Source organism: Dipteris shenzhenensis, chromosome 31 (genome assembly GCF_047967505.1).
Source record: "Dipteris shenzhenensis isolate YYH24624 ecotype China chromosome 31, Dip_SZ_1.0, whole genome shotgun sequence".
In the NCBI taxonomy this organism is placed as follows: domain Eukaryota; kingdom Viridiplantae; phylum Streptophyta; class Polypodiopsida; order Gleicheniales; family Dipteridaceae; genus Dipteris; species Dipteris shenzhenensis.
The window spans coordinates 13,955,070-14,027,158 of NC_141626.1; the positions used below are offsets into that span (position 1 = coordinate 13,955,070).

The 72,089-nt window shown below is 42.9% G+C and overlaps 1 protein-coding gene, 1 long non-coding RNA gene and 1 pseudogene across 2 annotated transcripts; all 3 read right to left on the minus strand.

Moving 5' to 3' along the window:
* Positions 1 to 12,857: 12,857 nt before the first annotated feature.
* LOC147881066 (uncharacterized) lies at positions 12,858 to 14,268 on the minus strand. The gene is made up of 2 exons (XR_015543999.1): positions 13,894 to 14,268; positions 12,858 to 12,961 (listed from the first exon to the last, which is right to left on the minus strand). It is a non-coding gene; the product is annotated as an uncharacterized LOC147881066 (long non-coding RNA).
* A 13,250-nt stretch (positions 14,269 to 27,518) lies between these two features.
* On the minus strand, positions 27,519 to 55,098 carry LOC147881067 (AMSH-like ubiquitin thioesterase 3). Its single transcript, XM_087402301.1, has 14 exons — positions 54,837 to 55,098; positions 54,614 to 54,678; positions 54,377 to 54,452; positions 54,119 to 54,295; positions 53,937 to 54,019; positions 31,040 to 31,145; positions 30,908 to 30,954; positions 30,389 to 30,704; positions 29,835 to 29,924; positions 29,633 to 29,695; positions 28,611 to 28,685; positions 28,349 to 28,411; positions 28,076 to 28,128; positions 27,519 to 27,997 (listed from the first exon to the last, which is right to left on the minus strand). Exons 1-14 carry the CDS (start codon positions 54,948 to 54,950, stop codon positions 27,823 to 27,825), a joined length of 1,503 nt encoding a protein of 500 aa, XP_087258427.1. The 5' UTR covers positions 54,951 to 55,098; the 3' UTR covers positions 27,519 to 27,822.
* Positions 41,016 to 48,827, minus strand: LOC147881068 (uncharacterized; annotated as a pseudogene).
* Positions 55,099 to 72,089: the final 16,991 nt, after the last annotated feature.

The following is a 72,089-nucleotide window of genomic DNA, read 5'->3' on the forward strand; positions in this document are numbered from 1 at the left end:
TCCTTGGGCCATGTCTCACTAAATGTAGGCATGGGACCACCTAGGTGGAGAGGTGGCACATGGAGGAACCATGCCACCTCAACATTTTATAATATTACTACCATGGATTATGTACAACACACCTATCGGTCCTCTTACATGGAAGGGTGGCACATGGTCATGCCTTGCCACCTCAACCCTGGGCCCTATGCACAACATATTTTATTATACTACTGCCACACATACAAGCACACACACATAGTATCAGAGCCCATGGTGCTCCCACTCCCTTCATGAGTGTCAAGCCCTCATTACGAGGCATCCTTTGTGAAAGAGACATTTTCATCAAAGAGAGTAAAAGCCCTTGCTTCATCAAGGCACAAGCCCTTGCTCTGTCAAGGCACTAGCCCTCCCTGTTGTGAGGCACCTTCTTCATCTTCAGCTCTCATCATAGAGCTCTTCTCCACCTTTGATTTGCTTTAGAAAGCTCAAGAATCCACTTCCTAGAGCTTGAGCTACACTCTTTTGAGTAATGATGGTTCTTGAGAGGTCCATTTCATGAGTGTTGAGAGATGTGTGAGCAAGGCAGGCTCAATTCTTGAGAAAGAAAGATACCCTAAGGTTCTCTGAGAGCTTGTCTTGAGATTCATTTGGTTGAGGTTCCCTCTACAGAGCCTCTAAGACTCACAAGCTTAGCTACTATTCAACTCAAAGTTTCTTCTCATCCTCAACGTTCTACACAGTTCGCCTGACCTGTTGTTATAGCTGGGCCTTATCTATTTAGCTTCTTTTCATGCTCCATTTTGTTTCACTACAACAAACCTAGGCTCCCTGTACATCTTCAACACCCACGAAGGCCACACAGCAGCTCAAAGGTGACTCTAGAAGCCTCCCACGACCTCAACATAGAGGCAAAGCTTTACAACAGCAACAAGAGCAGCCTCTATCAGCCTTCTCCAACACTCCAGCCACTGAGTGCAAGCCTCCTCACATGAAAAGAGTATGGTTGCCCTTCAACTAGAGACACTTAAAACGGTCAAGGAGCTCAAGGATTGAGAGAATGGAGGAGGTGAGTAAAAAGAGGTGCAGCAATTCTTTTCCAAGGCTAGGAGTAGAGGATCCAAGTATTGGGTAGCGAGAATGGAGGAGGCGAGTAAAAAGAGGTGCAGTGATTCTTTTCCAAGGCTAAAAGCAGAGGATCCAAGTATTGGGTAGCCAACCATCCGGGTTCCAGAGGGGCATAAGTTAACAAAAGTAGTTCATGCACATGTCACATCGTTACTACACATGGCTCTCAGACTTTTCTATTAGCGTGTTGCCATCCTCAATTCCAGCAAGGGGGTTCATTCCCAAACACTAAAACATGATGGAGTGGAATGTGGTAAGAGTAACGGTATCAAGCATGGAACAAGCAGTAAATTGTCATCTAAAAGGTGGGAGAGGGGTCACTCGGGACAAGGAGGGAACCACATTGGAATACCAAATCTCTACAATGTATAATAGGCTAAGGCGTGCACAAGATTGACTCGCAGGTTTTCTAGGTAGCAATCGCTATGCATGGAACATTCCAAGAAGAAATGTGTGCCTCGTAGTATCTGAACTAGTAATCGAAAATTGCTTAGTGAAAGAGCATGACCATTCATGAAGTAGGAGCTTCGCCTCATCATGGGATAGTTTCGATATTGTGAGCAAACAGACCAAAAACTTTCGTGTAACAACCAAGTAGCAACGAGATCATGATTAGATGTATCATTTCCAAATGATCTCATAGTCCACACTTCCTAACAGTGATATCTCTAGGAAGTCAAGGAGACATGAAGGAATATGTCGTGTGTCTACATAGCCTAAAACCAATTTCCTAGCTAGCTCGCCATCCCACCTAGTCCATGGCTACATCATGCTCCTATGAGCATTTGATTAGCACGTAAGGGTGAACGATTCGAGACAGACAAGCTTGGGGAGGCGGCTGAGCCAAAAGCATGCATGGACAACAAGCATAAGCGAGGATAGGGAAACAGCTCCATCATCTCAGTTGGCTCCATATTCACATGAGGTGGTTGCATAATGGGATCTTATTAATGCAATTTTCACAAAGTGGGAGAACTTAGAAATCAAAGGGCAAAAAAAAGTCATGGTTAAAGGAAGCAAGCAAGACCCCCATGCAATGAAGGCTTGACCTAAGGAGATCCATGCCATAGCATGGAAGAGTATGCAAGAAATAAAAGAGAAAACTCTCATTATGTCCATGCTTGGTAGAGTTGTGTCTGGTGATCTATCTCTTGAAGAAAGGGCCAATGAGTTTGATGAGTAAGTAAACATCTCTCCTTTTCCTCATGAGGCTTCCACTGATTTTACATTATTGTCTATATACATTGTTTATGAAACTTTGTTTTGTGAAACTAAGATAAATTATACTTATGTTTCAATGCATGCATAAAATATATATGAAAATGCAGAAAACAATGTTCCACGAATTGAACATGACAGATTGGAATGGAGTTCGGGAGGAGTATCCTGAGAGTAGCAAATGGAGAGCCTTGCTCCATACTTTAATGTCTTCAAAAGCATGGTATGTCAAATCCAGTATGCGAACCTAAATGAAACTTATTTTATAATGCAATATTTTTTATCTTTAAAAGTTTTTATGTTGTTGTTTTGACTATTATCTTTAGAGACGTAGCAAGAATGGTACTGAGTCTACCATTATGCCCCCAGCTTCAAGCAAATCATTAATCGAGCTCTCAAAGAAAAAGAGCATCAAACATGACAACAATCAATCATTCTTACTGATAAGATGTTAGAGCCTACTGACTGGGGAGAAGACCATCTACCAAGTTTTTATCGTGTGGTCAATGATGATTGTAATGAATTGGTGAAGAAAGTACTAAAGAATGAGTACACACTTCTTATTGTAGATATACCTTATGGGTTGAATGTTCCTGGATCTACATTTGATGAAGTCCCTTACAAAGCAAAGGATCTCACGATTTTACTTGAGAAATTCATGAGGTAATTATGATGGCAACACTTTAGCCGAGGCGGTGATGAGTGTGATCAATGACAAATGTTGTGGACGTGACCATATTTATTGGTAAGTGGTCCCAACGAAATTCAAAGATGTTTTTTGGTCAATTGTTATTGTTATTGTTTCTTCTTTTGGTAAATTAATATTTTATTTTTGCTCTATGTTGCAGAACGAAGCCTAATGTGAGGCAATTGAAAGGACATTGATTCATCTCTACCACAAAGAACATCTAGGTTGGATATTGGTCAGTGGTGGTGGATAGTAGAAAAAGTATAGGTCATATCAAATTTCCTCAATCTGCAACTTTTACTATTGATCGTTTTATGATTCCTACTATGACAAAGGAATGCATTTGACAATGGACAGGAATGGAGAGATAGTGACTCCATATCACAAACTACAACTCCTCATAAATCATCCATAGATCTATTCTCTAATGAGCATGAGTGGTTACTTGATCTGTTTGTTGGTTTAGGCACAATGACAGCATGTGCTTAAAAAAAGGGTCTAAATGTAATTGTGGTAGAGAAAGATGAAGTTCAATGTGATTATATAAAGAAGAGGGTGACTACAATTAATCACTTGCCTAATGAGCACCAAGAGCTTTGATTGGAAAATGGGAAGTTTGATATGGACTCAGTGGAGCCACCTCACGAGAGCCAACCTCCAAAGCTATTGGAACTCGGTTTTATGGAGCCAGGCAAGCTAGCCAACAGTTGGGAGGATGTTGAAAAAGAGAAAGCAAGTGAGACACTTTGAGAAAAATCTCAAATTGAGAAGAATCATGGAGATGACCTAGATGAAACTTCTAGTAGAATTGAGTAGATAGAAGAAGTGGATTTCTATTGACTAGATTGAAATATGACCAAGATGACGCATCTAGTACAATTGAGTAGAAAGAAAGATGGAACCCACATAGGGAGAAAATTGTTGCCTAAAAGAGGCAAAGCCCAAAAAAGAAGAGAGGAAGCAAGAGAGGAGGCATAAGCAAAGGTGGAGGGGGAGGTGGAGAGGAAGAGCACAAATCCTTGAGTGCAAGACCTATATTTACACATTTGGTGGTGATCATGCAATACAAGGATGGCTTGCAAATCCAAGCCATAGTAATCTTTGCTTCATAAGAGGCTTGAAATGGCAAATGCATCCTTGGATAAATCTTCACACTATTCAAACAAAAAGGGTCACCACCATGAGCAAGGATATACAACTAGCAAACCACATTAAGGGGCATCCTCTATTAAGTCCCTATTGAGAATCACTTTCTTTTTGTAATTACAACACTTTTTGGATGTGTAGATGTAATAGTAGAAATCCTTTTGTTTTGAAATTGTGAAGTGTTTGTTCTAGTTGATTAGAATACATGAGAGCTATTGGCAAGTTGCTACAAACAAGGAGCATGGCTCAAAGACTCATCATGCATGGATGCATGACCACCTCAAAGGTCTAGGAGACCAATGTACCAACATCCTAGAAGTCACATGCCAGGTGATAAATAGACTTATCAAAGCCAATGGCTCCCACAATACATCCCCCTCCTAGCTCTAGGGGCTAATTAGGGACATGGAGCCACACACCATAAATATAAAGCAAAGGACCTTTATTGACTCAATGACATAGGACTCATTATTATAATCATTTTTAGGGGACTACCCAGGGCAGAGTACCCAATCACACAACATTATCTCTCACAATGAGAGATGTCATGTGCACAGCTACTGCGTACAGGTGTATGCACATGTTGAATCCAAGTGTTGACGATGAAGATCCCGGCATGAATGCCCTCGAAGAATATGTCGGTGAAGGCCATAGTAGCAATTGAGTGGAGCAATCACAACATGACTCTCAAAATGTCGAGCTAAGAGTTACTAATAACAGGTAGAAGTCCTCGCGTTTAAGAATTTTGCTGAATTTAGCAAAACCCCCAAATAGATATATAAATCACTGATGAATTTACTCAAATTTCACAAAATGCCCAAATTTTACATCAATTATGATCAAGGAAAGGGGAAATCAGAAAAGGCCCAAAAATTTTATGAGAAGATAGTGTAGGAAAAGTGGCATTGATTTGTTCAAGAGTCAACTTTGAGAGCTAATAGCATGATCTTCAAGCCAAATTCTCAGCAATCAAATGCATCAAGAAGATTCATAGTTAGTGACAAGATACATTCAACCAATATTCATCTTTTTTTTTTTTTAATGATTGTTCAATATCCTCTATCAAATCTAGTCTCTTGCCATTGTGTCGTTGAGCCGTTCTTGATGCTTTTTGTAGAATCAATGAAAAGTGAGCTCACTCTTGATTGGCTGGGAGAAGCATCCACTCAAAATGGCCTTGTGGTGATATTGTGACAATCCCAAAAAACCAACCAGAATACGTATGTTTAATCAGATATTAATAGCCATAACACAAGTTGGAAACACCAGACACCCGAGCCAACAAAATGTCTTTCAAACGTATTCCGATAAACACAGATCACGACTGTCTCCACCAACACAAAGTAACCTTGTGCAGAATCTGTATAATCACAGTCCTTTCTGAAAGATAGGAGAGGACTTGTTTTGGGAAGATTGTAGGCAACGGCCAAGTGATACGAATCGCCCCCACATGGCTCTCTGATGAGATATGAGGAGCTCTTGTATCTGTGTTTGATGAGCTGTCTCTCGATGCGATGGAGGGCATGATTTCCTCGATCTCTAGATCCAGTGGGCTACGTCAAGGGCGATCCCTTGTCTAAAGCGGTCACCTCTGAGGAGGGCTGAAATAGACCAAACCTTGATCGTGCGTGCTTTGTCCCCTCTCTGTGTCGCACGTGGAGTGTGTGTCTCTTGTTTGGCAGCATCGTGGTGGACACTCCCACAGCTATTCCGTTGTGCTCTCATCTCATCAAGCTCCTCTCCCTCAGCCTTACTGGCAAGTGGCTCAGATGCATAGAAGTCTACGACAAGTAAAAAACTAATAATTTAAAAGCTAATAAATAAGTTAATAAGCTTTAATAAGTCAATAAGCTAATAAGTTAAAAGAAATTAAGGTAAAACCTAATAAATAGGCTAAAAGCTAAGGTAAAAGCTAATAAGTCAAAAGCTAATAAATTAAGAGCTAATAAATAAAAAGCATGTAATAAATAAGTATGAAAGCTAATAAGTTAATAATTTAAAGGCTAATAAATAAGTTAATAAGCTTTAATTTATAACTTCTATAAACGATAATAAATATGTTAATAATAAAACATATTAAATAAGTTAACTAGTTAAATAAGATACTTGCTAATCAATAATATAAGTTCAATAAGTTTAATAAGTTAAATAGGTTTAAAAGCTATAAAATTTATCATTATGAACTTTATAAAAAATAACTTTATAATTTCAAGATCCGATGTCAAATCAAATAAAAAATTTCTCAAATCCGTCGCGTCGTAAAGATTTCCCTCAAGCATTTATTCTTTGACGGCTATATTGTGAAAAGAATCTCAAAGCTGGCAGCATAGTGAGACTCCCCAAATAGTACATGCATAGGTTGAGGGGTCCTACCCCTAGAAACCCTAATCTCACCAATACTTATTCTCCATCCTTTCTCATTTGCCCTTTTCCACTTTGCAACCTCCTCCACAAGCTTCTTCTCTGTTGCTGCTTCCTCTCTGTTGCTACGCGAAGATGTCTTTTCCATGCCCAAGAGTTATTTCAAAGCGACATGAAGGTAGGCTTCCTTACGAATTTGTTCTTGCTTCATCCATTCTATGGTTTCTTTCCTGAGCTCTCATTTCTTTCCTAAGCTCTCATTTCTCGCTTCATTTCTTTCCCTTAGCTCTAGAGATGGCACGTCGAAGCCTTCGCAGAGCTCAGCCAGGGGCTGAAATGCCTCATGTCTGGGAAAAAACCATGCTCTAGAGAGGACACACCCTCTTGTGGGGCATTTTTTTCGCATATGCCTAAGGCATTTTAGCCCCATGCATCAGCTCAATCTCTCTAGGGGCCTTTTTTGGACCTCAACCAGGGTGATTTCAGCCAGAGGCTGAAATCATACTCGTTGAGGCCAAATTTTTTTGTAAGTTGAAGTTCATGAATCTTTGTTTGCTTCAAGTTCATCTTCAAGTTCAAAGATGCAAAGTTTGAAGTTTGAAGCTTCATGTTTCATTTTGGTTTTAAAGATTAGAAGTTTTTTTCATTACTATTTCAGTACCTACTTTTATGTTTCAAGCTATTGTTTGTATTTTGTTTGTTTTACATTTTGTAGAAATGTTGACCGATCAAATGCGGGTCCTAGCAAGCGTGCGAGGCGAGGAGGTAGAGGGAAGGGGAGAGAAAATGATGAGCCTCTTGAGGTCATTCCCTCATTGGCAATCTTTTTGCCCTACCTTAAGAATATGCTCTCAATGAGTATTATGATGACATTCAACTGGAGAAAAGAAAAAACATGTTCACCTCTCTTAAGATAAGGGAGTCTAGTGACTTGCGTGGTGTTTCAAAGATTGAGAATCTTGCTACAAAAAAAATAGAGCTTGACCAAGCAGCACATAGTGTAGTCTTTAGGTACAAACCGATTTCCCTAAGGTATTCTCCTTTGCAAATTATTGGATATATACTTCTTACTTATATACTTATTTTCCTCATAAATATTATAGATATTTCACCCATCGCCATTGCAGGGGTTGGACAAAGATTTCCAACTGTGCCACCTCTATGTATCCTACGACAATGCATGACCATTCACAATGAGAATTGGTGAATTGTCCATGGTCGCTTGACTTCTCTAGTGGTAATGTCCTCACAAGGGAGCTTGACCTTTATTTTAGGTATTCAACAACCAAGAAGATGAAAGAGTCCCCAATGGTAATCGCTTTACCCATGAATTTGAACAAACCTTTCAGATTCTAGAAGGAAAGTAAACCACTTCTAAGACTACCAAAATTTGTTTGAAGGTTTAAGATCAACAAAAAGGATTATTTTAGAGAGGGGGGTAAATTATGAGGGTAATAAAATGTACATAAATTAATTGAGAAAATACTTTAAAAGGGGGTTAGTCCATATACCCTTAACCAAATAATTAATTAAGAAAAAAGGAAAAAAAGGGGGTTATTCCACACCCTTAGAAAAATCCATATATATTACCAAAATTATATGACAAAAGAAACTAATTAAATGATCATAAAAAATGGAATGAAATCCTAAGATAAGTAAAAAGGGGGGTTTAGATACTTAAAAAGTGTTTTTATTAAAAAAATTTGGTGCTACAAAGAGTTTCCTATGTTTATGTATATACATATATATATATATGAGAAATAAATAACTAGAGAGACATATATTAAAATCAATTTTCTTTAAAAAGAAGGGAGAATAAAATAAGTGAAGAGAATACAAAGCAATTAAAGGATACATACATATATATATATATATATATATAAATGTATATATAAAAATGTTACTTAAAGGGGAAAAAAAGCTAGTTAAGCGAGAAAAAGAGTTATCTTTATAAAATAGAGGAAAATTGCAACAACTAAAATAAGGAACAATAAAAAAGATTAAAGACTAATGTGTGCTAAAGGACTAAGACTAAAATACTTATATTATATATATATATGCGTGTGTGTGAAAGAAAATATAGGAGATGATAGAGTGAGTGCCATGACGTGTGGGTTTCATAATGGTGTTTAAACACTGAGTGGCTAAGGTGACACTATAGCAGGGCACAGGGAAATCGAAAACAGGCCCGACCATTTGGAAGAGGAAGCAAGCAGGAGGATTAACTATCTCAGTGCTTTGAAGAGCTTCTAAGCATAAAAGAAGGGCAACTCGACTATAAAATAGGTTTTGGCATGGTAGGGTGCATTAACACTCCACCGTTTTGCCACCCCATACGCACATGGTCTAAGCTTAACTTTGCCCAACAACCATTGCCACCTATTATCCTAAATGTTTTTTGCTAATTTTAATTAGAAATACATTTTACTCCTCACCCTATATCACAAGTGGTGGGTGTGATCATGGATAACTTAGTATAGATTAATATTTAGAAACATTAATTATCCAAAACGTACAATATCAATGGGAAATCTTTGTATGTAAAAGAGGATAATTAATAGCTATACATAGTCTAAAAGATAAATGGGGTAAAAAACAAGAGGATTAATTAAAAAGTACCCATGACACAAGAGGTCTATTACACCCATACTAGAGATCAATTCAAGTTTACATACATCAGTCAAATATGCTTAAAAGATAAATAGAGTTTGTGTCACCAGATCAAACCATACAAGTAATACTATATGTGTTACTTATCCATAAACGGATGCTAATAGTATCAACATCTAACCAAGGCCAAATACTGGGAGTCTTGGTAAAGCATTCATCCATACAATTACTGTCATAAAAAAGCATTGTCTTAGCTAAACAAAGAAATTTATAAATATATATATATACGGTTGTTAAGTGAAATTAAATTAATTTAAAAGAACAAGTGCCATTTATTTAGGGGGAAAATAACTTAAATGCCAACTATTCAGAGAACAAAGCCAACCATGCAGGGGGGCATCTTTATTTATAAAATGTCAAAGTAAAAAAATGGGGGGGGGGTTTTGATCTCGCTCATGAGTGTTGGTAAGTTGAAGAAAAAATGAAAGTATTAGAGGGGGTTTAGGGTGGGCTTATTAATTTAGGGATTAAATACTACTTAAAATGAAAATATTAAGAAGGGGGATAGCTTTGACTAGGGATTAGTTAGGGAAGAGATTACTTGGGGGGGTTTCCAGAGACAAGAGAAGTAAGGGGGGGGGGGAGTGGGGATAATGTGAATAACTAAATGTTAGTAACTACATGAATGTATGTAAGTGTAGAAAATGTGTGTGTGTGTGTGTGTGTGTGTGTACCCACCCTCACCGAAGGGGACACCACAAGATGGGGGCAAGACACCCATCAGGTGGTGTCTTGCCCTACACCAAAAGGTCCAAAGAGGAAGCCTCTTTGTAAGTGTTTGCAAAAAGGGATTATATCATGATTGTTTGCAAGTGGATATTTGTTTTATGATCTTCAAGTTGTTCAATGGAATAAGACACATCGTGGAATTTCTATAACTATTTGGAGACAATCATGCACTATGCACAATGATTGTGTAGCTATGACAATTCCAACAAAAAGTAAAACATGGAAGGGATAAGTCATTCCTGAAGCAGAGTCGTAGAAGAACCTCACAACTTTATAAGAGTTTAACAAGCAACGTGGCACGTGGCATGTGCCATGTGGCTAACCCAACCAAAGATTAGCAACGTGACACATGGTTAACCCAACCAAAGGTTAATAGGGTTTGGGTGTGTGTGTTTTTAAAAAATAAAACCTTTTAACAACACAGCACATGATGCTCAAATAAGGGTGGATAATAAATTACTCATTTTATGGGTGTACATAAAATATATATACAATTGGTACAAAAGTGTCGAATCCATCAAGTAGTCCAAGCTCCAAGGTTAGGGTCCACTTCCTTGCCACCATCCAAACCAACCATTTGTTAGAACAATATCGTTGAATTTGGGTAGACACTTAATGCCTATATTCCTTGAGTTGTTATCGCTTTACTTATTTGAACAAACCTTTCAGATTTCAGAAGGAAAATGAAACCACTTCTAAGACTGCCAAAATTTGTTTGAAGGTTTAAGATCAACAAAAAGGATTATTTTAGAGAGGGGAGTAAATTATGAGGGTAATAAAATGTACATAAATTAATTGAGAAAATACTTTAAAAGGGGGTTAGTCCATACCCCTAACCAAATAATTAATTAAGAAAAAAGGAAAAAAAGGAGGTTATTCCATGCCCTTCGAAAAATCCATACACATTACCAAAATTATATGATAAAAGAAACTAATTAAATGATCATAAAAAATTGAATGAACTCCTAAGAAGTATTAAGTGAAAAAAGGGGTTTAGATGCTTAAAAAATGTTTTTATTAAAAAATTTGGTGCTACAGAGAGTTTCCTGTGTGTGTGTGTGTGTGTGTGTGTGTGTGTGTGTGTGTGTGTGTGTGTGTGTGTGTGTGTGTGTGTGTGTGTGTGTGTGTGTGTGTGTGTGTGTGTGTGTGTGTGTGTGTGTGTGTGTGTGTGTGTTTGTGTAAAGAATGAGAAATAAAAAGAAATAAATAACTAGAGAGACATATATTAAAATCAAATTTCTTTAAAAAGAAGGGAGAATAAAATTAGCGAAGAGAATACAAAACAATTGAAGGATACATACATACATACATACATATATATATATATATATATATATATATATAAAAGCATATATAAAAATGTTACTTAAAGGGGAAAAAAAGCTAGTTAAGGCGAGAAAGATAAAATTACAACTAAAATAAGGAACAAAAAAAAAGATTAAAGACTAATGTGTGCTAAAGGACTAAGACTAAAATACTTGTGTGTGTGTGTGTGTGTGTGTGTGTGTGTGTGTGTGTGTGTGTGTGTGTAATGAAATATAAGAGATGATAGAGTGAGCGCCATGACGTGTGGGTTTCATAAGGGTGTTTAAACACTGAGTGGCTAAGGTGACACAATAGCGGGGGGATCAAGGGCAAAGGCAAGGTCTCTAAGTGGCAAAACAGGCATGAACAAAAAGGGTTGATCATACCACAAAGGAAACTTACGCTAAACAAATCATAAGAACCCATTATAGGTCCGAGAGAGATAAACTTACATATACAACTCAAGAGAAATGGTGTAGGAGTACTATACGTAGTGTTGGGAAGTCTTAATGGCTTTGAGCAAGGTGGCAGAGTCACCAAAGAACCTGGTGAAGGTAGAGGTAGACCGAGAACTTGCCATCTACTTTGTCGCAGAGGGAGAGGCAACCATGGCGACGTCAAGTAAGAAGAAAAAGGTGGTCAAGAAGCAGACCCAGAGAGAGACGTCAAGTAGAGAAGCAACATCAAGAAGTACAAGGCCCTTGTAAAGAGCAGAGCTCCAAGGAAGGCATGGAGATGGAAAAAAAGGAAGGCGGCCCGAAGAGCAGTTTAGACAAACGTGATCAAAGGAGAAAAGAGTTAAACGTGCAGTTTGGAGACAGTTGTAATGTCAAGACAGTTCGGAGCGCACCAATGTATTGGCGAAACGAAGCACGGCAAGGCAAGCACAAGGAAATCAAAAAGAGGCCCGGCCATTTCAAAGAGGAAGCAAGCAAGATGCAAGCAAGAGGATTAACTATCTTAGCGCTTTGAAGAGCTTCTAAGCATAAGAGAAGGGCAACCCCACTATAAAATAGGTTTTGACACGGTAGGGTGCATTAACATTCCACCGTTTTGCCACCCCATACGCACATGGTCTAAGCTTTTCTTTGCCCAACAACCATTGCCACCTTATTATCCTCAATTTTTTTTGCTAATTTTAATTAGAAATACATTTTACTCCTCACCCTATATCACAAGTGGTGGGTGTGATCACGGACAACTTAGTATAGATTAATATTTAAAAACAGTAATTATCCAAAACGTACAATATCAATGGGAAATCTTTGTATGTAAAAGAGGATAATTATAGCTAAATGTAATAATGTCATAAAAACAAAGTGTGTGTGTGTGTGTGTGCATGCATGCATGCATGCGTGCATGTGTGTGTGTGTGCACGCACACACACGTGTGTGTGTGCACGCACACACACACGCGTGTGTGTGTGTGTGTGTGTGTGTGTGTGTGTGTGTGTGTGTGTGTTTCAAATAAAAAACCTTTTAACAACATGGCACACAAAGCTCAAATAAGGGTGGATAAAAAATTATTCACTCTATGGCCGTTCATAACACAAAAGTTGGTGAATAATTGTCGAATCCATGAGGCAGTCCAAGCTCCAAGGTCAGGGTCCCCATTAGGTTAACCACTAAAAGTTGCTAGGTGGTGGGCAAAAAAATGATTTTGCACAACTTTATAAAATTAAAGCTTGGATAAGTCCTAGCCTAGCATCACTTTTATTGAAGAGGGGAGTCTACATACCTGCCACCATCCAAGAAGCAAAACAAGAAGAACTAGTTTTAACTTTAGTTGGGAAGACAAGTGTCATAAACACCCCTCCCTTGTTATTGGAGTCACAATAAAAATTAATGCTTGGTCATAAACTTATCAAGCATAATGTAAATACAAGAATGTTTGAGTAAAAAGTGGGTTTAGAGGCTATAGAGGAAAATTGAACCTCTGTAGAAGGGGGTTAGATGACATGAGTGTGGAAGGGGAGGGATCTATGGAAGAAGTGTGGGTGAGAAATGCTAGAAGATCTATTTATTGAAAAAACCAAGCAATTTGTGTCTTAAAATAGAGGGAAATTTGATACAAATTACTAGAAAAAAAGGGGGGGATTGGATATTGTTTTAAGGGATATTGAAAGGGGGAGAACTAAGAAAAAAGTTAGGGGAATAAAGTGTGTAGAGAAGGGGGAAGGAAAGAGACGAAGGAGGGGAGCAAAAAAAGTGGAAGGAGGCTAAAACAATAAGGGAGAGAATGTAATATATATATATATAATTATTAAAAAAAGGGGGGGTTTATTAAAGAATATATATAATTAGAGGGGGGGCACACAGGTAAAAATATATATAATTGAAGGGGGGGAAATTATTAATGAATATCTATATTTAGAGAGGGGGCGGGCAAAAAAAATATCTATAATTAGAGAGGAGGGGGGATTTATTAAAGTATATATATACTTAGAGAAGGGGGAAATATATATGTGTGTATATACTTAAAGAGGGGAAGGGGGGGGGGAACACAGTGCATATATACAGAGAAGGGAAATTTCTTTATAATTAGAGAGGGTGGGGGGGGGAAAGTCGAATCTAAATAATGGGAAGGACTTATACAACAAATAAATAGAGAGGAGGGGGGAAGGCATAGACTGTAAATCAAAAAAATAAGGTAGGCCAAGGACGTGTAACCTTTTAGACCGTGTGAATCTGTCGTGGCCATGTGAAGCGCCGGGAGCGATACTCGAGGAAAGCGGAGCGTGCTAGATGCCTTAAAGGCCATAACGTGTAAGCAGTACCCGAGGAGAAGGTATAGGCCGTCAGTTGTGAGACGCTGGGCAGCACGGACGCCAGCGGCAGTCAACGAGACCATGACTGGAGCTAGGTAATAGTTCAATGTATCTCGGGGCAGACTGCAGAGGTTAGGACATTTGAGAGTACGAAGCACAGAGTGTAGAGCTGTGGTGGAGAGTCTAGAGCACGGCGAGCGTGAGAAAATACTGAGCAAGGGACTTAGGGATAGTGGGCAAAGAAGACTATGGGTGGGAGGGTTTAATAAATAGGATAGGGTAGGGGGAGTCGGGAGAGTCGAGACATTGGGGATTTTTTTGGGGCAGTGGGGGTATTTAAGACCAAGCCACATAGTATATGAAGCAGCGTGTGGGTTAGTTTACCTTTGATAGGATGAGAGTTGGGAGTAACACAGGCTATAAAGAGGACTAGCGTCACTAGAGGTAGGAGAAAGGTATTATAAAAGAAAAAAACTAAGTAGCACCAATAAAGAAATAGGGGGGGTGTTTTTGGTGGTTTAGGGATAACTAAATAATACGGAAAAAAAATTTTAGAATTAAACTTTAGGAGAAAGGAAGTAATACACCTAGGAAAAATGTAAGGAAAATGATTATAAATTATATAAAAAGTTGTAAATGCTTTTCAATTTAAAAAAAGAAACTCAAGAAAAATACAAAGCAAAAATAAGGAGAAGATAAGGACCATAAGAAATAGGAAAAGTTATGAAAGGAAAATCAAATAATAAACAAAATTTAAGGAACTAGAGCACAAATGAGGAGAATTAAGATACAAACTGGGGAATAAATGAAGGAAAAAATAGGGACTAGAAAAATTAAAGTGTAAATACTTAAATTTTTAATTTGAGGATAGAGAGAGAGAGAGAGAGAGAGAGAGAGAATGTAGGGGAGAAAATAGACAAAGATTACGAAAAGTTTAGAAGAATATTTAGGAAAACAATACAGTAAAAAATGGAAATAATAGGTAAAATAATGAGCAGAATTAGGAAACAAGAACAAGTAAAAAATAGGGGAGACTTAGGAGAAATTTGTTTTAAAATAACGAAATTAAGGGAAGAGGGACAAATTTGTTTTAATAGAAGAGGATATATAGTGTGTGTGTGTGTGTGTTGTTATGGATAAAATTGTCTAAGGAAAAAGGCATTAATATGTATGTGTGTTTGTATATGTGGCAATAGTATAATCAAATATGGTGTGCATAGGGCCCAAGGTTGAGGTGGCAAGGCATGACCATGTGCCACCCTTCCATGTAGGAGGACCCATAAGGTGTGTTGTACATAATCCATAATGGTAATATTATAAAATGCAAGGTGGCATGGCTCCTCCATGTGCCACCCCTCCACCTAGGATGCAATAATTGAGATATGGCTCAAAGTCCATGGGAGAAGCAATATAAAATGGGTGGAGATGGCTATTATATTGAGTTATTCCCTCCATATGGGATAGGCCCATGTGGGGGAGGTATAGAAGGACAAAGAGAGCTAGTTAAATAATGGGGAAAGTAGGATGAGGTGGCAAGATTCCTTGTGCCAACCCTCCACTTGTCCTCCTAGAGGTTTGAACCTATTAAAAAATTGGAAAGAGACCAAGGGAGTATCATAGACTTGAGATATGGGGCTTGATTTATGTGGAAAATTGAGGCAAAGGGTTGTCGCATACAATTGAGAGTGCGTACCCACCTAGCCCACATGGGAGACTTTTCCACACACACCATGCATGTGGGAGGATACATTAATGTGGAGAGACCCCCTCTTTTGGCTATAAAAGGAAGGGGCAATTCCTTGATGGGACACGCTCATTCTTGTAAAGCCACCTAGCTAGTATTTTGATATTTCCCTCTCATCCCTCCTTTCCAATAAAGTATGGTTCACTTCCCTTGATGTCTACATCTCAACATTCCTCTTCTCTCTCTCTCCTTCTTCCGTTCTTGCTTCCGTTGAGAGCACTCTCAACTGGTATCAGAGCCTGGGAGATCTAGCTGAGCGTGCGTGAATGCTTGAAGCTCAGCAGCTCTGTGGGAGGAAGGAGAAGCTCTGTGGGAAGCTTTGTGGGTGACTTTACTTGCATCCGAGTGTGCAGAGACCTTGGAAGAACCTTTGGAAAAGTCACTTTGGCTTTACGAAGTGGTTTTGAGAGCCTGTTAAGAGCTTTCAAAGAAAAAGTCGTTTTTTGAGCTTTTCCCTGTTCCGTTCGATGACAGAGACTCCATATTGACTTGTAGAGGCAACTATTGCTTGCTTTTGGTGTCCACATTACTTCAGGAGCTTGGAAACACCTTCATTCTTGAATCTGGGATCATTTCAATGGATTTCTGACTCACTGTGTCAGTTCCTGCGTTTTTTGCCCGAGTGTTGGAACTCAAGTTTGGAGCAACCATTTGCAGATCTGTCAGTTCCGGTGGACTCAGGAGGTCCTAAAACTTCTATGTTGCTCATCATTCGCACTCCGGTGGAGTTTACAGATAGCTCTGTTTCAAAAAACGTTTTTCAGTCTGTGTGTTGGACCCAGTGATTGAGACCACGGTTTCCAAAACCGTCTATCCCATTGCGTTCCGGACGCCCAAAAACCCCTACCTATCAGTTCTTGCGTGATTCGGTGGAGGATTTTCAGAGTTATAAATCTCTGTGTATTCGATTTCGTCTCTCTGTTATGCATTTTTCATACTAAGGTTTTGAAACCTTAGATTTATGCCACATGGCAGTGGATAAGTGTTGACTCCCATTTCTCACTCATCGGTTGGGATTTTGGAGTTCTGGCAGAAGAGAGATATTTGTGAATTTTCTTGCTGATTCCGATTATGCAATGGCGCCCATGTTTTGAGGCATCTCAGGTTCTATTTTTAGTAGCGCTCATTACTGTGGGACTATGATTTCTTGAGCATACCTTATGCAGATCACTCTGGTTGCAGTTTGAGTAGTGTGCGCTCATTCGTGGTGTGCATTGGGTTGCAGTGGATGATTTATAGGCCATTTGGATGCATTGTGGTCCTTGTTGGATGCGCTGATAGGCCCAAATTGCCTTGTGGGATGCTATTTTTTATGAACGCTTTGCACATGGATGCTATTTTATGCTGAGGGACAGCTTTGAAACATTGCAGGTGATGCACTGATAGTGCTATGCTCTCTTGGATGAGACATTATTGATGCATATGCCAGTGGACAGTGTTTATGCTTGAGTCATTTGGCACTTATTGGCATTTTCTTTTGGGCCAGATTTGCTCATATGGATGCATAGTATATGCACATGAGTCAGATGCTTTGAGTTTTGAGTTTTTTGGTGATATTTCACTCTATAGTGGCATACACATTTGGGTGCACTTGGTATTTGGTGTGATTCTCTCTTGCAGGCACTAGCATTTGGGATTTTTCTTTATTTTGAACCCTTTAGCAACCAAACGGGCCTTGTACCTAGGCACATCATCACCTGTGACCTTCATTTTGTAGACCCATTTACATGGCAATGCTTTCTTTCCATGTGGCAAAGAAACCAAGTCCCAAGTCTTATTCTTCATAAGTGAACTCATCTCTGATTGCATAGCATACTCCCACTTGCGTTGATCCTCACGCATCATAGCCTCTCTGTAGCAAGAAGGCTCCCCGCAATCAGTAAGCATCACATAGTCTACCCCTGGAACAAACCTATCAGGCGGTCTAGACACTCTAGATGATCTTCTCAATGGCATTTCAGCTTGCTGTCCCACTTGCATATCAGCCACATTTGGCTCATCATTTCCACCAATAGATGATCCATCATCTACCCTTGATTGTATACCTGTGGGAGTACTTGGTGGCACCATTTCTTGCACATTTGGTGCATGGACAGCTTGCTGTCTATCAACATATGTAGGTGGATTCACATCCTGGAAAGTTATTTTTCTCATTTCCACATCCCTCATGGGTGCCTTATGCATCTTTTGCTCATTGTAGACCACATCATGGCTGCGTATGATCTTCTTTGCTTCTGGATCCCAGAGACGATAGCCCATCTCTCCACTTTCACCATAACCCAGAAAGATGCATTTCCTAGACTTAGGATCTAGCTTCTTTCGAAGCTCTTGTGGCACATGTGCATATGCCTCACACCCAAATATACGCAAATGAGAGTAAGAGGGCTTCTTGCCACTCCATGCCTCTTCAGAAATACCACCATCCAAACTCTTACTAGGTGATCTATTGATCACATGCACTGCAATCTTCATTGCCTCAGTCCAAAAACCACCAGAAAGACTTGCATTGGAAAGCATGCATTGCAACCTTGCTTGAATGGTACGGTTCATCTTTTCTGCAACTGGATTTTGCTCTAGAGTACGAGGGGATGTGAGCTCCCTCTGAATCCCACGTGTATCACAGAAATGCTGAAAGTCATGAGAGAGATACTCTCCACCATTATCAGTTCGTAGGCATTTAAGCGTTCTACCGGTCTTTCATGCAAAGACCAAACACATTGAGGTCAGGTACCATTTCATCAGGGAGGTACTTGAGGACAAGCGCATAGAGCTTGTCAAGGTTCATACAGATGATAACCCTGCAGATATGCTGACGAAGAGTCTACCTAGTCAGCGGTTTGAGTATTGTCGTGTATTGATGGGCATTGGATAGTATGCTCACTAGTTGTTTCTCTCTTAAAGGCACATTGTCCTTTAAGTGGGAGGTTGTGGGGGTTAAAGGTCACTGTGCCTTAACCCCGGTTATGTACAATACTCAAACACATATATAAATGAATGAAAAAGAAGATTAGGGTAGTTCTACACCCACCAAACTTGTGTGGCTCTCTGTCTCTCTCTCTCTCCTTCTTCCGTTCTTGCTTCCGTTGAGAGCACTCTCAAATTCCGCCTCAAGCTTAAATGGGAGAATCCAAAAACTATGGTGCTAGCACATGAGATTGCTCAAAAGTTTGACAAAGTTCAGTCTGACCCCGCTTCAAAGAAGACGATTGTCCCTCCGCATCCCCCTCCATTCCTGCAACAACAACCTGGGGGGTCTAACTCAGGGGCATACCCCCACCCCTCAGGGATGTATCCACCGCCTCCACCTCAGATGTATGGTCCTCCCTTAGCTGCTTACCCTCAACAAGGTGGATATCCTCATCCTCCGCCTCGAAGATTTCCCCAGCCTCGACCACGAGCCCCCCTCCTCTCTACTCCCGTGGCCCCTCCAACTAAAGAGGCCCCCCCTGCAACAGAACCTGGAGTCAATGACCTAGCCAAGGCCCTGAATGATCTTCGGCTTGAGATGGTGGGCATCAGAAATCAAGCCAACCGCCCTCCAAGAGATCGTGCTAATGTTGTATGCTACGAGTGCCAGCAGAAGGGTCATTATCGCACAGAATGCCCCAATATTCCAAGGGTGAATCTTCTAAGTGAGTCGGGCACTGAGGATTCTGATGTGGAGATCCTTGATCTCAGGAAAAGAACTCGTGCTACCTTGGACCCCTCTCCAAACCGTGGACCCGGGCCGCCCCAGGAAGAAGGTGTCCTTCTCAGAGCCCTCAGACGCTGAGATGGCAGACCCACCAACAGAGAAGACTAAAAGATCTCGCAGGAGTAAGTGGTCACCCTCGGATTTTCCCATCGGCTCAGGGCAAGAGGACTATTCGGTTGTTCAAGACCTTGCTCATCGTTCTTTGAGCATCACACTCCCTCAACTAATAGCATTAAGCCCTAAGGTGAGACGTGAGCTGCAGCAAGGTCTCTCAACAAGGAAGAGCAAGAAAAAGGGAAAGGTACGAGAGGTATCTTCTATCTCTGAAGAAATTGATCGGCACCCACACACAGTAGATGTCATCATAGATAATTGCCGTGTCAAAAATGTGTGTGTTGATGGGGGAGCTGCATGTAATATCATGGTGCCCCGTATCATGAAGAAATTGAATTTGAAATGTACAAGGCGTTCCTCCACTCGAATCAAGGTACCAGATGGTCGACGACTCGCCACCATGGGAGTCATTGAGGATTTGCCCATCACTGTCAACGGGCTGACCACCACTGTCAATTTCTATGTAGTGGACATTGAAGATACAGGCAGAAGTTACCCTGCCATACTCGGGAGACCATGGTTGAGAAAAAGTGATGCAGTCAGCTATTGGAAGACAGGACACATGTCTTTTGGTGCTTCCAAGGAGAAAATCCCTGTGCAACCTGGTGCCATGGAACCGGAAGAAGAAGAGGAGCATGACAGTGATACTCTCTCATCTTCAGTGTCTGAGTCTGAGTCCATGGAAGAATCAGACGGGGGGGGGAATTCTCAGAGGAGGAAGTTTACATGATGGGGGTGTCTCCGACCCTGCCACCTACAGAAAAGATAACAGCTAGTCCTCAACAGCTCGAATCAATGCTTTCTCCAGACCTCACTCCAGGTGAGAAAGATGAGTTTCTTAAAATGTTCAAAGATTTCCTTGACCTCTTTGCAACTAGCTACCACCACCTTCGCCATGTGACTACCATAGAGCACAAGATAGAGCTGAAGCTGATGCAAAGCCTGTGGCTCAGAAGTATCGGAGATTAGGGCCCCTACAGACCGACGCTTTGCGATCAGAGTTGCAGAAGCTTGTAGAGGCTGGGTTTATTGTTCCGATTCACAATACTGAATGGGTTTCACCAGTGGTAGTCATCCCAAAGAAAAACAACAAGTGGCGGGTCTGCATCGACTATAAGAAGCTCAATGCTGCCACCAAGAGGGATCATCATCCTCTACCCTTTCAAGACCTCATTCTTGAGAAGGTAAGTGGACATGAGATGTATACTTTCTGTGATGGTTACTCTGGGTTTTATCAAATCAGAATTGCCGAGGAAGATGTGCTTAAAACCACATTTGCCACACCCTGGGGGACATTTGCATTCAAAGTAATGCCATTTGGGCTCACCAATGCTCCTGCCACCTTTCAAAGATTCATGCAGATGGTGTTTGCTCCTTATTTGGGGGATTTCTTGGAGGTGTTTTTAGATGATTTCTGTATATTCTCATCACGTAAGGAGCACATCATGAAGGTTAGATTGGCCTTCCAAAGGGTCAATGATGCAAATGGCAGTCTCAACCCTGAGAAATGCACCATTGGAGCCACTCAAGGGAGGTTATTGGGACATGTTGTCTCATCCGAGGGCATCAAGCCTGACCCCGAGAAGGTAGAAGCCATCCTCAAGCTCTCCCCACCTACAACCAAACGTCAGGTACGCTCATTTGTCAATCTAGCAGGATACTATCGCCGCTTCATTGATCAGTATGCTGCTTTGACACGGCCCATGACTATGCTATTAAAAGATGGGGTTGATTTCTCTTGGAATGAGGATTGTGATCATGGGTTTGCACAAATCAAGAATGCTCTGGCTTCAGAACCCATTCTACGCAATCCAGACTGGTCAAAGACCTTCTATATCAATCCTGGGTTTGGAGAGCACACTCTGGCAGGTATTCTTCTCCAGCAAGGGGAGGATCGGTTCATGTATCCCGTTCGATTTGCTTCTCGACAATTGCTCGACACTGAGCGACGCTATTCAGAGGCCGACAAGCATGCCTTGTCTTTGGTGTTTTGCATTGAGAAATTTAAGCATTATGTGGCTGGAAGGTCCTTCTTTATACTCACTGACACTGGTCTTGCAAAGCAGGTTCTTCAATCACCAAATCCCATGGGCCGGTTGGCCAAATGGTTGGCAGTTCTACAAGAATATGATTTTTCTTTCAAAATTGTAAAAGGGGGTTGTTCCAACTTGAAGAATGCTTTGATTGATTTAGAGGAGTGCCTTGATGTAACCCTGGTAGCAGCCATAGAAGTTGGGGATCCTTGGTATGGTGGTATATATAAGTTTTTGACCGCTTTCTCCTTTCCTTCAGAAGGTACAAGCTATGAGAGAAAGAAGATCCGCAGAGATAGTAGGCGCTACACCCTCCTTGATGGGGTGTTGTACCGTCAAGGCATGGATGGGGTACTCAGACGGGCCATTGATGCAGATGAAGTGCCTAAGGTATTGAAGCATTATCATGATGGGTTTTGTGGAGGCCACTATGCCAGTGACTATACAGCTAAGAAGATTTTACATGCTGGATACTATTGGCCGACATTGTTCAAGGATGTCACTTTGTATTGCAAAACCTGTGAACCATGTCAATTCTTCGGTAGGAAGGATTTGCGTCCCGGGCAACATCACCCAGTGATGTCCATCCATCCGTTTCAGAAGTGGGGAATAGATTTTGTCGGGCCCTTGCCCATGACTGCCCGCAAAAAGAAGTATCTTTTGGTAGCCACTCAGTATGTCACTAAGTGGGCTGAAGCTATCGCTCTCTCTGCTGCAAATGGAAGTTTCATATTTGAATGTATCTGCACAAGGTTTGGGACACCCATGGAGATAGTCTCTGACCATGGGAGTCCATTCTTAAATGAAGCAGTGGAGTTACTCATGGATCACATGGGCATTGATCATCACACTTCTAGCATCTATTATCCAGCATCCATGGGTCAAACAGAGCGGACCAATGGCCTCCTCTGTAAAACCATAGGAAAAATGGCCGCAGGGAATAGGAGCCAATGGGATCAGAAGGTCACTGAAGCAGTGTGGGCTTACAACATCACTCATAAAACATCTACAGGTCACACCCCTTTTGAGTTGGTGTATGGTACTGAGGCAGTTTTACCACTTGAGATAGAGATTCCGGCCTTGAGATTGGCACAGGAACAGAGGATGACAGAAGATGAACATGTAGAGGCCAGATTGGTACAAGTTAGATGAGACCCGACGCCTTGTACTACATCAAACAGAGATCCAAAAGAATCGACAAAAGGCCCGATTGGATGCTAAGATTCGCAAGGGATGGGTAAGACACTTTGCTGAGGGGGATGTTGTGCTATGCTTTGATAACAGATTGGACCACCAAATGGATAAGACGTTTCTGCCACTGTGGGCTGGTCCATACAAAGTCATCAAAGAACGTAGCAATGGGTCTGTACAAGTTCAGGAGCTGCATGAACCATATGGCAAGAAGGTGATCAACAAGCGCTACCTCAAGCCTTTCTTTGTGCGTGATGGTCCCAGGCATGGAAATGCGGTGCATTCCCTGCCTGGGGGGGGGAACTGTTATGGATAAAATTGTCTAAGGAAAAAGGCATTAATATGTATGTGTGTTTGTATATGTGGCAATAGTATAATCAAATATGGTGTGCATAGGGCCCAAGGTTGAGGTGGCAAGGCATGACCATGTGCCACCCTTCCATGTAGGAGGACCCATAAGGTGTGTTGTACATAATCCATAATGGTAATATTATAAAATGCAAGGTGGCATGGCTCCTCCATGTGCCACCCCTCCACCTAGGATGCAATAATTGAGATATGGCTCAAAGTCCATGGGAGAAGCAATATAAAATGGGTGGAGATGGCTATTATATTGAGTTATTCCCTCCATATGGGATAGGCCCATGTGGGGGAGGTATAGAAGGACAAAGAGAGCTAGTTAAATAATGGGGAAAGTAGGATGAGGTGGCAAGATTCCTTGTGCCAACCCTCCACTTGTCCTCCTAGAGGTTTGAACCTATTAAAAAATTGGAAAGAGACCAAGGGAGTATCATAGACTTGAGATATGGGGCTTGATTTATGTGGAAAATTGAGGCAAAGGGTTGTCGCATACAATTGAGAGTGCGTACCCACCTAGCCCACATGGGAGACTTTTCCACACACACCATGCATGTGGGAGGATACATTAATGTGGAGAGACCCCCTCTTTTGGCTATAAAAGGAAGGGGCAATTCCTTGATGGGACACGCTCATTCTTGTAAAGCCACCTAGCTAGTATTTTGATATTTCCCTCTCATCCCTCCTTTCCAATAAAGTATGGTTCACTTCCCTTGATGTCTACATCTCAACATTCCTCTTCCTATCATGTACTTGCTTCTCTTCCCACTCTCCCTTTCCCCTTGTGTCATAGTCTCCCTTTTCCTTCCCTCCACTTCTAATTCCTTATTCACCCCTATGACATCCCTTCGCCCTCGTGATCTCCTTTTCTCTATGGCCTTTGAGCGTCGCCATACTTAGTCTCTAGCCTTTGGTCTCGGTTTCTTTTCCGGCTAAAAGTGTGTGGTATGTACATGTATGGAGGGGGCTTATAGAAGAGGGGCCCAAAAAAAGTACATTTTAAAATTTAGGGGTATTTTGGATATGGGTTGCTCACACATGTTTTTTTGGGTTTTTACAAAGGGATCGCCCCCAGGATGTCGAGATGCACAAGGCCAACGGCCATGTCAAGGCTAAGGAAATCAAGCAACTTAAGAAAGAGAGCACTACATTGTTGATAGCCCAACTAACCAATTCTACTCTGGTAGATTTGATAGTAGACAAAGATGCATTGAGAAGGCACACACCACTCTAAAGGAAACATGGGGGGAAACATCTTGGCATGCATGCCTTGTTTTGGTGATGATAGTGATCCCTCAATGAACCCGACTCAAATGGGTAGACAACAAAAATAGCCCATGGCAAAAGATATCAATGCATTCATGAGCTTGTGAAGTGCATACCTTGCCTACGAGAAAGCTCCACAATGATAGAGGTGTTGTCCAATTAGCAAAAGGATCGTGTTTTTCGATGCCTAGCAAAGTACATATACCTTATAGTCGTAGATAGAGTGTCACTAAGCTCTCTGCATGCAACTATTCCAACAATAATCAATATGCCTAATGCAGGAAAGGCCCAGCAGGCCCGTCAATATGCAAAAAGGCCAACATGAGTTGACAAAGAAGAGGGATGCATGCAATCTCAAAAAATAATAAAAGATGAATATGAGATAATACCCCTTAGTGTTAGGGTCCAAGAGGTCATTGATATGTCCAACCCCCCCAAGAGGGTGACATGGACATCGAAATGCCACACGAGGATGATCCAAAGCCAATCGAAGAAGCATCTGAAGGCAAACAAGGATGTCCCACTAGTTGCTATGGTGCGAGCCAAGGAGAGCATTGTAATTCAACATCAAGTTCCTGATCCACCAAATGAATGCAAAATTGGCTTTCAAATCGAGCTATATTTTCCCAAACAATTAGTAATTCCTTTGGTAATACGTACCCACCATCATCAATCTATACGATAACTATGTGGCAACATTAATGCTAAAGAGCAACATATTGCTCAGATAACCACTAAGGGCGCCATTTTGAAATAGGTGCAAATGTTTTAGCATGTGGTAGATCATATTTACTAAGTGGGATGGTCTACGAGCTATCCTATGCATTGTGTGCAATAAGCTTGAGGTGAAATGGACAAAGAATTTTAGGAAACAAAAGGCTCGTCACTTAAGATATGCCCACCTGAAGATTGTACACCCTAATATGTAACATGTTATGGAACAGTATAAAGCCAAACCAAGAACCTACCACCTAGATACCACATGGGAGCGTATCAATATAATCAACATGATTCCCGGTGGTCAAGAAACCACTTCCCCAAATGAAGTTGGGAGTTCTACTCAAAAAGTTGATAGTCAGCACTAAGTTGAAAACTGCAATAGTGATAACAAGAAGAAACTTCCAAAAGGAAGAACAACAAAACTTGGCAAATATAGAAGACTAAGGCTAAGATAGGGTTGAGCTACTATGAGGATGCAATCGCAAGAGCTCCCCTTGGACTCCTTATACCAAGACTAGCAAGACAATCCTAAAGTGGAGAAAGTGTCACCCAACAACCCCCTAGCGCAAACAAAATTAGTGAGTGCTGAAAGTGTCACCCATCAACCCCCTAGCTCAAACAAAATTAGTTGATGGAGCAAAGGATTTGCCAATCCAAAGTTCCACCTCGGAAGGCATCCCAATTTCAGACCTTGAGATATATCCCAAGTATCCCTTGGATTTACCCAATGGGTAAATAGAAGAAGGTAAGTCAGAGAGAGATGATCCCCTCCATCCCAAGAGAGAATGTGTGCAAGGGGCAAATACTATGCATGATAACTAGTTGAGTATTGAGGTCAAGTCGGCGTCAACAAGGATGTGGGTTTGATAATGATCATCAATACTAGCAAGATTTGGATAGCCTAAGGGTTAGGAGGCATTGTGCCGAGAAGAACCAAGTCCAAAGATGAGGATGCCCCATGTATAAAAGGCGAGTCACTCCTTTTGAAGGGTGAGGTTTTTCAATGTCTATTCGCTTTCGATAAAAAACTTTGTGACAAGAGGCATGACAGGAACTCCTATGTACTAAATCCCAATGGCATATGTAGAAGAATCAAGAGTTCTTATGATTACTAGTTACTCATCGATGGAATGAAACGGCTACAAATAGAGTCTAAGCTAGGCAAAAACTAGTTCTTCTTGGTAGAATTTTAATTATAACGCTATTTCGCATGACTTAACAAGAAAATGCAATAGGACAATGAAATTTTCTACTAGCAACAATGGTAACCCACTATTTTCATGACTTAGAGAACTCAAACTCCCATGGCTAGATTGGTGGCAATGAAAATGTAATTGCTAGCAACCAACTCATCACATGGTAGCAATGGACTTTTTGTCAATTGTCCCAATTTACAGCTCAATAATTGGTGTTAGGTCCTATTGCTATTGTATGAGCATTCATTCTACGACCACCAAGATGCAGATGCCAACAACAAATGTATCAAAGTCTTAACAACTCAACTAGGTCATGTTGCCAAAGACCAAGATTCGGGGAGGCTCTTCATTATGACCCATGATGAGCTAGAAAATACTAGACAAAAGAAACTACCATACCTAGAAAAAAACTAGATGATGCTAATAATGAGTCACAGAGGGAACGGTCTCACTATTGATGAACTACTCCACTTGACCTAACAAATATGTATACATGGCTCCAAGCATTCAGATAGTCACAACAATAGCGTGTGTGCCCACCACCTTGATCTCGAGATGAACCCAAACACACCACCTATAATGTCCTCCCTTCTAACTCTTCATTTATGCCAAGCTGCTATACATCATGGCCAAAATGAAGAATTACAAGCTCCCCTACAATGCACTCATCATTGGTAAGTATTGCTTTCAACATTTTCATACGGCACAGCTGAGGTATGTATCACTTCTTGATGAAAAGTTTCAAAATTGAACGCAATAACAAGCAAAGCTTGGATCACAAAAATAACCCACTTTTTGAGTGCTTAGGGGAGATGCACCTAGCCAAGGATTTGCAACAAAGAGCCCACAAACCTGCATTAGGTCTGCCTTCGAGAACTCCAACCATCAACACTGCTAGGCCCCATTACATTGGCACTTAGCTCTACGAAAGTATCATCAAGTTCTTGTCTTCAAGCACAATCATCCTCAAGAAGAACCATCGTTTGAACAGTGTTGAGTATGCAATTCATCTAACAATGCAGTGGACAGTGGAGAAATTATTTTAATGGAACGATACTGGTACACTAACGGATCTTTTTGTCAAACAGAAAAGAATGATGAAAGAGCAAGATTCCCACTTCAATGCCACAACTATTATCAGAGATATGAAAACACCGTGAAGAACCACAAATGTGAAGTTTGCAAGAAAATTCTTTTCCCAATTTTCATACAAATGGATAGTAACATCATTATTAAATTGATGTGAATGCAACCATAAAGCTCCACTCCAAAGAGTCATAAATCTCTCAATGGTACCATAGCAAACTTAGATGATAGGGTGCTTTCACTTACAATTTTGCAGCACCCAAGCACATCTTGGCAGTATAATGCTTTAACATATATGTTTACATAGATATACAAGGAGCAGGACCTTGTTAAAGTTTACATTGATGCTGGATTTGAAAGTCCTTTCCAATTTAAGAAAACCCAAGAACTGGGGTCTCAAACAATGCATTATTGATGCAGGATAAACAGCTCAGCGAAGGTCTATGACTTTGTATTTCAATGTTGAGCTCAATAATACATGCCCACAGTGTTCATAAATTGGACTCCCATCAGGAGGTTGCTCATGTGGATGAAATCCGCGCTGTTGACAACCTTGAATAACCTTGACACCCCCAGGGTCAGACAACCGGAAAATGCCATATTTCCTGTGAATCACATGAAAAGGTTAGCATAACTTTTAAAAGCATCAACACATTATACTGGGCAAAAATTTTAAAGAATACCTTGTGGTATCAGTAGGTGCCATTACAATGGCAATGGCCTCTGGTAACATCACCTGGGAAACAAGCAAGCAGTGTGTTTTAAAAACATGGGAGATGCATATCGTTTTTACAGTGACTTGAAAAAAAGGCCAACCTGTCTAATTATTAGTCATGAAGTTCCCCCCCCCAAAAAAAAACTTCCGCCATAACCATTGGGCATACTTACAGAACTATTGAAGCAAGGCAGAAAATTCGAAATGCAACGATACTGCAGCAAAGCAGGCTATAGCTCACCTGGTAAGAATAGTGAGTGTGCAGATCGACCGAGGACATGAAGCATGTCTGTTTTGGATGAGTCTGTAAATAAAAAAGCTGACTGTTAGTTAAGTTCCTGCAATAAACTCGTATTTGAGAGAGAGAACCCCCCCCCCCAAAAACAAAAAAGCACAACACTTCTATCATTTTGTTGATGCAGATGAAATTCGAGCAAGACGACTTATATTCAGTTCCTCTCTCTGCCAATCGATACAATTTATAAAGCAAAACATGTCCTCACATGTATCCATCCCAGTTGGAAGAGATTACGCTTGTCTTGACAATCGAATATCTCCTCCTCATTTACTGTTTGACACTGTAACTCCAAGATACAGTTGACACATCTCAGAATAAATTAGCCCAAGACCTATACTCCAGATATCTCATGAAAGAAAGAAGCATAGCAACAGCCGGAACTCACACACAGTACATCCCTTAATGATTCTGCAAGGAACATACACACAGTACATCCCCCAATAATTCTGCAAGGAACATAAGAAATGGTAACTGTGAATCCCAGGTAGTCGTCATGAATACAGCAGCTGCTTCTTCCATTGGCAATGGCACATGTTTATATCTACAACTAGGACACACTGCCTGCTGTTGGAAGCCAAATTAATAAAGGCTACAAAGGACATACACGAATTAATAGATTGCTGGTTGCAATAAAAGGAACAGCAGGCCAATACAGCAGATCCCCAGCCTATATACTGAGTAGCTAAATAGAGACCCTCTGCTCCAGGGACAGCACAAAAGGTGCGTCCCAGCGGATTAACGGATAGGAAATCCCTAGGACTTTGTGAATTTGAATGACGGGATATAGGCAAAACAAATAAACATTGAGCTATCCCCCAGTTTACAAAATTAAATGAAGCAGATGCCAGCTAGATTGTAGACCTGCAGGACAACCATGGTCTGCTTATTGAGCAGATTATCCAAGCAGCGGGCAGGCCAAGGAGGCTTAGATACCAGTTTTCAAGACCGAAACCCAAACAAGCTTTGTCTAGCCAATCGACAAACCACACACTAAGCTTTTTGCAGTGTCCTTTGAAGCAGAAGGGGAAAACTGAGCCAAGGCTCAAGTGTGACGTGCAAATACTGTAAGAGTGACAAGCATCCAGCCATGGAACCCAAACAGTGCAACTGGCCTTATATTCTGCAGCATAATTTTGTTCAGTATTTTCTTTAACACTGTTTCATAGTCGAAGTTCCATGCATGCTCTTTACACAGTAGGTAAAGAAATACTCTATACTTTTGCTTACCGAGTCTGAAGTGGCCTGCTGCTTGGGAATAATGAGAGCTGTCACATAGAATGTAGCATTTCTCTGCAGCCAGCCAGAACAGTATGAGGCAAGAGGCCTCCTAAATATGCCTTCAACATCAAATGTGAGACTTCTTTAGAACAATGTATTATCAACACAACAATAACAGAACTATTGAGTTCAGAACACTGCCAATACTTACAAAGGAGCCTGCAAGTACCCCACAAGTTTCAATGTTGTTGTTTGTGTTCTGCTTTGCAAGCTTCAAGAACTCATCCATCATCTTGGCCGACTGCACGATAGATTATGTAGCCATTCCAACACATCATAAATTTCTATTATGCAAATGAATCAAAGGAAAAAACGCCAGAACAATCCACCTTTTGAATTTTCACTCAGTCATTCTAGACTTGCATCACTCAGTCAAAGGAAAAAACGCCAGAACAATCCACCTTTTCACTCAGTAACATTGGGCCTTGGAATCCAATCAACGTCTCTTTGGATCACCATACACACACAAACACCCCCCCCCCCCCCCTTTTTTAAAAACACACACATATAGTACAAACATTATGTGTTTTGTGTGTGTGTGCACTGTGTGTATGTGTGTGTGTGTGTGCGTGCATGCGTGCGCGTTGGTGTATTTATATAACACACAGTCAAGCACACACACACACACACACACACACACACTCCAAGTCTTCTTAGCTATGTCTATTGAAATAGGTGAATTGAGAAAAGGTATTGTTTGTTTACAATGTATAAATGCTTTGGACCTTCAGATTGCTTCAAGCCATCTGCCAATGTTGATACAGGCCCTGGGAATGGGTCAGCCACTTTCCAGGGTGGCACATGATCCACTGCTTTAGAAGGCTCCAGCGTTTCAAAACTCATTGGTAAATTGTGTACAGGTGCAGCAACAGGGGGAGGAGATGGTTGAGTTATCAAGCTCAGTTGAGAAGCAATGTCAACTGGCCTTGCATCAGATTCCCTTTGAAGAGTAGATTCTGCTTCTAAATCCAAAGAGCTTGGAACTTCAACTGATACAACTTTATTCCAGTCCTGGTCCAAGCTTTATTCACATGCATGTGTAAGACACCCCAGTTAGACAAAAACTGACAACATGATCGCATACAAACATACGATAACTTGACCAGAAAATAAACTGGCCCTGAGCATAAAAGACCTTGCCCTGTAGACAAGGGGCACGGTGCCCATCTTAAAACGACGTCTGTTACTCCCCCCAATAGAAGCTAGAAGGCAAAAACATCAAACCTTGGAATCTCTATTGGTGATGCATCAATATAGCTAGGGTACTGAACCTGCAGCAAGAAGCACATTCATTACAGTAGCCATATATAAAAGTATACAGACAGTACAATATATCAAGGGTGAAATCTATGGTACCCTGGCTTGTGAGATGGGCGTATCCCAGCGAGCACGAAGACCATTTGGCCCCAAAAAAGAGTGCCTCAACAGTGTCTCATCCTTTGGGGGGGGTAAGGTCAATGATCTGCACTTGCAACATAAAAAACAATATTTCTGTTATACACTACACATACTTGTTCCAAAATGGTGGTGCAGTAAAGCATCAATAATGCGCAAACGCCCTCAATGCACAGGTTCCAAAACATAGCTATCCACCGTCCCTTTAACAGAATAAAATTTTGATAAACATCACTGCAGAGAAAAGAGAACAAATACAGTGATCATTTCAACTTGTAAGAAAGGAGGCGAGGCAAATGTGAAGAAAGAGAAAGGAAAGAAATCCAGAGAAATGGAAAGGAAACAGAGTAGAAAGGCAGGAAGAAAGAAAGAAAGAAAGATTTACAAGCAGGGAGTTGACCGCTGATGGGAAAGGGGCCTGGCATGAAGTTGCCAACATACCACTGAATGTCAAACCTGAGACCATTGGTGATCCGGACCTTGTCTGACACCTACAATTAAATAGCCACTCGAGTGAAACGGTTTGCATAGTGGTTGACTCCATGGCCCCTTGAACTAGCTGAAAGAACTGGACGCATCTACTGAGGTGGCAAGATTTGAGCTTGGATGTCCTTGATGAACTCCACCCAATCATAGCAAGCTAAAGGCGTCTTTGTAATGCTCTGTGCGCCACTTGTGCCACCAAGTGACAGCTTCACCTAACAAGTCGATGGAAGCCAAGATGCACTTCTCATTATCTTGCGTTTCCACAACGGAAAATTAGCTCTCAAGATAAGAGAAATAACGGTTCTGTTTTTCCATCGTATCCGTCAGAGTTCAACTTCTTGGAAAAGACGACCTGACTAGAGGTGGAACTGGTCTATCAAGCTCTACTACTTTGGCTTGGAGCAATGACAATAGTGGAGGTCAATCTTTTTTGCTTGATTGTTTTGCACGGCTGCAGGTGCACACATTAATTGGCATAAATCCAGTGGTTTTTGGATTTGCGAGGATGACACCCCGGATTGGTAATGATATTGGCTTCACTTGGGTACAGAGGGGCGTCTCCGTCAGATATTTGGGCTGCCAGGTTGAGGTGGGCATCTCTCCTTCACAACAGTTTGCTCCGGTGTTGGAAAGCATCAGAAGAAAGCTCCTTTTCTGGAGCTCAGCCAAACTTGACTTGGCTCCAGGGTGGTGGTGGTTAACCAAGTTCTTCTAGCCACAGCATGGTTTGTATGCTCTTGTTGGTGCCACTCTAGGGATTGTATCACTCAGCTTAAGAGGCCTGTACGAAACTTTTTATGGAGCGGTCTAGATGGCACAACTCATGTTACAGCCAGGGTGGCTTGGGAGACCTTGATTCTTCCTACAAGAGAAGGGGGTTTGAATATCATGGACCCATGTAGAATGACAGGATTTTGGATGAGCTTGGCAGACCACTTGAAGCTTCTCCTTACATGCAGTGGCCAAGATGGGAGAGGGGCCCTGCACCTACAGTGGGAGCACGGAAAGCCTTCAAGAAGCTTCCTACAGACCAACAGGCCCAGATGGTTCTTAATCTCAGAGGGAGTGCAGGGAGAGTCCAACAGATTGATGCAACCTTGCCCTTGGATTGGGTGGACACAGATGACTTGCCTATTACTTGCTCCACCTGGATGGGGGCATTTTCCAGATTGGGAGTTCCTTTACAGGTGATTGCTTTTCTTGACACACATGAGGATGCCTTAGTTTTTTATGTTTCTTCGGGGGGCAGGTTGTCCAGATCCACAGACGATATCTTGTTGGAGGTACCGTTTCAGCCAGTCAGGATAGTGGGCTTCATGGAGCATGGCTCTCTTTCACAGTGGTACTTCGATCCTGACCCGCTTCTCCTCGCCCTTGGCTCATGGAGGCTGTGGCTCTATGGAGGTGTCCCAATTAAGTTTTTGCAATGGGACCCTAGGGAATGGGAATGGATAGATGAAGGGCACAGAGAGAAGGGCATCCCCTTCTTTCGTTACACGGTCAGTAATGCCAGGAAATTCCAGCTCAGCTGTAGGGGTTGGAGGCCCACCAGAGCTGATCATTGGGAGAACTTTCAAATTCCTGCTGACTTGCAAAAAAATTTTTGGCAGAGACTCTGAAAATCCCACCGGAATAGAAAAATCACTCTCTTCTTTTGGCTTTCTATTCATGGTGGGATAGCAATAAACCATTGGAGATCCAGGTTCGGAGCTGACCCTTCTTGCCCTCGCTGCCTTTCTGCTTTGGAGACAATACAGCACTGCCTTTGGGATTGCAGACAAGCGAGCATCATATGGAAGGGGATTGCAAGACTTTTCAGCACTTTTGTTCGCCTACCGTTCTATATGACCTGGGGATCAGTGGCTTGGCTTACTCTTTCAGGGCCCCAGGTATTTTTTGAGAGACTTGATTCCTCTTGGGCTCTTCACATCCGACGACACCTTGTGGAGTCGTGCTCTCTAGAGGATGTTTCGGCCACTCTTTTCAAGGCTGCTCACTCCTCGGTCGACCCTCGGTCGACTCTCCATGGGAGATCCTAGCTAGCATTGCAGCATGGCACATTTGGAGAGCCAGATGCACTGAGGCTTTGGAGGGTTCTCAGGTTCACCCTTCTCAGATCTTGGCCAGTACTTGGATAGATACGATACACACTCTGATGGCCATTTGGGCGACCATGCAGGGATCATCTCGAGCAGCCTCCTCTAGGAGAGTTACTTTTCTCAAAGATTGGAGAGACTCTCCCTTCTTTGCTGAGACTTCTACAGGGTTGAGACGGCATTTTCAGCCTCAACCTTGGTTTCTTTCTACCTCATTCCTCTGAGGTGTTTTTTATTACATGCTTAGCATGGTGTATTTCCGCACAGAGCTTGCTCTAGCGGGTTTCTTTCTTACTTAATAGAAGTCTCGTTTTTGAAAAAAAAATAAAGTGATCTTCTGGCTTCTTTAGCCTTCTGTTATGCGCCGAGACATTCTTCTTTAGCCTCCTAGTCAGCTCGGAGATGTTCTTCTCCGGCCTCCTGGGCAGATCCTTCACAGCTAGTATCCCACTAGCGATACATCCACCAACAAAGGCATAGGTCTCTCCTTTTAGGCATGGTTGTTATGATCCAAGTCATGATGCAAATGCATGCTCAGCAATTGGAAAATCTCTTTGCTCACATGTTACAACTTCTTGCAAGAGCTAAGGGATAGTCATGTCCACGTGGCCCTAAGTGGAGTCTGTCTCGCCCTCCAAGCCGGAGCAGTCATCACCATGCATTAGCTGTGCTATCTGGATCTCCCACCGAGACTAAAGGATGAAGGGGAAGACAAGGAGAGACTACCTGCTATAGAAGGCACAAAGGGGGTGTCCTTCCACCACTCCCTACCCCCTTGGTGGTACTCACAATCTCAGGGAAGAAATTTTTGAGGCTCTGGTACCAATGTAATGGGTAAGGTGTTGGAGTACTCTCTCCATAACTATACTAACTACGAAGAGAGGGAGAGATGATTGGGGACATCACGTTTATCCTAGCAATCACCAATTAAAGGCCCCTGTAAATATGTTCTTCCTCATTAAAGAGGGCTTCTTTGAATCCCTCTAAACATTATGCTAAGACTATGAACCTGTGTTATAGAAAAGTGACCTCTCTGACACAGAGGATATCCCGCAGCAGAAGACTGATAAGTCAGCCCAGGAATTACACGTGGAAGTGTTCACTATGGAATCAATGCTTCATCAAGTGTGTGTACTTCACAACATTCATGTGTGTGTGCAGACTAGCAAATAGACAACACTCAGAGAAAAATATAGAAGCAACACTTTATATTACCATCCGTCCACAAACTGTTAGAATCTCACTGTGCCCACCTGTGAGCCCCCGATTTGAGGGGACAAGGGGCAGTGAGAGGTAGTTGGGCTGGGGAGAGACCTAGGCAGGCATCAGAGGGCTGGTCGCAGCCTGCAACAGCAGGTATGAGGGGGCTCTAGGCCTCACATGGAGGCACCAGCAGCAGCACAGACTGGCCGCCCAGGGCACCCTTATATAGGGGCCTGTGGCTGGCCAAGTCGGCCCAACCAAGGCCACCAACCAGGGCCAACCCTAGTCGGTTTATGGGGCCCTATGGTCGGCCACCAGACAGGGTAACCGACTCTGCTGGTCGATCATTTGAAGGGGCCTGGGCAGAGCCTATAAAAGGCCCACTTCTGCATTCAGCCCAGCATCCAGTGCATTACAGAAAGCCCTTCTCCAAGGCAGTGTTCAGCACTCAGATCTGGGACAGTTTTGTGAGAGAGAGTTCATCAGTTTTCTCTAGCACCCTGCTGTGATTTGTATTGCTCCCTTGGAGCCATTTTCTGCCCACCATCCGGTGGATGAATATACTTTCTCTCTCCGTCTATACTTGCTGTTATTTCTGAGTGTGTGTTTGTTGCATCTCTCTCCATCTATACTTGCTGTTATTTCTGAGTCTGTGTTTGTTGCATCTGTGATCATCTATCTGAGTTGAGTGTGTAAGAGTTGGAGAGATCTTGGGTGGAGGATTGAGTGATTCATTTCTAACATGGTATCAGAGCACTAGGCTTTCAACTCTTCTTCATCATATCACTCTTTGAAGGAAGGAGTCCCTTGGCAGAAAGGCGATTCCGTTTTCAGCTCAGGCTAGCACGGGAGGTCAGTACATCTTTTTGCTTCAGTTTTTCAGTTTGCTATTCACCGAGATGGATCAGCGTTCAGAAGCCTCTACACCCACTACTCGTCCTTCCTCCTCCTCTAGTCATCTTCCTTCTTCATTCATTCCCAATTTTGGTGAAGCTGGAAAGCTCAATGGGACGAACTATCCAATCTGGAAAGTCAAGATCCGAAGCCATCTGGTGGCACGGAAGCTGTGGAAGATAGTGATTGGGACCGAGGTGAAGCCAAAGGACATTGTGGACAAAAGAGGTGATGTTCTATTTGAAGTAGATGCGGATGAACTCAGTGCATGGGAGGAGAGGGATGCTCAAGCCTTAGCAATGCTAATTGGCACGACAGCAGATGTTGTGATCCCTCATATCCAGTTGGCAGAGACATCTCAAAAGACGTGGGCCATACTGAAGGAGCTGTATGAAACCGACAATACAGCCCGTATCATTACTCTTCAGCATCAACTTTATAATCTTGATATGAACGAGGGTGATACTGTGCATGACCATCTGACAAAGGTGAAAGTCATGCGAGACCAGCTCGCAGCGGTTGGTCAGAAGGTGGACTCAAGTCAATTGGCGATGCTCACACTCCACAAGTTGCCACGGAGTTTCAAAAGTTTTGTGACTACGGTCACTACGGGTCGACGGACTAAGCCACTCACCCTTGAGGAGCTTGGCCCATTATTGCTTCAGGAGGAGGCTCGAGAGAAACTCTTTACGCAAACCGATGAAAAGGCATTAGTGGCCAAAGACAAGCGTGAAAAAGGCAAGTCAAAGGAATTCAAGAAGTCAAAGGACGCAGACCAAAAGAAGAAAATGAAGTGCTTTTATTGTGAAAAGCTTGGCCACTCCGCCAAAGAATGCCGAAAGAAGAAGGCGGATCAGAAGCGGAAGAGAGAAGCCAGGATCAAAGAAGAGCCTAAGAATGATTCTGCCAATGTGACGACATGACAGTTGTTTTTAATCAGTGAACATTGTTCAGCGTATGCAATCAATGAAGGAAAAGAGGGTTGGTATGTTGACAGCAGAGCTTCAAAGCACATGTCTAACAAAAAGACTTGGTTCAAAACCATGGAAAGTACATACCCGGATTCCAAAGTTTCTGTCGGGGATAGCCGAACATGTCCTGTGAAGGGCATTGGTAGCATTCCTTTCATTACGACCGTGGGAGAGAAGAAGGATATCTCTGGAGTACTTTATGTACCCAACCTTTGCAAAAACTTACTGTCTGTAAGTCAAATGGACAAGAACAACATGTCAGTTCTCTTTGAGGACGGCAAGGTCACTGTGACATCCAAAGCAAATGGACAGATGGTGGCCCAAGGAGTCGAAGAAAACGGACTGTACCGCCTCAATGCAATGTTGGTTCATGGAGACAACGTAAAGTCCAAACTTTGGCATGAGCGCTTCGATCACGCCAGCTATGGAACCTTGGCTGAAATGTCAAAGTCGAAGATGGTGGATGGACTTCCACCCATTACAGGCAATGATGGTGTCTGTAGGGCTTGTCTAGAAGGCAAGCAGCACAGGGACAAGTTCCCACAAGAGGCCTCGTTTCAGGCCAGCAAACCACTTGAGTTGGTTCATGCCAACATTTGTGGCCCAATGTCTACAGCATCGTGGGCAAGATCCAGGTACTCACTTCTCTTTGTGGATGATTTCAGTAGAATGACCTAAGTGTATTGCTTGGCTAAAAAGTCACAAGCTCTCGAGAAATTCAAGGACTCGAAGGCCAGAGTTGAAAAGGAGACAGGGGAGAATGTCAAGATGTTCCGTACAGACAGGGGGGGAAAATTTACCTCCGATGAGTTCAACACATTTTGTCGCAAGCATGGGATCAAGCGACAACTCACCACAGCACGTACATCTCAGCAGAACGGGGTAGACGAGAGGAAGCACAGAACCACCACAGAGACAGGGCTTGCTATGATACGAGGGAGGAACCTTTCTAAAGCCTATTGGAGTGAAGCTGTCAATACAGCAGTACACATCCTCAACAAGACCAAGATGAAGGCCGTCAAGGACAAGGCATTTTATGGTAAGAAGCCCTCTATCACTCATCTTCGCATTTTTGGTTCTAACGCATGGGTGCATGTGCACAAGGAAGAGAGGACCAAGCTTGATTCTCGAAGCAGAAAATGTATCTTTGTTGGGTATACCGAAGAATCCAAGTCCTATCGACTCTTCGACCCAGTAAAAAAGCAGATCCTTATCAGTCGGGATGTCATCTTCAAGGAAAAGGAATCTAAACCCCAGGAGGAGCCTCACGTTGAGGAGGAGATTGCTCAATCCCCGAACCCACCCCGCCCCAGGTTGACCATCCAAGAGGTGGCGAAATCGAAAGCTGATATTCCACAAGGTACTGAGGAAGAGCAGGATGTTCCAGAAGCACTTCCAATTCCTCCTCCCACTAAGAAGCAGAAGAGGTTGCCCCAATGGTACCTAAGAACATTGGAAGACTCTCGGATAACCAATTTACCTGAGAGTAGCAGTTCCGGATTGCGTCGGTCCCAACGTCTTAAGAAGACCCCATTCGTGAACTTTGCGTTGGTGGCTCAGCTTGAAGAGCCAAGGTCCTTCAAGGAGGCAAAGGACAATCCAGAATTGCAGGCTGCCATGCAAGCAGAGATGGATGCTATCCTGAAGAACAATACCTAGGACTTAGTGGCTAGGCCCCCGCGACGGAAAGTCATCAGCACTAAGTGGGTATACAAACTTAAATTCAAATCAAACGGCAGCTTGGATAAGTACAAAGCAAGATTAGTGGTCAAAGGTTTTGCTCAGACTGAAGGCATGGATTTTGATGAAACTTTTGCTCCCACAGCTCGCATGGCTACTATCCGGACAGTGATTGCCCTTGCTGCCCAATTCCATTGGCCTATTTTTCAAATGGATGTGAAGTCCGCAACCCTGGAGGAGGAGGTGTACGTAGAGCAGCCACAAGGCTTTCAAGATCCAAGGTCCCCATTAAAGGTCTACAAGTTGAAGAAGGTGTTATACGGGCTGAAACAGGCCCTCGGAGCTTGGTACCAAAGGATAGATGTATTCTTTCAGAAGATAGGGCTTAGTCGGAGCCCTTCTGAGGCAAACCTCTACTTGTTCATTGAGAAGGGGTTGCGATTGGTACTCATTCTCTATGTTGATGATCTTATCTTGACAGGTTACCATGTCAAGAAGATTTCCTAGGTCAAGGAGCTACTCATGACTAAGTTTGAGATGACTGACCTTGGGTTATTACACTACTTCCTTGGGATAGAAGTGAAGCAGGCCAAAGACAGGATCTTCATTTCACAAGAGAAATACTGCAGAGAACTTCTAAAGAGATTTCAGATGGAGGATTGCAGGACAGCAGTAACTCCCATGGAGGTTGGACTCAAGCTAAGTGTTCACGACACATCTCAGCCGGTCAATACTCCTTTGTACCGACGATTGGTAGGAAGCTTGCTTTACCTTACCAATACTCGACCTATTATTTGTTATGCAGTTGGGCTATTATGCCAATTCTCTGCTTCTCCCAGGAAGAGTCATTGGGATACAGGTTTACCGGTGCTGAGGTATCTAAAGGGTACTTGCACCTACAGGATCACCTACACCAAAGGCATCGAACTAGGCGGGTTTTGTGACAGTGATTGGGCGGGTGATGTTGACACCAGAAGATCAACATCAGGGTATTGCTTCTTACTTGCATCTGGTGCCATCTCTTAGCTGAGTAAGAAGCGACCCACAGTGGCCCTTTCATCTACCGAGGCAGAGTACAGAGCCGCATGTATAGCAGCTTGTGAGACACTGTGGTTGAGGTGGATTCTGGAGGACATGGATGTGAGTCAGGACGACGCAACAATGCTGATGTGCGACAATCAAAGTTGCATAGCCATTGCCAAAAATCCAGTGTTCCATGCACGGACCAAGCACATCGAAGTTCATTACCACTTTGTTCGAGAGCTCATCATCGACGACGTGATCGAGCTCATGTACTGCCCGACCGCCGACAACTTGTCCAACCTCTTCACGAAGGCACTTCCTCGACAACAGATGGAGCACCTCATCAGACATATGGGGATTGGCCCACAATTGTGACATTGAGGCGGGTTGTTAGAATCTCACTGTGCCCACCTGTGAGCCCCCGATTTGAGGGGACAAGGGGCAATGAGAGGTAGTTGGTCCGGGGAGAGACCTAGGCAGGCATCAGAGGGCTGGTCGCAGCCTGCAACAGCAGGTATGAGGGGGCTCTAGGCCTCACATGGAGGCACCAGCAGCAGCACAGACTGGCCGCCCAGGGCACCCTATATAGGGGCCTGTGGCTGGCCAAGTCGGCCCAACCATGACCACCGACCACGGCCAACCCTAGTCGGTTTATGGGGCCCTATGGTCGGCCACCAGACAGGGTAACCGACCCTGCTGGTCGGTCATTTGAAGGGGCCTGGGCAGAGCCTATAAAAGGCCCACTTCTGCATTCAGCCCAGCATCCAGTGCATTACAGAAAGCCCTTCTCCAAGGCAGTGTTCAGCACTCAGATCTGGGACAGTTTTGTGAGAGAGAGTTCATCAGTTTTCTCCAGCACCCTGCTGTGATTTGTATTGCTCCCTTGGAGCCATTTTCTGCCCAACATCCGGTGGATGAATATACTCTCTCTCCGTCTATACTTGCTGTTATTTCTGAGTGTGTGTTTGTTGCATCTGTGATCATCTATCTGAGTTGAGTGTGTAAGAGTTGGAGAGATCTTGGGTGGAGGATTGAGTGATTCATTTCCTCCTCATTTCTAACACAAGCTGGACAAGATACAAGACCAAAAGGTTCTCCTGCTACATACCTAGCACCTCTAGATCTCTGAGCCCGCATGCTCCACTGAGCATATGTAGACTCTCTGTCCATCCGTGATCTCTGTCCGTCCATGATCTCTCCACCTTACTGCCTAGGTACAGCCTAGGTGGGCAGCCTCCTGTGAGCTAGGTCTGCAGCTTCAAGGTCTCTTTCTCCTGCTGCTGGTGGATTGGCTGCTCCAAAAGATGTTGTATGAGGCCCCAAGGGCCACCTTTTATAGGCCCAAGGGCCTGCTCAAAAAACTAACCAGAAACCTGCATGTGGCCGACCAGCCCTCTGCCTGTCCCGACCTAGTCTGCTCCAAAACTGCCCCTTAAGGGCTCTCAAAACTAGGGCCGACTGGCCCACTTTCCCATGCAGGGACCAGCCTTGTGCCCAGCCTATAAGTAGGCCTGGTTGGCTGGCTATACCCAGCCCAACCAGCCTGTCTAACCAGGCCGACACCTGCCAATAGACCCTTCCATGCTATGCCATGTGTGCTGCTCCAGCTCCTCCTTTTCCAAGGCAGATCCACACCTCGAATGCCCTGCCATCTGCTTCTACATGGACGTCATCTGTGGCAGCCTCATCACCTTCCGCTGGAGCTCCATCCAGCCACTGCCCTGCTCCTGGACATGCCTTTGCCAGTCGCCTACTCCACAGTGCTGATCCATGCTCCCAGAAGGCTTCAGGTATTTTCTGAAACCCTAGGTTCACCCCCCCCCCCCCCCCAATGCTCTCCTCATATGGGGGCTTAAAAACAGGGAGGTCACCTAACCATTTCCAACACCAAGGCTATCGCTGGGACTGTATGGCTAATCGATCCCATGAAAGGTAGGATCTGAAACGGCTACGTTGTCTGTTGCTGCTGCGTTTGCTCCCGAGACAGCTGTGTGGAATTCTGGGGCTGCTGCAGGGCTACCTAGAGCGGCTACGTGGACTCACCTACTGTAGCTGAAGGTAGTGCTGCTGATGCTACTGCTACTGCTACTGCCCTGTGGCATGCTGCTGGAGGTGGATCCCCCACTGGAGAGGCTGCTGCTTCTTTGGGGGAGGCTCTTGCTGAAGGAGGGAAACCTGGAGGGACTGCTGCTACACTAGAAGATCCAAGAATGAGAGTGGAATGGATGTACTTATAGGAATAAGGCCAATTACTGGCCAACCCAGTCTGGGACCTGCATAACTAACCCAACTAGACCTGTGGACTGCCAACTGTGCCATGTGTCACCGACCAAGCTGGCTGCTGACCCAACCTATTGATGTGGCATTCTGGCTTCGTGGCCAGACCTGCTGATGTGGCAGTCTGCCGATGTGCCACATGTCCTGTGCCTATCTCTTATAGTAGTGCTTTTACTGTGAGGACAGATCATAGGTTTTCTAGGTATTTCTTATCTAGTCTACTCTAGTACATTTACCTTTATAAGACTAGAATATATCCAATCCTACAAATTAAATTTTATATAGAACACGCAAAAGAACAAAGAAAAGAAGAAATTCTGTAAGGCGAAACAAAGTTATGAGTAAATGAGAAAAATAATAATAATAATAACTTAGTAACCAAAGCTACGCTTATGTTCTCAGCAATACCCAACCCTTTGATACTATATGGGTTTCGAAAGATTACGGTATCTCTTGTGTAAACCCAGTGCTTACTAAGCTTTGAATCCCAACCAAAACAACCAGAACTTCGATAGCCAAAAACAAACAAACAAACAAACAAAGCAAAAAATAAGTAAAAGATATATATATATATATATATATATATATAGAGAGAGAGAGAGAGAGAGAGAATTAAATTAGGTTAAATATCAAAAACAAAAGAAACACTAATGCTAACACAAGAAAACAAAGATCCATATAAGAAAACAAATGAAACACCACCCCAAACAAAAGGAAAACATCATTAGCCTATTTATTAAAATAACGAAACAAGGATAAACCAATGTACATATAAGAAAACAAATGAAATACCAACCCGACCATAGGAAAAAATCATTAGCATCATCTTAATTAGTTAGTTATTTATTTACTGAACATAATAATAATAATAAAATAAGGGGTGGGAAAAAACCAAAAGCCGAAGTTCCAAAGACATAACGACTACAACATAGGACAGAGTGGATTTTCTTCATTACTTTTCTTGTAAAATAGCAGTAATAGGCTTAAATTACAAAATTGAGAGATTAAAGGCACTCCTACTTGTGCAAAAACGAGAGCATCTAAAGAATTGGACAGTCATCAATCCATACTTCGCCATATCAAATATGTTTTGAGTTAATGTTAGCTGAACTGACAGAATACTGCACTAGTGGAACTCTGGATTGAGTGTGATAGTCTTGAGGGAGGAATATAAGGGGCCTCCGAAGAGGAAAGGATAACTGAATAACTGTCTGCCCAATAGGCTGCATAACTGAAAGACTAAGTACTGTACGAAGAGACTAAACCCTCACTACAATAGGATGGGAAAAGAATGTATAGAGGGGAAGATCCCTCACTGTAGATATATGACCTGAGGGCTGCACTGCTGCAAATCCCTTACTGCTGCTGTCAGGACTGAACGGTGCCTGTAGGTAACCCTGTAGAAGGTGTGGAGGGGAGCTGCTCTGCTGCCGCCCTATCGCTGGCCTGATCCACCTGGAACCCTGCTGCTGGCTGAAGACTGCTGCCCTGGAATGGCCCTCAAAGTAGATGAAAAGAATGGCCAAGGGGGCTGCCTTTTATAGGCCACCTTGGGTCGGGTCTGCTGAAATCACCATCTGCCACGTGGCAATCCGCCACATGGCTGCTGATGTAGCGTGCTGTCTGCTACGCAGACTGGCTGGCTGCACTGATGTGGCTGCTGACACCCAAGCATGCCACAGGTTGTGGAATCTAGATGCCCATAACATCCCCTTCTGCTGAAATTAGAACTGGTGTATGAAAAAGGCCTCCCTACATGCTGAAAGGAGGTGCTGACTTCAGTATGCACGGCTCATGAATACGGATCTGAAGGAACTGAATCTCAAGCTCCTCCTCCATCTTCTGGCTCAGACAATAGGGATGCTTGCTGGGGAGTGATCAGCCAGGAAGACGCTCAATGCGATGATCATCAGTCGTACTGGTGGTAGGGACGGAGGGAGACTCGTCGTGAGGAAAATATCCTGGTCCTGCTGTACTGACTGGAGTGGCTTTAGTGGTTGAGTTGACGTACCACCTTTGCGGATCTCTCTAGCTCTCCAAACTGCTGCAATCAAAGGTCGAGGAAGAGTACCCTTAAGCCAAGAGATGAACTACCCACCAAAGCGTGGTCCTTTGTAATTACCAAAATATGATGTCCTCCTACCTCTGTTGCACTTCTAGATCCCTAAGCCTGCACGCACACCTCCAAGCTATCCCTGCCACAGCCATGTGAGGCAGTGAGTGCTTGCTGCCCTGGAAGACAGCCAAGGGTGAAGCTCTTCTCTGAGCTATGTATGCAGCAATCAGCTCTCTCTGGTCCCTCTGACTGATGGCCCAATGTAGTGAAGGGGGAAGGGGCAGATTTGGAGATGGGGAGAGAATAGCAGAAGGAAGGAAGAAGAAGGGGAAGGAGAGAGGAAGAGAGAGAAGAATGAGGGGATAGAGAGATAGAGAGAGGGAGAGAGAGAGTGTGTGAGCGTAGGCAGCAGGTAGCAGGAAGGAGGAGGGAGAGTAGATAGGATTAGATGTCACATCAAAAAGTCCCTTACAATCCTTTTGGGTTGACTTATATAGTCCCCCACAGTTCCCACATTTCCCCTACTATTCTCCCATCTATTTCCCCCTTAAAATCCATCTTTTTCCCACCTTCATTACAGCCATCCCTTCCCAAAGAATTTTGCCCTCAAAATTTCCAAGAGGCTGCCCTGGATGAGAAGGATCAGCTCTGTAGGAGATAGGGGTAGTCCTGCACAATGCTCTCAGGTTGCCAAGAATTCTCATCTTCCGTTAAACCTTTCCATTTGATGAGATATTCTGTGTAGGCTTTGTTCGTGAGTACATGATCTCTAAAGCCCTTGATTTGCTCCGGCACATAGATTATGTGGCCCTCTTCATCCATAGGAGGCAACTCAGGAAGAACCTGGACATGCTGTCCGACATGTGGTTTCAGCAAGGATACATGGAAAACATTATGGATCTTGGAGGTACTGGGTAGTTCCAACTGATATACTACCTACCCAACTTTGCGGATGATTTTGTAGGGACCATAATACCTGTGGGCAAGCTTTGTGTTGGTATTACCTTTCAGCGAGGAATATCGATTCTTATGGAGACGTAAATGCACATAATCCCCTTCTTCAAAAGATAAGTACCTCCTTTGTTCATCCGCATACTTCTTCTGCTTGGCTTGGGCATCCTGCATATTCCTCTTAGCCAACTGCAGAAGGGCATCCATACTCTCCAAATCATTCCTTGCTTGCTGATTTTTCACAGCCAAGTCTGCAACCCTGGAAGGCATTCCCACTTTGCATCCATACATAGCCTCGAATGGACTCATGCCAATAGAGAGGTGTTTGGTGCTGTTGTAGCAAAATTCAGCCAATGCTAACCATTTGTCCCAAGACTTCTGCGTGTCATGACAGTAATGCCTTAGATACTCCTCCAACCACTTGTTCACCCTCTCTGATTGTCCATCCATCTGTGGATGATAAGCAATACTAGGCGCAAGGGAAGTACCAACTGCAGTAAATAACTCCTGCCAAAAGTGACCCATAAATTTAGCATCCCTTAAACTGACAATCTCCTGAGGAAAACCATGGTGCTTGAACACATACTCAATGAATTGCCAGGCAACCTGTGAAGCGGAGTACCGAGTCCTAGTCGGTATGAAATGGGCCTGCTTAGTCATCCTGTCAACCACCACAAATATGCTATCCCAACCCTTATCTGTAGAAGGCAAGCCTGTAATGAAGTCCATGGCAATGTGAGTCCATTTGCCTTCAGGAATGGGTAGCGGTTGCAGAAGGCCTGCGGGTAACCGGCTGTCCACTTTATTTTGTTGGCAGGGCAAACATTCACTGACAAACTTAACCACATCTCGCCACAAACCATCCCAAATAAAGCTCTCCTTGACTTTTTCATATGTTTTTGTGATACCCGTATGCCCTGACATAGGGGATGAGTGCACTTCCTGTAATACCATCAACCTGCACTTGGAGTCTGGCACAAGATAAATTCTGTCCCTGCACCATAACAGTCCGTTGCGGAGCTGAAATCGAACATGTCCTTGGCTGGACGGACTCTGTAACTCCACAAAAATAGGAGCTGCATCAGAATTTTGCATGTATTCCTCCTGAATCCCAAGTATCCACTCCTGATGAAGCGTGGAAATGGCAGACAGTTTGCATGACCACATCCTGGACAAGGCATCAGCAACCACATTCTCTTTCCCCTTTCTATATTCAATGTCAAAATCATAGGACTGAACTGCAGCCAGCCATCTCTTCTGCTTCATGGATAAATTAGGCTGCGTTAAGAAGTACTTGAGTGTCCTGTGATCCGTTTCGACCTTAATCTTGCTACCGTACAGGTAGTGGTGCCATTTTGCAAAAGCATGCAAGATTGCCAGCATCTCTTGATCATAAACATGATAATTCATTCCTCTGGCATTAAACTTCCTGCTCTCAAAAGCAATCACACCATGCTCTTGTTTTAGGACAGCCCCTAAACCTTTGCCACTGGCATCCGTCTCAATAACGAAAGACCGTGAGAAATCAGGGCACACCAATACAGGTGCATTGCTAAGGGCATCCTTGAGGTTATCAAAGCTGAGTTGTGCTGCTTCTGACCATTGGAAGGCATCCTTTTTCAGCAAATCAGTGAGAGGGGCAGCCCTTTTGGCGAAGTGCCTAATGAATCTCCTGTAAAAAGAAGCAAGACCCAAGAAACCTCTGAGCTGCGTGGTATGCTGTGGCTGCGGCCACTCCTTAATGCATTTCACCTTAGCTGGGTCTACCCTGATTCCGTGCCTGCTTACAACATGACCAAGATATTCAACCTCCTCTGCCATAAATGTGCACTTGCTGGCCTTGGCATAAAGCTGATGCATCCTCAAGATTTCTAGCACTTGTCGGACATGGTCAATGTGTTCCTGTGCATCCTTACTATAAATGAGAATGTCATCGAAAAATACCAGCACACATTTGAAAAGAAGGTGGTGTAAGATCTTGTTCATGAGTGCCTGGAAGGTGGCTGGTGCATTAGTCAAACCAAAAGGCATCACCTTAAACTCATATAATCCTCTTTCTGTACGAAAGGCAGTCTTATGCTCATCACCCTCTTTCATCCTGATCTGATGGTAACCTGACCTCAAATCAATCTTCGTGAAATACTGAGCACCCTTGAGTTCATCCAGCAGGTCATCAATCCTGGGAATAGGAAACCTGTTCTTAATGGTGGTCTTATTCAATTCTCTGTAATCAATGCACATACGAAAAGAGCCATCCTTCTTCTTCACCAGGAGTACTGGAGATGCAAATGGCGAGGTGCTATGAGCAATGAAGTTTTTCTCAAGCAAATCTCGCACCTGTGTTGCCACTTCTTCCCGTTCAACCTTAGAGAGTCGGTACGGGGCCTTGTTTATTGGTTTACTACCATGTTCTAGGACTATGGCATGATCAACATCTCTTTTTGGGGGCAACTGAGATGGCATATCAGCAAACACATCCCCAAATTCTAAGAGCAATTTCTGCATTTCACAATTATCCACATGGGGAATACCACCCTCCTGAGGTACAGAGACATTCAATGCATAAATGGCACTTTCGTTCTTGAGCTCCCTAGCTAGCTGCCTTGCTGAAATGACCTGCAATTTCTGATTCACAATGCCCTGCAATGTAACAGTTCTACCCTTGTGGCAAAACTCAAGAGATAAAGCATTCAAATCTATACTAATTTTCCCCAAGGATTTCAGCCAATCACAACCCAGGACAGCATCTATGGATCCCATATCCAATGCCAAAAGATCACCTGCAAACTCATAATGATCAGAAAACTTGATCCTGGCATCCTGGCAACAATGTCTGCTGATCATGTGCTGCCCATTTGCGATCTCCACTTTCAGACCATGGTCTATCTCTGTAGCAACTAATCCCAATCTTGCAATGTTCTACAATTAATGAAACTGTGAGTGCTACCACTGTCTACCAATACATGGACAGATCTGCCATTAATCATTCCCTTCAACCTGATTGTGTCAGCACTTTTGGCACCCATCAAGGCATGTAGTGAGATGGTATACAGTGTAGACTGGGCATCCCAATAAATCTGTTCATCATCCACAGGAACATTACCATTAGCATCACCTCTGACATGAAAAGGCATTGTAGGTTGATGCTCCAACACAGAGAGTGTTGGCTTACGGCCTTTCCTGCTACATGTAGGCTGAATATCAATCTCATGCATCACATGAGTGGTTTGCTCAATAGCCCCACCCGGATCAAAAGGAAAAGCAGTCCCCTTTGTGGCATCTGTGTCAGGAGACTCATCTACATCATGAGCTCTTGTCAATTCCTCATGAGAGACATCATGGGGGTCTGCTACATCAGCCACTTCATCATCATCAGATAATTCAATTATCATGCTGAGTTTGGCTGAGCTGACATTCTTCATTTTGCACACATCTCGGTGCTCAGGTGTCCATTTCTCTCCACACCTAAAGCATAAATTTGCCTTCTTCCTACTGTCCATTATGGCTCTGGAATGTTGTTTAACTTCTGATTTGCCAAAACCAGCACTGGGTTTGACACCTGTCTTTGCATCCATGGGCCTGTATGGCTTTGCATATGGCATCTTACTTCCAGAAACCGTTGGATATCGTGGGAAGGAAGCAGCTGCTGGTTTCTTATCAATCCAATCAGCAGAATTTGTCTTCCTGTCAGCATCATAAGCAGTACCATAGAAGCTATGTGACACATGCTTGTACTTGCCAGCATATTTTGGCTCAAACACCTCAGCAAGCTGGGCTGCTCGCTCAATGGTTAGAGGATTGTGAGCTCTCACATCAGCAGCTAGAGAGGATCTAAGCCTTGTATAAAACGCAGCAACTTCCCTTTCTCAGAAATATCCTGTACAAACAAAGAAAGTCTCCAAAAACGCTGCAAGTACACCTGGACCGTACCTGTCTGTGATAGCACATAGAATTCAGCAAGGTACTGTTCAAGGATCAGGGCCGAGACGAAGGTCGTGACCATAAGCTCCTTGAACTGTTTCCAGGTGGTAGGCTTCTGAGGTGACTCTCGCATGTAACGCCACCATGTATGTGCATAATCCTGTAAATGCATGCCAGCAAAAATGATCCTCTCCTCATCATTCTTAGGGTAGAAGCGGAAATAATCTTCAAGCTTCGAGAGCCACTCCTCCAACTCATTGGGAGTGCGAGTGTCACCCTTAAACTTATGCACAAAGATTTTATCTTTCACATCTTTGGCTGCGTTATTCCTATAGTGACTACCAGCATACTCATGCTTGAAGCTCACATACTGTGAAAAGGGCATCTCATTACGAACATCCTCAGGCAAAGCCCTATATGAACGTAAGGCATCTGAAAGCATATCATCCATGTTTGCATGCTGCCCACTTCCAGCATCATGCTGGTTAGGAGAACCACTCCCCTGATACATAAAGTGCGTCTGACTGAAAGCATTACCTCCCTGATACGCAGGCTGAGTCTGACTGAATGTATTAACAGGAGGTGTCATCGAAGCATGCAATCCCTGCTGAGTCTACCTGCCATAAACATCTCGGTGGGTGGGTGGCATAGAAAAAGGTTGAGAAGAGGACTGGCCCCTCTCCCAACTGCCCTGAAACCCAACACCCAATCCAGGCATGCTCGCCGTTGGCAAAAATGTGCCAATGGGCCGGCCCAAAATGGACGGCTCAGCCAATGAAATATGCGAGCCAAATGGAGGCCTGGAATCAATAAGAGAAGTGCTCGGCGGCGGCGGCACGGGCAAGGCATCACCAGAATCAACATAATCCCCATGCTGGGGTGCATGCATAGAACCAACATCATAAGTGCGACGGCCATCAGCCATAAATCCCCTGTGTGGGTCACGAAAATCACCCTGGCTATCCAACTGATCCCCGTGCTGGGGTGCGGGCTGCTTACCCTTATCGTGCATACTGATGGCGGTAGTGATCTGTTGCCCAATGTTCTTACCCATCTGGGTGATAGCTGTATCGTGCATAGCCATAGCAGTGGTGAGCTGCTGCCCCAACTGCTGACCCATCTGCTGAAAAGCCCCCTGAAGCATCAAGGCCAATGCATCTAGAAACTGTGTGTCGGTAGGCATAGCAGAAACTAGCTGTGAAGGAGATGCACCCTCTGTGACCGGCATCTGCTCCTGTTGAGCAACATCGTCACCGTGCTGAGATGACTCATCCGACCGGGGTGCACACCTGGGTGCCATGAGTGACACGAGGAAAATGTGCCGAGTGTCGAAGGCTCGATGTAGAGGCTGGAGAGGTGTCAGTAGCAGTCGTTGAAGAGGTTCGAAGAAAGCTCGGTGAAGAGGCTGGAAACGGGGCTCAAAATGAGCCACGAAGGTGGCTAAGAAAGGCCCAGAATAGGGCTGTAGGAGTACCCTAAAAGAGGTTTTTTTTTTTTTTTTTTTTGGGTGGGAAGCTTAGGACAACTAAGACACCTAGGGTAGTTAGTACAGTTCTAGCCTAGACCTTTAGGACTGTTAGGACACTGTCTTAGACCAACCTAAGCCAACCTTTAACCTTAGTTAGTACTAAGCCAAACTGACTAAACCTAACCTTACCCAATCACTAACCTAACTAAACCTAGCCAAAGTAACCCAATCCACTAATTAGCTAGAACTAACCAGACCTAAACTAACCTAACCAACCAAACCCAAGTAGCTAACCAACCCCCCTAAACCCTAGCTAACGGAACCTTAGGAAAGACTAAGGTTTTTTTTTTGGTGGTTGCGTTGTAGGCATGATAGACGACGGCGGCCTGGTGAGAGGGCGGAGAGAAAGGGCGACAGAAGCATGGCGGCCAGGCGGAGCAAGGCAAAGGCGTAGGAGCGCTGGAGTGACGAAAAGGAAAAGGGACGCTGAAGTGACAGAGATGCTCACGAACGGCGATGCCACGAGCAAGATGCCACCGAGGTCGAGATGCCACGGACGACGACTTGTAGCTTGGGCCTGCTGGGTTTGCAGGGCTGCTTCTTTACGGGATGCCCTAGCTGAGGAGGAGCTCTCCGAAAACATTTGTCGTGGACTCTTCGCGGCTCTCCAAACTGGTCGTGGGCTTGTGCATCAACTTAAAAGCTTGTGGAATACGCGAGGATAGGCTTAGATAGGCACGTAGCAACTGGTATCGTTGGCCTTGCGTCTGTCAGACTACGAGCTGATTGTACCTTGCTTATAATGCAGGGTTGGTGAAGCCAACGAAAGCAAGGTGCCAGAGAGCGGAGCTCTGATACCAATGTAGTGAAGGGGGAAGGGGCAGATTTGGAGATGGGGAGAGAATAGCAGAAGGAAGGGAGAAGAAGGGGAAGGAGAGAGGAAGAGAGAGAAGAATGAGGGGATAGAGAGATAGAGAGAGGGAGAGAGAGAGAGTGTGAGCGTAGGCAGCAGGTAGCAGGAAGGAGGAGGGAGAGTAGATAGGATTAGATGTCACATCAAAAAGTCCCTTACAATCCTTTTGGGTTGACTTATATAGTCCCCCACAGTTCCCACATTTCCCCTACTATTCTCCCATCTATTTCCCCCTTAAAATCCATCTTTTTCCCACCTTCATTACACCCAACGCCCTGCTGGTCTGCTGCTCCAAACTAGGCTGCTGAAATGGATGACTTATGGGCCCCAAGGGCTCCCTTTTTCCAGGGGCTGATAGACCCCCCAAACTAGCCAACTAGGGATCTATATGAACCGACCCAGCCAACCACTCCCCCAGTCTGTCAAACAGACTGGGGTCTGTAAATTCTGCCCCCTTCGCATCCTACCTCGCCATTTGAGATGAACTCAGCCAAGAATCATAGAAAGGAGTGCAGGAGCTTGAAATCGCTTGGAAAATTGGGGTTTGGACTGCCCGAAAGGGAGTTGAATTGTTGTAGGAAGGTGGCTTCAAGTTTGGAGTGCGGATGTTGCACCTAATCTAGAAACTCATCCTAGGGGTCGAGAAGGGGGGGCGCAACTGACAACTGTTTTTTTCTAGCTTTTAGGGGAACTCATTCTAAAAGCAGTGCTTTCCCAAAGCATATACCTTTGTAAGACTAGAATATGTCCAATCATACAAATTCAGATTTTTGTTCTAAAGTTCGAAATTTTTTACAATGAAAATAAAAGAGTAAAACTAACCTATGCTGATGACTAGACAATTCAGCTTGCCGTAGGGTAATGTCAAGCAAAGCACTTCTTTGGTAAAAGAAATTGCGGCTGAAACCTGCCACCTAGCCTGAATTCGAAGAAACCTTCAAAAAAGAATTCTTGGATGTGGAGGAAGATCATGACATTGTGGCCAAGTTTAAAGCCCTCGACATGGCTAAGCAAAATATCACTTTTGAGAATAATCTCTGCCAGGTTTGTCTTCGAAAATATTATTTGTAGATATGGATGCTCCATACAACTTGTTAGTGATCAAGGCTCACATCTTCAATGACTGCTTCCTTAATCCCCGCACCTTGCCGCCCTAGAAGACAGCCAAGGGTGAGGCCCTTCTCTGAGCTGTCTGCAGCACTCAGCTCTCTCTGGTCCCTCTGACTGATGGCCCAAAGCCCTGCTGGTCTGCTGCTCCAAACTACTCCTTGAAGGCTGCTGCAATGATGACTTATGAGCCCCAAGGGATCCCTTTTTATAAGGGCTGGTAGCCCCCCAAAATAGTCAATTGGGGATCTATATGAACCGACCCAGCCAACCACTCCCCTAGTCTGTAAAACCGAGTGGGAGTCTGTGAATTCTGCCCCCTTTGCAGCCCTACCTGGCCATGTAGCAGAAAGCCACTGGCCCAGGCAGATCTACCCTGTCCCACGGCTTCCCTAAAAGCTGCTCTAGACATGTCCCGGCCTGTTCCTAGACCTTTTCCAACCCCTGGATGCCCTGCCATAGTTCTGTACAGCTCTGCACAGCAGGCACCACCTGCCCAGGATGTTCCTGCAGGTTCTTGCCATGCTGTCCTCAGATCCCACGCTCGATTACTTGTGCAGACCGGCTCCAAACTGTTGCTGATGTCATCGCCCATGCTGAGCTTTCCTCTACCCCTTGGATCTGCTCCAGACTCTTTCCCTGCAGCCTCCAAAGGCATCCAGGTATGCTCCTGCGTGCTGCCCACATGGCAGCCTATGTGTTGCCCATGTGGCAGTCCCCTCTTTGCTTTTCTCTGAGTATGCTGCCCACATGACAGCCTATGTGCTGCACAGGTGGCAGCCACATCAACCCTAAGTACACCTCCCCCATGCTCTCCTCGTATGGGGGCTTACAGATGGGGAGGTCACATTTCCAATAGAACTGCCTCGCAATTCAAGGATCCACAATGTTTTCCATGTGTCTGTTGAAACTTGAAAAAGCATGTTGTACCTGAATTGACTGTCACAGCTGACCTCCCTCCTATGGATGAGTCATAGCACATAGAGTATATAACTGAAGAAATACTGGGTTATAAGGACAAATATCTGAGAAACAAAACTCAAATGGAAAGGACTTCCAGCAGCCAGCTTCTATTCTTGAAGAGCATCCCCAACTTTTGGACTGATTTATGACACAACATGCTACTTTTTGTAAGCGGCATTTATGCGATTTCTAAGCTCCAAGGGCTCCCAATGGCCTTTTCTACAGCACTGCTCATTCAGGCATTATATTCCAACAAATGCAGACTTGAACGACACCTCAATTTGCTTTGTGGAAAGCTGTCATATGAGCTCTATTGAACTACCAAATAAGAGTGTTCTCTTCCGTTTCCTTTCTCTGTTTGTACTATATCTCCTGCATTTTGCTTACTGTTATAATTAGCAGAAGTAGTTCTGTCTCACAAAGGTAGATGGACCGCACACGGAATCTGATGCAGCACGTTTGGTTCCTCACTGAGCATCACATGCTGTATCACAGCAAAAATAGGGTGAACCTTCAGAAGCATGAATCTGTGTTGGCGTATTCCCTCATTCTTCCACCAAGCTCCATTGGATACCCATGCAGAGGGTCGATAATATGCACCTTACCGATATCATTGACTCTGGACAAGCATGCTTTTATTGGCACTTTAACTGTACAGAGTATCACCCTAATATCACACGCATGTCTAGCAGGCAAAGTTTTGGTCATATTGCATGCCAATAGGTTTTTAGAATTAGAGACACATACAGGTGTACACTTCCAAAGCCTTCAAACCGTTATAGAGATTGCGTATCTTGTAATACAAAATACCCTGAACAACTACCGAGTTCTACAGCTTGCAGTACTTACAGGTTGCTCAGCTGGTCTACTATCTGATAAGGCTTAGTCAGACTATTTTGTAACGTCCCATACGATGTGGTCAGCCAGTCATTCTGCACAAAATACAAAGACAAAAAACAAGAGTACGTATTTAATGATCCAGGGGCAAAAAATGCACACAAATCAACGTAGAAAGCTAACTTTGGGTGTACCTTCTCATTGTGGCTGTTCTGAAAGACTCTACCATTTGACGCAGGAGGCCACTCATACTTTCTTGTGGCAATATTTTCAGAGCCAGAATTGTCTGCAACTGCATTGTTCAGTTTTTTAACTTGCTTTTGAACCTCAGGTTTAAGTTTTTCAAGCTCCGATAATACCTGCTTAAGCTTCTGCAGATGGCCATAAAAAACAAAGTTGAGACGGTCTGTCACGAAATTGTTTGAAACTCAAAAGTCTTGTGAGATCAAAACCTTAGTGTATTCGGCTCTCTCTTTCACAGAAGATGTCCGGTAGTCCTGATGCTCGGGAATAGTTTCACCAACCAGACTGTACAAATCTCAACCAGCATATGCCTCAGAAATCGCAAGTATGTTACATCAAGGGCCCCAAAGCTGCTGATATACACACAGCCTGAACTGCAATCACCTAGTGCTCGTTTTGGCAACCTCAACTGAGTACAAAAAACACATAAGGCACGCTAGTCGCACCTGGAAAACCTAAGAAGTAAAATGTAAAGTTCCACAATGTTCTTTTCTTCCCGATAAATGTAGGCCTGCCAAGGAGACACCGAAAACTGTGAGAAGGGCATTGGATTGCGAATTACGGCACAAAGTGTGACTCGCAGAACAGCATTTTGTTGTGAAGGGGCTCAAATTTCGACCAAATACTGATGTGAGCGTTCCGTTGGAGGGAGCTGGGAAGGAGACGCACCTGCTTAAGCATATTGTCTGCAGTGCGATAGTATTTCTTGAGAGGAAAACGATTGTCCACCTCGATTTTGGGGGTGTTAGCTGCGATGCTGAAGCGGGAGGAGGGGCCTCGCATGGTGGAGAGATCATGGGGGACGACAGGGAAAAGGTAAGGGGTCTGCCGAGATGAAGATCAGAAATTTATACCAGCAAAACTCGGTATATTATAAAGAAGAAAACTTAATTCATTCTATACACAACTAAATTTATTTCCTAACAAGCATTGCACCATGCCTTCGTTCATTTTAAAGAAATCAAAAGCTTGGTCAACACTCCTAATTTTTCCTCCTTTCGTGTGAAAAGTAAGACAATCCATGATAAGAGGAGGTCCATGTAACTCACTTGGCTTCGAATTCAGAGGGACCTAAGTGTTGGGACCTATACACAAAGGGCCTAATACAAGAATGTTTGACTGGCAACAAGCAAGCAAGCTCCTACCCATGACTAATCTACATATGTACATATGTATGTATATATGTATGCACTATCTACGTGTATGTGTATATATATACATATACATATACATATACATACATGTATGTATGTGTGTGTGTACACATGTATGTATGTATATATGTATGCACTATCTATGTGTATGTATGTATGTATATATACATATACATATACATACAGTATGTATGTGTGTGTGTACATGTATAGATAGTGCATACATATATACATACACGTATATACATGTACACACACACACACACATACTGTATGTATATGTATATATATATATATACATACATACATACACATAGATAGTGCATACATATATACATACATATGTACATATGTAGATTAGTCACTGGTAGGAGCTTGCTTGCTTGTTGCCAGTCAAACATTCTTGTATTAGGCCTATATATATACACATATATATATATATATATGTATGTATGTATGTATGTATGTATGTATGTATGTATGTATGTATGTATATATGTATGTATGTACACACACACGTAGATAATGCACATATACATACATTATATGTATGCATTATCTACGTGTATGCATTTATCTATGTGTGTGTGTGTGTGTGTGTGTGTGTGTGTGTGTGTGTTACACATAGATTATGCTATGTGTGTATGTATATACGTACATACACATGTAGCATAATATATATATGTGGCATAATACACACACACACGCGCACACACACATAGATTATGCTATGTGTGTATGTATATACGAACATACACATATAGCATAATATATATATGTGGCAGAATAGACACACACACACACACACAACAAAATATATGTGTGTGGGTGTGTGGGTGTGTACACTCACACACACACACATATGTATGTATGTACATACATAAATATGTACTTGCATACCTACATATGTACATACATATGTGCTTATATACATAAACATGTACCTACACACACAGTGCAAGTGCATGCTTTATCTTGAATAGTTGTTAAAGCATTTCAAGCTTTTGTTCAAGCTCCCCGTTTTTATCATCCTCTCAGTTGGCTATTTCCAATCACATTATAGATGTTCTCTTCTAACAAATTGAGTACATATGTGAGTGCCCATGCCACATCCTGGTCTTTGGGCATTTTAAGCTCCAATTTTGCCCTAGAATTTCAAGCTCCAATTTTGTTTTCTTTGTTTCTCGAGGGTTTCTTGTCTCTCGATAATCACTCTTTTTTATTTATCTCGACAACAATTAATTATATATGTTTGCTTCTAACAAATTGAGTGCTTGTACAAATAAATGCCATGTGTATGCCACACCCTGGCTCATCTCTTCATTTCCAAAATGTATATTAGAGGTGCAATCATTGGGTGCACTTGATTTCGGGATTGAATGAGGCCTCCACCAAAGCAAAGTTAAAGCTAGTGTTGGGGAATAACGTATCATATGACATCTTGAAGGATAGAAAATGTAACACTCTCACTCACTTGTTTTAGCTATTCTTTTCCATAGTCTATTATTTCTCATTTTGCATACTTCCTATACACCTTAGAGGTATGTGCTTCAAGGTTACTAGTACTCTTCTTCTATAGGACTTTAGCTCAATATTTCTTCTTAACGAACGGATCATTGCACCTATTATACATGCATGCAAACTTAATTAATGTAAAAACATTTATATAGAAAACAAAAAGTGATAATTGAAGGACGAGAGTAGGATATGATATTCTCATCTGTAGTCCCATGTAATTGACACATCTTACATTTGTTTTGTTTCCATACATGCCAATTCTCTTCAGATCATGAGAATGCATGCATGATGCCTATACTATCATAGATATATGCTATTGGTAGAAAATCTTTGATTGGGCAGAGAAACTAAATGTAGCCTTATGGGCATACCGAACCACACTCAAGGTCAGTACAGGAAATACACCTTTTCAATTGATGTACGGCCTTGAAGCTCTGGTCCCACTAGAATTTGTGATTCCCAGTCTATGCATAGCAGTACAAGAACTTATGGGATATCATGCATCACTGAAAGAAAGACTCTACCAATTAGAGAAGCATACAGAGACTACATTAGTTGCCTACCATGCCATGACAACAGAAAAACAAAGAAGGAAGGCATGGTTTGATAGAAACCTCAAAGACAAAGACATCAAGGAAGGTGACCTGGTTTTGTTGTACAATACCATAGTCCATAAGGGCAAGCTCAAATTTCCAGGTCAAGGACCTTATAGAGTCAAAAAAATGAATCCCATCTGAGCTGTGCTGCTAGAAACACTGGATGGAGTCCAGTTCACAACAATAATAAACGAGAGCCAATTGAAGCACTACTACATCAACATGCAAGCCATCCCCAACAATAATGAAGATTTGGAGGCCCCAAGTCTTCCATAGTTAGGACTAGATTGTATCACGAGCACTCACTAGCATATGTACGCCTTCGCACATATGGGTGATTTCAATCAATTTCAACCTAGGGCTCAAAGGTGATGACTGAGTACTAGTTGTCCTATGATTCCCTTAGCAAATTAAGCATATAGGAGGAATGCCCACCTCACTAGTCATGCATAGCGCACCCACACGTTTCGAGCACCATGAATAAATTGCATAAATAAAAGCCCTAAGAGATACTTGTTTTGATCCACACACATGGCACCCTCATCACAAAAAGAGTAAAATGCATTAGCCACTCATAAAAGAAACATGCATTCTTAGCACATGGCACTATATTGGCACTATCAAACTAGGACCTGATTCATGTGTGCAATGCCACGGTGAAGACAGTCCAATAAGATGGGAAAAAGGCCTACAACGCCATCGACAAAGTGACACCATGCCAAACGGCCCAAGCCTCTACCTCAACAGCCGTCCTCAAATCACCAACCTGAAGAAGGACATGGTCCAGAATCATCGACCCAGAGGTCAACACCAAAACGACCACGGCTAGTGGTTCTAGATAGTGATACTAATGAGCAAATAAATGCAGCGCACGCCAAGAAGATATGCCATAGAACCAAAGGATCCTAGAGGCAAGAGAAAGTAAAGCACAGTAATTGACTATGCAGGATGCAAGTGCATAATACCTTGATGACTAGACCAACAAAGAGCTAGCAACAGATGGAGCAATACAGCTTGTATGGCATGAGTCTCAACGCTCACCATGTCACCCTATGCTTACAACTTCTTGTAATCAAAGGGACTAGGTAGTCTTTTTGAGAAGCTAAAATCCTTCTTACCAACACTTGCTATGACAGAATACATTTGTCAATTCATAACATCATATAAAAGTAGAAAGTTGGAGAAAGATAAGTACGGCACAGTAACATATAAAGAAAAGCCCTTACAGATCTACCTCAATAGATCCACTATGTAGGAGGTTTTCTCATTTCCAGAGGCACAAGAAAAATATCCAAAGAAACATTTGGATGCAAGATTCTCTGAAATTCAGGATTTACTCCCACCTAGCACAAAGTCAGAAAGTGGGGGAATACGCCATGATATGATTCTGGATCCCATATGCAAAGAGGTAGCTAAGTTTTTGGCTGACATTTTCAATCATACAAGAGTGAGAAAAAAATATATGTTAGTAAAAACTCCTACACTCCTTGGTAGAGCAAAACTACAAGACTGGGCTCAATACATATCCTTGCTGTGCTGTGCTAATCAATTATGTATCCACTACACATAATGCCAAAAGCTACATTACCCATCTATTGGCCCTAATAATTGAGTTTGCAATGGAGCAAGAGGAAGACTCTACAGCCCTCTCAGCACAAGATATAGAGGACTTTGAAACATTGATATTATTGCCACCAGAATGGGAATTAGACCCTCCACCTACTCTCAATGCGGATAACATGGATGGGCAACAATCCAAACAGATTCCAGAGAATGACAATGTGGAACTCTGCCAAAGAATATTGCAACTCAGTTCAGTCTTGCTCCCGCAATAGAAGGACTCAAGCATGGAAATCCAAGAGGATACCATGCCACATAATGACTTTGCAAGAGAGCCAAATAGTCGTGGAATCGTCACCAATGTTGATGACTCCACGACTCTAGAGTCACAACCCCCAAATGTCTCTACTGGCACCATACAATAGACTACTGTTCAAGAAATAGATCAAAATTCCACATGGGCACATGGGAGTCAGCTGTATGTCCAATACAAGCAAGGCCATAGCACATTCTAGATCATACAACATCTTAGCCAATAGTTACAACAATGGTCTCAATTATTTGCTAACATGGCGTCAGATGAGTAGGAAAGAGAAATGGAAAGACAGATGCTCCCATCACTCCAAACCAAGTTGCAAAGTGCTAAGACTGAAATTATTAAGCTCAAGCAAAGCATGGTAGAACAAATGCGACAGCAGCTCCTTGCACAAAATGCTCTAGTAGAAAGTAGAAAGGATGCCCTACAAGCCACGGTTTCTCTCCAAGAAAAACACCTACAGCTATCTGATGCCTTGAACCAAAAGAAAAAGGTTGAGTTATCCCTCTCCCATATGCAAGACACTTGTGATGATATCAAGAAGGAAATGGTGCACTTAAATGAAAGATTACTACTTAAAGAGTATCAGCTCCATGCCACATTAGACACAAACAATGAGTTGCAAAATAGCCTCAAAGAAGGTAAATGCCAAATTCAAGCACTAGAGAAGGAATGCATGGCATCAAGAGAGATACTTGTGCACACCAAAGCAGAACTGGATGCTTGAGAGCAAGAGATACTCCAACTTTGCATGCTTAATGATCAATTTCTAGGGCATCCAAAAGCAGCTCAACAATTCAATAGTCTAAAGCTTGCATACACCTCCACATTGGGTAAGTATAAAGACAAGTGCATGGAGTGGCAAAATCAAAAGGCAATAATTTCCAAGTTGAAAATTCAACTACTAGGTCAAGCCGATGTCAATGCGGAGGGGTCAGCACAAGATCTTTGCTAACTACAAGGCATCACTACACTATACCAAGAGTTTGTTGCAGTCCTCCAGCAAGACGAACACCTTGAAGGAAGAATACGCATACTCTAGAAACACTTGCAAATCAAAATGTTGCATGCAATATCTTGTCTTGATTGGACCAGACCAGTAAGCACAAAGACTCTCCGAGATCTATGCTAGCATATGGATGAAGACGAGAAGAATGTGTTTTGTCTCTCAGTGCATGCAAATTTCATACGGTTAAAGGTTGATGCAACACTACTATATGAATGCTTGATGGGAAGCCCCCCTCTTCGGGTAGTAGCCGGACTACTATCCTTATGGCAATAATCACTAGCAACTTTCATGGGATATAACTCCCAAAAAAATCCAACATTAAAGCTGTTAATGCCTACCAGACGTGACAAGGATCTGCCAGAGGGATATGTGGTCTACCTTCAATCTAATCTCCCCTATCTTGCCACTCTCTATTCTGATCTACTCACATCCCTCTTTAATTCCAGTACTATCCTCCATACCTTTCCAGAAATCCACACTAACCCATATTCCTTACCATGCGTCTTTGCCCATGCCTCTCAACACTATCACCTAATCCAAGAATCTAACTCCTATCATCTAGTTACACCTAACTTTTTTCCAACACTTGACAATCCATCCCTTGAGGATTATCAAGTTGCTAAATCAATTTGCCCTGCTCTCCCTCCACTTTCCACCAACATCCCTACTTCTACCTTCTCAAATTCACTACTTGCTTCGACCTCAAGCTTTTCCCCTATAACCTCTTCCTCTCCCCCAAGACCACATATTCCTCCAATCTCCCTTGAGTTTTCAATGGAAGACACCATTAATGATTCCACCAATGAGCTTTAAGAATTGGATAATCCAATTCCCACACCCACACGATCAGGAATACCACCATCCAAACTCTTAGTAGGTGATCTATTGATCACATGCACTGCAGTCTTCATTGCCTCAGCCCAAAAACCACCAGAAAGACTTGCATTGGAAAGCATGCATTGCAACCTTTCTTGAATGGTACGGTTCATCTTTTTTGCAACTGGATTTTGCTCTGGAGTACGAGGGGATGTCTTAATCCCACGTGTATCACAGAAATGCTGAAAGTCATGAGAGAGATACTCTCCACCATTGTCAGTCCGTAGGCATTTAAGTGTTCTACCTAATTGATTCTCAACCAAGGCCAGCCATTTTTGAAATACCTAGAACACATCACTCTTCCGAGCTATAGCATAAGCCCACACTTTCCTAGTTGCATCATCAATGAATGTCACATAGTATTCAGCCCCGCCTAATGACCGTGTAGGCATGGGACCACATACGTCTGAATGCATCAAATCAAGCATTTCAAACTCTTTCTTTCCCCTTCTTTTATGGGCTAATTTAGTCTGCTTCCCATAGAGACAATGCTCACAAAATTCAAAATCAGAGAAACTCAAATGCGGTACATAACCCAAACGGCATAAGAGTTTCATTCCATTCTGGCTCATGTGCCCCAACCTGCAATGCCACAAAGAAGTGCTTGGTTGCTCGGTTATTGCAACAACATGATCAAATACCCCTGATACATGTAAGGGATACAAAGTCCCACACTTGGCACCCCTGGCCAAAAGCATAGAGCCCTTCTGAATTTTCCAACTCTGAAAGCCAAAAGTGGTGTGAAAACTAGCATCATCTAGCTGACCCACTGAAATAAGACTCTTGGTCAGCTTAGGCACATGTCTCACATGTTTCAAAACAAATGCAGACCCATTTGCAAAAGAAAACTTTATGTCACCTGCTCCCACTATGTCACATGCATAGTCATTTCCAAGATGCACACAACCTGTCTTTCCACTGTCATAAGTGGAGAACCATTCCCTATGGGGAGTAACATGGAATGAAGCACCAGAATCCAAAATCCAATCCTGGGAATATGCATCATCTGAAGTGGTAAGCAACTCTGCAGATAAACTAGACATGAAGAGAACGTCATTGTCACTATCATGCGTGACTGCATTGATCTCCTCAATCTTCACTTTTCCTTTGTCCTCCCTTGGACTCTGTTCCTTTTGGTTTGTACCCCAATTTGCATTCTTTTTCTTATCCTTTTGCTCTCTTTTCAGCTTGTAGCAATCCTTTTTCATATGGCCCTTCTTGCCACAGTGGTAACACTCAATTTTCTATGCCCTGGATTTGCTATGAGACTTCCCTCTTTCTTGGGACTTCCCCCTGAACTGTGATATGCCCCTTTGCACATTTAAGGCTGCATCCTGCTTGTTGCCATCCATAGACTTCCGTCTAATCTCCTCGGCCAACAAGCTACCCACAACATCATCAAATTTCAGTACTCCACCAGGTGCAGAGTTACTGACAGCTGTACGGAAGGTATCCCATGAGGATGGCAATGAACATAAGAGAAATATTGCCTTAGTCTCCGCATCAAAATTCATTTTCTGAGCCTGAAGTTGGCTGAAAATAATATTGAATTCATTCAAGTGAGAAGCAATGGAGACCCCTTCCTTCATCTGCAGCTCAAACAACCTCTTCATGAGGTAAACTTTAATAGAGGGAGTTTCCTTCTCATAAGTGGCACACAGTTTCTTCCACAAATCTTTCGTAGTTTGCTCATTTACTATTGTGAAATAAACTGACTCTGCAAGATGAAGTCTAATAGAAGACTTTGCTAATGCATCCAACTCATTCCAATCATCCTCAGACATATTTGCAGGCTTAGCTTCAATCCTTGCCAAGGGTTTAATCTGCTTCTTTTGAATAAGCACATCCCTTATTTGTTCTTTCCACAAAGAAAAGTTTGTCCCATCAAACTTTTTAATGCTGAAAAACTCCTTTTCAGACATGGAAGAGGATGCCATGATGCAAATGAAACAAAATCCCAAATGCTAGTGCCTGCAAGAGAGAATCACACCAAATACAGGTGCACCCAAATGTGTATGCCACAATAGAGTGAAATATCACCAAAACTCAAAGCTCAAAGCATCAAAAGATGCATCTAACTCATGTGCATATACTATGCATCCATATGAGCAAATCTGGCCCAAAAGAAAATGCCAATAAGTGCCAAATGACTCAAGCATAAATACCATCCACTGGCATATGCATCAATAATATCTCATCCAAGAGAGCATAGCACTATCAATGCATCACCTGCAATGTGTCAAAGCTGTCCCTCAGCATAAAATAGCATCCATATGCAAAGCGTCCATAAAAAATAGCATCCCACAAGGCAATTTGGGCCTATCAGCACATCCAATAAGGACCGTAATGCATCCAAATGGCCTATAAATCATCCACTGCAACCCAATGCATACCACGAATGAGCGCACACTGCAACCAGAGTGATCTGCATAAGGTATGCTCAAGAAATCATAGTCCCATGGTAATGACCGCTACTGAAAATAGAACCTGAGATGCCTCAAAACATGGGCGCCATTGCATAATCGGACTCAGCAAGAAAATTTGCAAATATCTCTCTTTTGCCAGAACTCCAAAATCCCAACCGATGAGTGAGAAATGGGAGTCAACACTTATCCACTGCCATGTGGCATAAATCTAAGGTTTCAAAACCTTAGAATGAAAAATGCATAACAGAGAGACAAAATCAAATACACAGAGATCTATAACTCTGAAAATCCTCCACCGAATCGTGCAAGAACTGACAGGTAGGGATTTTTGGGCGTCCCGAACGCAATGGGATAGACGGTTTTGGAAACCGTGGTCTCAATCACTGGGTCCAACACACGGACTGAAAAACGTTTCTGGAAACAGAGCTGTTTGTAAACTCCACTGGAGTGTGAATGATGAGCAACATAGAAGTTTTAGGACCTCCTAAGTCCACCGGAACTGACAGATTTGCAAATGGTTGCTCCAAACTTGAGTTCCAACACCCGGGCAAAAAACGCAGAAACTGACACAGTGAGTCAGAAATCCAATGAAATGATCCCAGATTCAAGAATGAAGATGTTTCCAAGCTCTTGAAGTGAAGTGGACACCAAAAGCAAGCAATAGTTGCCTCTACAAGTCAATGCGGAGTCTCTGTCATCGAATGGAATAGGGAAAAGCTCAAAAAATGACTTTCTTTGAAAACACTTAACAGGCTCTCAAAACCACTTCGCAAAACCAAAGTGACTTTTCCAAATGTACCTCCACGGTCTTTGCACACTCGGATGCAAGTAAAGTCACCCACAAAGCTTCCCACAGAGCTTCTCCTTCCTCCCACAGAGCTGCTGAGCTTCAAGCATTCACGCACGCTCAGCTAGATCACCTGGGCTCTGATACCAGTTGAGAGTGCTCTCAACGGAAGCAAGAACAGAAGAAGGAGAGAGAGAGAGAGAGAGAGACAGAGAGCCACAAGTTTTGGTGGGTGCAGAACCACCCTAATCTTCTTTTTCATTCATTTATATATGTGTTTGAGTATTGTATATAACTGAGGTAAAGGCACAGTGACCTTTAACCCCCACAAACCTTGCAACCCCCTCTGAACCCTGGAACTCCTAGTTAGCTCTCTCAACCCTCTCCCACTTTTGAACCCTGAAACTCCCTTCTAAACCCTTGAACTCCTGTGGAGGCGAGATCCTCCATCAATCGTTATGATCGAGCCCTATTTCTCACCCACGCATGTATGAGATTTTCTTTCCATGCTTTATTTTAGCCTACACCTCTCATTGGAACATGACCCGAGGACCTATGCTACACTTTTGAAAACCTATGCTACAACGAGCAATGACATGACTATAGGTGACCAACACCCTCAAAACCTACACTTGGGAGAAACAGTGACAACAATTATCAAATGAAAACACATCTTGTAGTGGTGGAATTGATGAATTTGAGTGGTGAACCAAAAACAAAAGGAAAATCACTGTAGATTAAGCAATGAGATTTTAAAAGAGTAGATGGGGATTAAGTCTTAATCATGTCAAAGAAAGTTATGAGCAGACACAAAATAACAAAGTATGCATCTCATATGCATGGAGGCAATAAGGACGGTGTGAAGAGAGTGGGAGAGAAGTAAGGAGTCTCACTTGCAGCTTTCTCACATACACAATGGGGGAATACACACAAAAGTGGAGGCTAAAAACAGTTTTCCTCTTCTTAGTTGTGAAAGCCAAAAGAACTCTCTCTTAGTACAAAAGGAATAGATGAACCCTATATGTGGGTCTCAAACCAAACTCAGCTAACCTAGGTGGCATACTAACTGAGCCACTAACTAGAGTACATAAAGATAGCTATCATCCAGCTATTATTCATGGGTGGTGTACCAACCGCATCTACAGCTAATAAGTCGGTGACATAAATGCACAATGGTCACCCTGGCATATCACGAGGGGAGCTCGATATCTCAACACTCCCCCTCGAGCTCAATCTCAATTCCTGCACACCAAGTAGGTCTCTGAACTTGCACAGCTTTTTTGCCAAATCAATAAAACCTACTAGAACCTTCTCCCGCACATAGTGATAATGCACCTTAATGTGCTTTGTTCTAGCATGATAGACTGGGTTATTTGCCAAGTGTATACTACTCTTGTTGTCACAATAAATGACAACTGGCCCATCTGTAGACTGATGCATATCATAAAGTAGCTTACGCAACCAAGCTACCTGACATGCAGCCATTGCTGCACCCCTATATTCAGTCTCTGTGCTCGACAAGGCAACTGTAGGCTATTTCTTGCTGCTCCAAGTGACTGCAGCACTCCGAAACGAAAACACATATCCACTGGTAGATCGTCTATCAAAAATAATACTAGCCCAATCAGCATCAGTGTATCCATGCAACTGTATCTGAACCCTAGTCTCATAAAATAGTCCATACTGCAATGTGGACTTCACATACCTCAATATGCGTCTAGCCGCATCCAAATGCAGTTTCCTTGGAGCCTGCATAAACTGACTTACCAACCCAATAGCATAGCTCAAATTTGGCCTGGTAATAGTCATATAAATCAGACTTCCTACTATGCATCTGTATATAGTAGGGTCTTCCAGAAGCTCACCTGTATCTACGCTCTGCTTCACATTCTGCTCCAAAGGAACTAAAATAGGCTTACAGCCTATCATCCCATATTTGGACAGCATGTCCAATCCATACTGCCTCTGCAAGAGCCATATCCCACTTGTGGATCTAATCACCTCAATGCCCAAGAAGTAATGCAGCTCTCCCAAATCCTTCATCTCAAACTTCTGCTTCAATAGCATTTTCACATGAAGGATATCTTCATCACTATCACCTGTGATGATCAAATCATCAACATAAATGAGAAGTAGCATAATACCTTTCTCTGTTTTTCTCACATAAAGTGAGAAATCTGCCGTGGAAATCTGAAAGCCAATAGTGACAAGATACTGTCCTATCTTATCAGACCATGCTCTGGGTGCTTGCTTCAAGCCATACAAGGCTTTCTTCAACCTGCAAACAAACTCAGGATGAACATCATGCTCATAATCTGGTGGCTACTCCATATAGACCTCTTCTTGCAAATCACCATGCAAGAAGGCATTATTTACATCCATCTAATGTAAAGACCATCCCTTTGATGCAGCCATAGCAATGACTGCTCTTACAGTTGCCATCCTTGCAACCGGACTGAATGTTTCTTCATAATCAATGCCATATGTCTATGCATACCCCTTGACAACTAATCTTGCCTTGTATTTGCTCACAGAACCATCTACATTGTGCTTCACCTTATAAACCCACTTGCAGGCAATTGCATTCTTGTCTTTAGGCAAAGGCACCAATTCCCATGTAGCATTTGCTTCCAAGGCATTCATTTCTTCATCCATGGCTTTCTCCCATTTTTCTTTTCCCATGGCTTGCTCAAAAGAAGTGGGTTCTGGTTCTTGTATCACTTTGACCATATAGGCATAGTGAATGGCTATAAATCCATCATATTTCAGCCTATCCACAGGATACTTAACTCTGGTAGACCTGCCCAAAATAGGCTCACTACCAGGTGCTCTCAAAACATCCCTTGTCCTCCTTACTCCAGGTGTAACAATAGAAGGAATACCCAACTCATTATCAAGGCTCTGTTCTAAGCCACTGGATTCACCCTCCACATAAGAGTGACCTGCATTCACATCAACCATGGGTTGATCTACTTTCTCTTTTCCTTTTTGTGATACTTGCATACCACTATCTGCATTGCTTTGAGGACATTCTCCTGATCTCAATCTGCCTGTCCATAGCGAAGTATGTGAACCACTGCTAGAGGACACTATAGGTCCACTAATATTTTGTGATTGCAAAAAATTTAAGCCTATCAACTTAGAAAGCGTTTTTCGTGTATTTTTAATTTTCTCGAAAAAATATCAGAAATAAGGATTACATGTTGCTTTTTAAAATTCTATGCTAGAAAAATTTAATGAAAATATTAAATTTAAAAAATCACGTGGTCTTTAGTGAATCTTTTGAAGATTTGTTTTGGCTTCCCATGTTTTGAAGGCACCCATGGATCTTGACCAATAGTGAGGATCCGACAATATAGAAAGCCCTAGCCCCTTTTTGAACACCAATTAGATACATGCATCACTTGGTGTGAGGTTAACAAAGAACAATAAGATCCTTTTCTTTTTCAAGAAAAGAGGGTGTATTATATTACATTAGAAAATATTTACATAAAATATCTCTACCTCACTGGATAACAAAAAAGGGAAGAAACAATAACTCTAGTCCTAATGAAAGAACAAGAGAATACTCTTCCTATCATAAATAAGAAAAAAGAGACTCCAAAATCAAGGCTTCTATCAGTCATGTTCCTCTTTGATGTGAAGCTGAGGGTGGCAGACAACAAGGTATGCAAATAAGTATCTATTTTTGTTCTTTGGAAAAATTTGGAATGTGGGTTCAAAATTAACATTTGTAGCTAAAGAGGTGGGGTTTCACTTTGATTTGATGGCATGGAATTCCTACATGTGATTGCCACCTCCATAATGGAAGGTGTCATGCTATCCATGGTAAACATTGGGCTAACATTTGATGTCTCTAGATTTTCATTTATAATCATGTGATCAACAACTTCACATGAGCCACCCATATTGGAAAGCTACTTACCTTTAGAGCTATAATGGTATTCCAATGCCTTTCTTGAGCATAGAGCATCTAGAAGTTGAACGTTGCTTCTTGGAATCCCATCATGAGCCAGGTCTCCAAAGTCCATCCTCTGCAAGTTGCACAAAAAATATGAAAGAGTTCCAATTATGAGGTTGGGGTCAAATGGCGACAAACCATTAAGGTTGAAATGCCCATAATGGCCATGTTCGTCCCATGAGTAATCATTCCAATGAGTGACACTTATGATTTCCATGCAGAATGAATGTCCCTTGACCTGATCACCCAAAGTCTCAAAATTGTTGCCTTCTTCTCATCCACCTTATCATGGATTATGCATACGTATTTATATGGATCCATCTTGGAGTAATTACTCCATGTGGATCCATCTCAAATTATTTAAGCAATGCATAGCATAATTTTTTGCAACTATGTTGCTGTATCATATGGTTCTTTCTTTTCTCCATCCAAGCAGTCTTCTTGACTTTTTGTGGCTACAAGTGAACCTTGATCCCACTACACAAATTGCATTTAGAGAATTCATTAATAAGCTGGATGCAATTGTGAACTTCTCATCTAACAGAGTGGCAGATCTAAATATTGATGACACCCAAATAGAATCAATAGACATAAAGGTGCCTTTGCTAGAGAAAAGGAGATAAGCTTTTATCTCTTCAAAAGCCCCCCAGATAGACATCCACAGGGGACTTCCCTTGGATTTACAGGGTTCAAGGTTAAACAAAGTAGAGATAAAAGGATAATTTTTCCAGTTAAGTACCCTGCAAGGTCTAATATACCTCATGTTTCTCAATAGTAGGTGTGCCCAAACCTCCTCTGGACGAAGAGCAGCTTTGATAATCCAGGTGGCAGAAAGATTTTTGGCAGCAGAGGAAATTTCAATTACCCCTAGACCCCCTTCTTTTTTGGGTTTGATACAGTATTCCCATTTTACCTTGGAGATTTTGTTAGAGCCTCCCCATAAAAAGGATCTACATAGTCTGATGAATCTATCTAAACTAGTTTTCAATAAGAGAGATAGAAAATAACAATAGGATAGAGGCAATGGTTGAGGACCAATTTCCTACCAACCACGTTGGCTTGAAAGCTTCTCCATTTGTCCAGCTTTTTTTGGAATCTGTCCAATACCTAGTCCCACCTCTATTTCATTGTGACATCAAACCCCATTGGAATCCCCAAAAGTCTAAATATTGTCCCTTTTTGTATCTTAATCTATTGGAGAACCCTCTGTTCTTTCCCACTGAGAGTATCATAGCGCGAACCCTAGAAACCTTTATAGTGAGATCGAGAAGAAATCATTCAAGATGAGCTTATCCATAGGAATTAATAAGCAGATGTGCCAAATCTCCCCCCAAGCTTGGGGAGCATCCCACCCTTCGAAGAATGTCACCCTTTTAATTACCTCCGATGCAGCAAGTAGCTCGATCACCACACAATGAGTTCTCCACTTATGATAGTGGAAAGACAAGTTGTGTGCATCTTGGAAATGACTATGCATGTGACAGAGGTAACAAAAACTTTTTTCAAAACAAAAGAAAGACATACTTAGCAAGCAAAGCAACACTTATGTCATCATACAAGATCCTTTACCTTGTAGCATCCAGAAACATTACAACTATATTTGAAGTTCATCAAATAAAAACACTGAAAAGGAATCCTTGCAGATTTCTTCTTTAGGCAAAAGCACCCATGCTATGCCCAGCAATCACAACAAGGAGAGCCACATGTTATGCAAAAACTGCAACATAGAGAGGCTTTTCCACCCCTATAGGGTTAGTTGGTTCCCCATAAGTCAAAACAAACAAGCTAGAGCCACAGGTTGCACAATGTCTGCAGTCTGCACAGGTTTTCCCACCCCTACATGGTTAGTCTAGCTATAACTAGCTCTTAAAGAGGGAAGGCACTCTTTCAAGGGCACCATCTATGGAATCACATTAAAGCACGGCATCCCATCTGGGCTCAACCACAACCAGCCCATAGTAATCTTCATGGTCCCCAAAGCATCGTAAATGTTGCCACAAATCAAGAGCCACATCGTACAACATGGGAGGCCAATAGAGTTTCTCACACTCTGCACGGTATTCCATACCAGTCCTAAAAATAAGATTTTTACTCACAGTAAGAGATTTGAGGTAGTAGTGCCAAAGTCTAGTCCTGAAAGGTCACTAATACTCTAGGGGTGGCCTTGTTTTGATCAAATTTACCCATTTTCCTTTGCCACCGGCCCATTGCCATTCTCAGATTTGGAAGCCTCGGAAGCCTTCATCATGCCGCACGATAGATCAAAACAAAATTCATATGTTGCATTTACTGACGGTTTAATAATCGCAAGGCCCATCCTATTCAGGGGCCTTAACCATACTCCACACATCCAACACTGCGTAGTAGGCAAGCACCGCCACTTCATCTTGCACATACGTGCTTCATCCTTCACATACGCCACTTCATACACAAACAAATCTGCATCCACGACCTCCTCATCAGGAGTAGAGGCTTTCGATGGTTCAATACTAGACCTCAACTTCCACAACTCTATCTTGGAATCATATACCAGGAGGTCACAATGGCAGTACCAACCATATCACCTAGTACAAACCTGCTATAGGGTTAGCTACCATAGTCATGTCGCTCCGAACATAACTTGAAAGAACCAATAGGATAATGGGAATTCGTTAGGGGATTGAAAACCAGGGCATCGAGGCGTCATCACTGGAGGACATGAGCCCGCCGCCCGCAGTGCATAGATGTTTGGGAATTTTGTATTTGTTGTTGCCGAGGTAATTGTGTTGTAGAGTTGTGGAGACAAAAACCCAAACCACCTCTTTCGGGCCTAGCAAAATGCAACATACTTGACGTCGCCACTTATATAAGCACCCACCCTTGCCATGATGAGCCATGACGATCCCCTTCAAAATGATGCTCCAATTTTCGCTGACGTGTGTAGAAAGGGTGGAGAGCGGGGTAAGGAAAGCTAGGACTTGCATACTACTTGGAGCTCAAAAGCTTCAAGGTCATGGGTTGGTGGAGTTGCAATCTCCACCGTTGGATCAAGCCCTCTTAAGCGGATGGAATACACCTCCCAAAAATTGGCAGCCATATCTACTACATGGAAATCACCCAACCCCCTCCCCAATTCGCTTAACGGCCGAGAAGGGCCATGTGCAGCCCTCTCAATTGAAATTCGACCAGATTTGGCTCTTGGCCTACTAGCCTCCCCATGGCCCTTCCCTACTCCATCCTGCTTGATGATGAACTAGATTTGTGGCAGACAGTCTTTTTGTCATCGAGCATGTAACTACCAACTCAAAATTGAAGCTGCATCCTAGTATTTTATCAGATTTTTAAGAAAAAAAGCAAATGAGTAAACTAATGGACATGAGATGCGACACAGGGTCCATTAGGACACGATCCTCCCTGCAAATGTCAAGGATGGTGATTTATTATTGATTTGTGATGTCCATATTTTGGAAGTTGAAGCTCAACAAATACATGAATCAGGCGATACAATAATTGATCATCATTGTAGTCTATACAATATTGTCACATGGACTACACTCATATGAATAAAGGTGTCATCATCCTTTGATCTTATATCCATCTTGGATTTCTTTTCTCCCTCGCATCAATAACATGCATTAAAAGAGAGGAATGTTGTAAGAATTTAGATTGAAAACAAGCAATTTTGAATGGATGAGCAATTGAAAATAATTATATGATAATATGTAATATATAACTATTAT

Excerpts from the sequence above, each read along its gene's own strand:
- LOC147881067 (XM_087402301.1), bottom strand. The coding sequence starts at position 54,950 with ATGCGAGGCCCCTCCTCCCGCTTCAGCATCGCAGCTAACACCCCCAAA. Across the intron at positions 54,453-54,613 it reads TTACTTCTTAGGTTTTCCAG|TCTGGTTGGTGAAACTATTC; the intron begins GTGCGACTAGCG and ends AGATTTGTACAG. Across the intron at positions 29,925-30,388 it reads GTCCAAAGCATTTATACATT|TCGGCCAAGATGATGGATGA; the intron begins GTAAACAAACAA and ends TCTATCGTGCAG.